Source organism: Alosa pseudoharengus, unplaced genomic scaffold (assembly GCF_046254945.1).
Source record: "Alosa pseudoharengus isolate Yale_2024_CS ecotype anadromous, Long Island Sound unplaced genomic scaffold, YU_APseudo_1.1 YU_APseudo_1.1_scf_2, whole genome shotgun sequence".
Classification (NCBI taxonomy): Eukaryota; Metazoa; Chordata; class Actinopteri; order Clupeiformes; family Clupeidae; genus Alosa; species Alosa pseudoharengus.
This window is the reverse complement of record NW_027468663.1, coordinates 15,859,812-15,931,900: the sequence shown is the minus strand read 5'-3', so window position 1 is coordinate 15,931,900 and position 72,089 is coordinate 15,859,812. Positions and strand designations below refer to the sequence as shown.

At 40.6% G+C, this 72,089-nt stretch overlaps 1 protein-coding gene and 2 long non-coding RNA genes across 3 annotated transcripts; 2 read left to right on the top strand and 1 right to left on the bottom strand.

Annotated features, from left to right (window-relative positions):
* Positions 1 to 11,862: 11,862 nt before the first annotated feature.
* On the bottom strand, positions 11,863 to 69,863 carry LOC143133959 (hydroperoxide isomerase ALOXE3-like). The gene is made up of 13 exons (XM_076293962.1): positions 69,822 to 69,863; positions 69,674 to 69,723; positions 18,247 to 18,369; positions 18,050 to 18,153; positions 17,710 to 17,879; positions 15,438 to 15,581; positions 14,849 to 15,052; positions 14,498 to 14,584; positions 14,236 to 14,399; positions 13,865 to 13,986; positions 13,418 to 13,518; positions 12,765 to 12,935; positions 11,863 to 12,640 (listed from the first exon to the last, which is right to left on the bottom strand). Exons 3-13 carry the CDS (start codon positions 18,354 to 18,356, stop codon positions 12,461 to 12,463), a joined length of 1,557 nt encoding a protein of 518 aa, XP_076150077.1. The 5' UTR covers positions 18,357 to 18,369; positions 69,674 to 69,723; positions 69,822 to 69,863; the 3' UTR covers positions 11,863 to 12,460.
* On the top strand, positions 35,576 to 37,169 carry LOC143133960 (uncharacterized). The gene is made up of 3 exons (XR_012988572.1): positions 35,576 to 35,741; positions 36,931 to 36,988; positions 37,139 to 37,169. It is a non-coding gene; the product is annotated as an uncharacterized LOC143133960 (long non-coding RNA).
* On the top strand, positions 52,582 to 53,934 carry LOC143135085 (uncharacterized). The gene is made up of 3 exons (XR_012988790.1): positions 52,582 to 52,658; positions 53,308 to 53,565; positions 53,699 to 53,934. It is a non-coding gene; the product is annotated as an uncharacterized LOC143135085 (long non-coding RNA).
* Positions 69,864 to 72,089: the final 2,226 nt, after the last annotated feature.

The window sequence follows — 72,089 nt, the reverse complement described above, 5'->3', positions numbered from 1 at the left end:
TAAGATAAGCTAGCTCCTGCTATGAGTTGGCTACATGTTTCAAAACGGTGTTCATTTTTAGCCTACAAGACGGTTATTAAGATGATAGAAGATTGGAGTCAGTGAGCTGCACCCACAACTCAGTAATGGAAAGACAAGTACCACCTAGACATTTAAGTTGATGTCTTCAAAAGGCGTTTTGCTGCAGATCTACGTGGAAACACGTCCATACTGACTGAAAATTTGTGGAACACCGTCTCATAGTAATGTGATTAACTGACCAATAGCATGCCTCGATAAACCCCCTTCAAATAGGGAAAAAGTCTGTGTTACATTTAACCCCGCATTACTTTGTGCCCCGCGCTCCCCTACGCCAAGAACCAGTCACTTCCCAGGGATATCGGTGAACATTTGAGAAAGACCTTAGTTAGTCATCTAACGTCCATGATCAGTCATACTGATAACGTTATTTTTCAAGCTGACGCAAGTTAATGACATTTCCACCGCATATTTAAATGTGTAGTTAACATTAGGTAGGCTGTGAAGTTTATTGCACACATATATTTAATTAATTGGTATTACTAGTGGTGTTGAGTGCCTGGTTAGATGCTTTGTAATGTTGTAAAATTGTCTGACTAACTTTATTGTAACTTTCCTTTTTGCAGGTAAGATGGCTGAATGTACTGGAGGTGGCGGCAAGGTGGTCTCCATGGTCTACATTAGTCTGCAAGCAAGGGAATGCCTACGTGAAGTGGTTTGGCTGGGGTGGTCTGAGGTGGCATGTCCTCCTCCTTTCTCCAAGTCCCCTGACATCACCCACCGTCATTGGATCAACCTGAAGCCCCTTATACATGGGACATGGCACAGCACCACTACGTTCTGAAAACACATGACTTTCAATAACTTGCACGGCACCAAGAAAGGTCTGCCGCTGCTCTGAACCTTCTGTTAATGTGACATCATTCATACTTGAGGCTGTACACATCCCTTTGTTTCTATTTTCTTTATTGATGTCACCCAAACTTCAACTTTCTGTATGCCCCTGAGCTCACACAAATTTTAAATTGCAATGCGCCATTTAACCAGTGGTGTAGTCTAGTTAGTTAGTTGCAGTGGTGGGTATACTGTGAGCAACCCCAAATGTTATTGAATACGTATCCTTGCCTATTTTAAATGGGTATACTGAGATGATGATGCTTTTTAAATGGGTTTAATGTGTAGTCCTGTGTATCACGTAGACTATACCATACCACAGTCATTTAACTGCCTTGGTATTTAAGTCAGAGGCCATTGCTTAGTATTTAACTGTAGCCTACACAAAGATGTAGACGTTACAAGAATATTAATATCAGAATAATTATTGGTTGATACTAAATCAATATTGAATGGGTTTTTTTTTTATTTCTTTTGTGTGATATATCATTCAGAATGTTGCAACATGACTGGTCTTCAATCAGCCAAAGAGGACACATCGTAACTCCTCTCCTAGTTACTCTCCATTGGCTCCCTACAGTAGCCAGAATTAAATTTAAATCTCTCACTTTGGCCTATAGGACACTGACTGGATCTGCTCCTTGTTATTTTAATTCAATGATCAAGATATACATCCCCAACCGCCCACTGCGGTCTTCTGATGAGCGTCTGTTGTGTCGACCAGTCTTAAACGCTAGGTCAAATTCAAGACTCTTTTCCTCAGTGGTTCCATGTTGGTGGAATGAGTTGCCCAGTGCTCTTCGTTCTTGTGATAGTTTTTGGTCTTTTAAGCACTTCTTATACATTATGGTTTGTATGCAGTAGTACTGTTTTATTTTCATTATAGGCTGTTGATTAATTTGACATTGTTTATTATTGATATTCTCCTTAATGTAGTCTTACCATGTTATTGTTATTATATTATTGATTGAATGGGCATTATTATTTATTATTGCTTTCCCCCCTCATTTTCATTGTTTATTTCATTAGGCTATTGATTGATCCCTGTTTTAAGTATTATATTGTTTTGTATTTGTTAAGGGTAACCATAACCATCATCATAATGTGGTATTCCTGATTATGTGTAAAATGTTTATGGAGTATCCTGATGTAGTAGGTCCATGTTCTCATATTTTTACAGCTGACATGAAGGCTGCAATATTACATTTTTGATTTATAATGGAGCACCCTCTCTGACTAGCAAGCCTGTGGTAGAGGCATACGATTACAGACATATTAAGAGAGCCTATCAATGAGTTGTCACAGTTTTCAATTTAGACGTATTATTTTGAAATGATGTACGTCTACGGGAGGATTACACATCACTGGCAAGACCTGATCAAATCATACCAATGTAAAATGCTTCTCCAGCAGTGCAATCGCAGGTAACAACGATACCTTAACGCATTTTCAGATACCGCTGTTCCGAGCATACTAAGCATTTGTAACTTTGAATCCCTCCTCACGTTAAGCTATGGTCCAATAATGTGTTCACTAAAACACAAGTAACGTTATTTGTCGGGCTGATTCATAAATGGGCATACCGAGGTTGTCGACCTAGCAGGCTAGGTGGCGTTTATTGCCATTCGCAAAACTAAGCAAGAGTTAACGTTAATGAAACTTAACATCGCCTTCTCCAGTGACTTAAGTGTATTCAAATGAAGTTGCAACGATGATGGTGGCAATCACTGGTTACGTTATACCATTTGAAACAAGTAGGACTGTAAATGATGGTGACTATGGCTAACGTCACTTCAATATAGCAGAGCCCTTTTACTTTACATAGCAGCTATCAACTGGCTAATGCTAGCATGATGTAGCATGCTATGAGCTAATATACTTAGCATCTACGAAAGAACAGCACATATCTTTTTTCACAAAGAATCTGTCACAACTAACAACGATGTCTCTCTCTTACAAACAACTACACAATGTATGACTATCAATTTTATATTCAGTCAGACTGTGATAAGATATAGCCTAATGATAATAACAGCAACACTTATTTAGGTTAGATTATGTGTCGAAATCAGGTGTCGTTAAAATAAGTGAGCGATGACGTGGTAGTGTCTGCAGCCTAGACGTTAAAACATAATGGACAAAGCGTCGTGTCTGCAGCCAGCCAGCTGTCAATCATAGGTGTAAACACGCCCTTTTTAGATTTGTTCATATAACATTAAAAAAAATAATTTCAGCGAGAAAAGAAAAATTGTGTGTATTGAAGCATCTTGAAAACTATTTTTTCGAATATAAAGTTGTAGATACAAAAATAGTTTTAGGGGAGAAAAGTGACACGGAAAGTTGGCTACTTGGCCATTGAAATACATGGGGATGGGCGGAGTTACACATTGTACTGCAACCAGCCACCAGGGGGCTCTGGACTAGCGCTCGCATCACTCTTAACAGACGGCACACTGTCCAGTTCTATATATACAGTCTATGGTTGCAGCCGTCAGGAGCCGTCAACCCGCTCTGCGGCGGTCAGTCTGCTGAATTTGTTTATAGATGTTGACATGGAAATGACATGCCAGTAGCCTAGAGCGCTCCACTGTAGAATCTTCGGCCGATTCTAACAAAGATTCTAGAGCGGAGCGCTCTAAGGAGGAAACTAGACGGAGCCAGCAGGCACAAATCATTCCATTTCGTGTCAAAACAAACAAATGTAATGCTTAAACATTATAATAAATATCAGTGATCAACGCCCCCCATTTGTGCCTGATCGCCCCCCTCTCAGCTATCTCATTCACAACGCCCCCCGACGGTGTTCAAACGCCCCCAGGGGGGCGGTACCGCCCCCGTTGAGAAACGCTAAATTAGATGAACAAAGTATTCTTCTAATGCCTTCGTTTAACATACAATTAAGTTAGGTAACGTGACTAACGTTAAGATGTTTTAACTTACCATGTGTATGTGACATGAACCTAATCAACGACAATTCCCATCAAGTTTTCACGGTAGGCCCTACACTTCTGAAGAAAGTATATTCCTCCATTGTTAACTGGAATCAGCCGTGGAGGATGTCTGTGTCTTTCATTCCTCCCAGCTGCATGGCTGAGACTCATAGCTTCACAGCTTACCCAGGAATACTTTCTAATTTGAATAAAACTTGCGCGATAGCTATGCTCATCTCTGTGGATGCCGTCATGTTGTTCGTTGCGTCACACCTCAACCCGCCTCAAAGCCAACGCTGATTGGACGTTCGTTTGGTGAACTGCTCCAAATTCTCTTTAACGGAAAGTATCCAGACTGATCAGCAAGTGAAACCCTGAAGCTCGCGAGATCAGGATGGTCTCACGAGGCTAAGAAAACACTGGTAAAGAGGGTATTCTGCCTAATTTTTGGGTGCTGATTCTGAATATCATATTTACTTAGCTGATTTTTTAGTTTTAAACCTGCTAATTAGCATTTGTGGCCTAAAACTGGCCTCCATAGGCAACATAGAATGGGTGAATAGGGTAAAAAATTTAACTGTTTGATATTCTTATGAAAATGTACTAGTTGATTATTTATGTAGAGACAATATTTTTTTTGCAATAACTTTTTTGCAATAACTTTTTGCATTACAAGTTTTCTGAAAATATGTTTATGCATGTAATTTAACAATATCTCTTTAATTATGCGCTAATTTGCATACATTTCAATTACAGACATCTGAATATTGGATAGTTAACATTGAATGTAGTGACGTTCAGGTTTGCCTTCAGAACTTTTTCTGGATTCAGAGCCTTAAAAGAATGGCTTGTTCAAGCACCAGTCCTAGGTTATGCCGATTTCAGTCATCCCTTTATCTTAGAGACGGATGCATGCCATGCAGAATTGGGGGCAGTTCTGTCACAGGAGAAGGATGGGTTACAGCGACCAATAGCCTTTGCTAGCCGGGACTTGCGGCCAAGTGAGAGGAACATGTCAAATTATAGTGCCATGAAACTCAAACTCCTTGCAGTCAAGTGGGCAATCACAGAAAAAAATGGCAAGTATCTCCTGGGCAACACGTTCACCGTGTACACTGATCTGTGTCACACGGCCTGGACGTTCCCCTGCCGCTTGCCATAGCCAACATGCAAGCCTCGAGTGCACCTATCCAAGACTCTTGGATGACAGAATCTTGTATGGTGGACACCATCCCTGGTCGAACCAAAAGAGACCTGAAAGTCCTGCAAGGGTTGATAAAGCAGTGGTCCCAGATACAGGAAGTGGATGGGACCTTGTACCGAGCGATCCAGGCTCCTCCTTCTAGGGATCCAGTGCTGCAGCTTTTACTGCCAAAGGTGTTGCGAGTCGAAGTGCTCACTAGCCTACACAACAACCACGGCCATCTGGGGGTGGACAGGACCACAGATTTGATATGACAGAGGTGCTACTGGCCCCAGATGTGGCATGAGGTGCAAAAGTGGTGTTCTGAGTGTGAGCACTGTGCTTGCTAAAGTAAGACAACCCAAGCCAGATCCTTCTTGGGAAATATGTTAGCCACTAAGCCTTTGTAGATAATCTCCATTGACTTTACTCTCTTGGATTGGGCAAGCATAGGACAAGAGAATGTTCTGGTAGTCACAAATGTTTTCTCAAAGTTTACCCAGGCCTTTCCCACCCCTGATCAGAGAGCTTCCACCGTAGCTAAGATTCTAACTGAGAGATGGTTCTATGTGTATGGTGTGCCAAGGAGAATCCACTCTGATCAGGGGCGCAGCTTTGAGGGGGAGCTGTTGAAGCACCTGTGTGACACCTACATCATAACAAAGACTAGAACCACCACTTATCATCCCGAGGGGAATGGTCAATGTGAACGTTTCAACAGGACACTTCATGACTTGGTCAGGACCTTACCCCCTGAAAAGAAGCGTAAATGGCCCCAGTTGCTCCCTCAGCTCCTGTTCGCCTATAATACCAACGTGTACCAGTCCACACAGCACTCCCCATATGAGCTGATGTTCGGTCAGAAGCCACAGTTACCAGTCGACCACCTACTTGGAAATACTGGAGGTGACCACAGGGACAGTCCACCGACTGATTGGGTGGTGCAACATCAAGAGTACCTGACCTCTGTCTATGCTAGTGCTAGGAGACACTTAGAAGAGGCTGCGGCATATCTTAGACATGGTGGTCCTAACACTGTAGTCCTCTTCAAAGTGGTTGTATGCACATCCCACCTCACTGAGGCCAGGTGCAGGACAAAAAAGCTTATCAAGGAAAGAAGAGTAGTTGTCCGCACACTGCAATCATAACACATAATGCAACGTTTCGACCCACCAGGGTCATCATCAGTTATGTTTTTAACTCAATAAATGTAGTTCTTCTGGGAGATTGCAGTGTGCGGTCCTGACACTGTACCCATATTACCACCTGGCACTCTAGTCTTTCAAGTGGGCAGTGGTAGTGTAGTGGTTAAGGAGCTGGGCTAGCGTGCAGTAGCCTGAAAGTTGTCGGTTCAATTCCCGGCTTTCACTGTTATACCCTTGAGCAAGGCACTTAACCCCAAGTTGCTCCGGGGACAATGTGATCCCTTGTAATATAGCTGACATACAGTATGTAAGTGACTTTGGTCAAGAAGTGTCTGCTAAATATAATGTACATGTAAACTCTTTTGCAAGAACCATTTTCATGGTCGCCACAAAATCCAGGATACATGGGTGTCTACCAAGTATGAAATTGTGGAGTGTCTTGATAGAATTGGCACACACTATAAGATCAGGCTGTATGGGGAAGAGGGCCCCCTTAAGACGTTCCACTCATAATACTGCCGGACAGCATTCAAACCCCTTCCACCTCCCCACAGTCTGTTTCACATGAGTTCTCTGCCAGTGTAGCAGAAGTAAATATTCTCCCCGTCCCCTTCAGGCCTTGGCAGAAAGGTATGCTACCAGGATGGTGAACTTTAAAGCCAGGTGTGTACTGTATGCAGAAAGGCTGACCTGCAGCGCTGGCGCACACACCCACCCGTAGGTGGTGATCATATACGTAGCTTTCTTTCTGGGAGAACACAGCCGGTCATTTGATATTTTTGCCGCATGGGTGTTTGTGGTTGTTGTTGTTGGAAGAACATGGCTTAATTCTTAATTCTAAGACTTCATTGCTTCTCTCGCACGCCCGGCCTTTTGGCTGTGGATAACCCGTTGCTTTTAAAGAGAGCAAATGCACATGGTTTAGTGTCTGAGCAATGTTTTCCCTTGAGTTATTTGTTTTTTGTATTAGTTCAGGCTGTGAGAGGGCCATCCATGGTTTGTCTGTTTGTTTGTACCTTATATTCTTTTGTTTCTTAATTTTGCCTACTGTTACTCAACTACCCATGCCTATGACACCTAGTGGTGTACTGTGTTGCCTGTACTATTATAGATTATTTCCAAGAAAAATGTATCTTAAGGTAGACAATAGAATGACATGGCAGGTCAAGGAAAGCATCAAGAAAAGCAAAGATTAAGAAATAGTTTTTGACATAGGCAACAAGGGTGGAGGTGTTTTTACACTTTTCAGACACTCAAAGTTTAAAAACTATGGATATTGTTTTAGAACCAACAACCTTTCTACATTATCTGGGGGTTTTCTGTGCAAAAAGTTAGAAGAAAATGTGAAAATCACTTTTCGGACTAGATATAATCGCTTATTTTAAAACATACAGAAAAAAACACTAAAGATGGATCGTGAAAATTTGAAGACAAAAAAATCTTGTTCCTTAGACTCTATATTAGCAAAATATGCAAAAAAATCAATTTTTACATGAAAATCCAGCGGGACCCTATTTTCCAAACACAGCGTACTGTACTATAAACTAGTGTTTGTCTCATCTTCGCTCTCCATTCACGTTCCTGGGCTCAGAGCACCAGTGGGCTGGTCTGTATGTAAATTTTGAGGCGTGACAAATGTACAGGCCAGAGCCAAATAAGGTACCACCTGCGAGTTTGCGTAAACTCGCAGCTTCTTTTGGATTCGCCCGTTTTATGGCGGGAGTTTCGAATTGTGAGATTTGCATAGGAAGGAGGTGTCGATGGGGTTTTGAAGTTCTCTGTATCTCCATTTCACCCACTGAACTATCGCTATTCATCTATGACAAGGTAAACTCGGTTTTGCATTCTATGACCCCTTTAAAATGTCCGTTTTCACAGCATTAATTCATGCTTTTACAGGTTGGTCCCATGGACTTTTATTGTATTTGTTGGTAGTTCCCGAGTGCGTGACAACTGTGAGGGGGGTGAATTTTTTTCTAACTCGTTAGTTTAGATCGCATTTAGATATTAAATGTATGAATAATTAAGGGCGTGGTCAACTTGTTTGACGGCTGGTGTCGAGGCAGCAGACGACGTCACTAGCTGAGTGGAGGAAACTCCGAAATTATGTCTTGGCTGTGATCCTACACACCACATCCTTTCTGAAAATGTTTATTCAAATATCTGACATAAAATGGGTTGCTATTAACTGAAGCCTACTAACCGACACTTTAAGAAGACTTCGCTCCAGTTTTTCAGGTAAGTGACATTCCACTACTATTTCACGTAGATGTTAGCATTATAGCATCCATGTTAGTGGGCACTGTAGCAGCTATAGGCTACGTTAGCGTCAAATCATTTCAAACTAGATGTACCGCATAGCGGTACAAAATATGACCGCCGCTCAGTCCTGTACATCCATTCCGCGAAAATAAATCATATTAATGAATTTGTCTCCATCTTCTACTCCATCCCCCACTCTTGAAACTTTTGTATGCTTGTTTGGAATGTGTGTTTGCACACATTCCGCACACAAAGTAGCCTACTGGCGCTGCAAAGGTGAATAGATTTGTTTCTGGGCCAAAAAATGTGTAGCATTGTTATAAAACCTTTAAAATCTCTAAACAATCACAAGTAGGGAAGTTCATCACAGTCCATCCATTGCAACTGGACTGAAAGGTACACCTGTAGGCTACATTGTATTTGGGAAAAGCAGAAGGTAGCACCATAATGTATTTATTTATTTATTATTATTAAACAAAACAATCCCTGTCAGTTCCATGCAGTTTTCAACAGCTATCAAGAAGAGAGGTCATGTCATGGATTTTTGTGAATGTTTCTTCTTCTACATATGCATAAGTTTAGTCATCTAGTTCAAATGATATTCAGCTTTATTGTCAATGCACAAATTAAATACCAGTAGTCTAGAACAAAATGCCGTTTTACCCAGTGGTGCAAATAACTGACATGTCCAAAAGGGCCTTGCGAGACTGTTCATACACATTTTAACGGGCAAAGTTGAAGAGCTACTGTCCGTTATTGTTTGTGCAAATAATATGCTGATTCATGTTCCCTTGCATTTTGCAACTATGAGGTCCATGGTTAAGCTCAATCTTTTGACGCAATCTTTTGATTTTCACCCAGCCTAGTCCATGGTAGGCGTCCGATAAAAATATTGTTTAATTTTGCGATTGAGATGCACGTTGCACTGTTGTGCGGTGGACTTTCAGAATTAGGCTAATGGAGTCGGAGTTTCTTTAATATCGAGGCGTCATATTTGTCCGATGGCCTGCTATAAAATGAATTTCAGATGTCTGTCTGAAAAAGACGCGCTCGTGCAGTCAAAATGAATGGGAGTCTTCAGAACAGGCTTGTCAGTCAACCTGACATAACAGTGTGTAAAGTAGCCTATAATGTGAATGACTTGTTATTTTATCAAGGATTTCTTTCTTTTTGCAAAAAATAAAGTACAATAGGCATTAATTAGTAGGCCAGGAGCATGCTGAAAATATGTGGCAAATTGCGTTTTTTATTACAATGATAAAATTGTAAAAGGACGTGACCGAAGCTGAGGCAAGCCAGGCAATAGGCCTATAGGCCCGACGGTAATTGTAAAGCAATTTACAAAAGATTCACTGAACAAAAATGCTGATGTGGTGCATGAAAAATTAGCTAAAAATGTGGAGAATGCAATGCAATCAAGCATTTTGGACGATATAATTGTCACAAGCTGGCAGAATAGGCAACATGCCGATGTGCGTTTTATTTGGAGACTGTTTTGCGCGACAGAGACTGAGTTTGCTGCTGATATTCTGGTGATAGGCCTAGCCAATGTACGACTTTAGCCTTTTAATATATTTGCTGCATTAGATCAGTCTTTCTAGAACAGGCAAGGGCTTTCTAGCCTCACGTCAGCCATATAGCCTACATTAAAACAACCAGCGGATGGTGGGCGGGTGCAGTTTTGAAAATTGGTCAACAAACTTTGGTGCTGATGGATGGCTGATGGATGATAAGTTTTGCTATGCAGTTATGGTTGAAATAATAGCCCATCAGCGTATCTCTAGTGTGTGTGCCTCTCTCTCGCTCAGAGGGGAGGGAGAGGCTGAGGGTCGATCCAGCATGGATTCTAAACTCTGTGATGGATAGGATCTACAATTAGGTGTTAATAATATTACCACGCTAGGTCGAAGTACTCCCAAGTGCTATTGCGCCACACATTGTAGTTCTCCTGTTTATTCGCCTGGAAAATCGTCACGTTTCATGTTGTGTGCCCTAACATTTTTAATCAACTACTCGTGCAACTGTATTTAAGTAGGTAAAACATGAATTAAATACCTCTCTCTATGGCCACGGCAGAGCCCGCTAGCATAGCAACATGCTAACACATTCGCGCCGCGCGACAGAGCGTTTGAGTGCACCTACCGACGCGGGAGAGGTACGACTCAACTCGTGAAAGTTACGGTAAGAACATATATCACTACTGATTTTGGGTGGCGTGTTCCTTTAACTTCCAACAAAATTACGTCTCACTGCAACGATGCGCCATCTGGTGGACAAACGACTACGTGACGCCAATACTGGAAATGGAGCCAAATTATTATGATGAATATTTGGTTTTCCTTTAATCCTACTGAATTTGTAATTATGTATCGGCCGTTGTAATTGCCGATACTGATGTATGTGCGTTCCTGTGTGTGTGTGTGCGTGTGTATATGTGTGCACCACCATCTACAGGCCAATGAGTGTACAGTCACTAAATGTACACATAACTTAATTTTTTTAGACCCCCCCATGGATGAAATTCTACGAAACTTGGCATACCCCCAGAGAATGTCAGGTTAATCATACACATAAAATTTGGTGCAGTTCTGAACATCTTAACTGAAGAGAGGGGCGATTAAAGCAGAATGATATTGCATTTTCATTTTTTACCGGGGGGGTGCAAATCACAAATGAGTGATTATGGGCTAGGTTGATGTGGGCCCTTGAGACCAACATACCATAAAAATTTCTTCATCCTCGGTGCCACGGTTCAGGTAGTTATTTAGGAAAAACTGAATTTTTTGGGTTTCGGGGGGCCCAGCGCGGAGGGGGAGTGGCCCCCGGGGACCAAACAAAATTTTTCCGTAAAAGTCTAGTGGGGCTACATACCCACCAAATTTCATGTGCCCCGGGGAAGTTTCAGGAAGTAGATGACGGGGAAAAAAAGAAAAAGAAAAAAAAACTTTGACAATCCCTATATGACCGCTTCGCTAGCTTCGCTAGCGGCGGTCATAATAACTGAAATATGGTAGGCTATATAGCTGCCATTGTGAACATCAATTGACTAAACCTGGTCTGGGCCCAATCAGTGCATTTTCCTCTCTCTTATGTCATCAGACAATACAAAACCACAATGGTGTGTACATAGCTGCCATTGTGAATATTAAACTTATAAACAAATGCCCAAAAGCTTGTCAGGGCCCAATGCCCATCGCGCAACATTTCATGGGGGTCGTGAGACTTGGCTCATGGTTTTTTTTTTTTTTTTTTGGGGGGGGGGGGGGGGTCGCCAGAGAAAAAGTTTAAGAACCACTGCATCATATAATGATTCAATACTTTTATTGTCACACAAATCATTATCACTGCTGAACAGATCAGAAGATAAGAGAAAAAATATGCAGAAAACGAATCATTTCAATATTATATTTTTAACAGTTGCAGAGTTGGTGACTACATTCTTCTAGATACACTTAAAATACTCTAAAAGGACTTAAAGGTGCTGGGTAATATCACTTCTGTTGACTTTTGAAACAAAACAGAGAGCTAGCTCGCTACTTCCTCCCCCTCCAGAGGGGACTTCAGTTTTGACTTTAGCTCCACAACTTGCCAAGTTTAGTGGTAGCAACTCAAAATGGGAAATTGATAGATTCCAACTAGGAAATATCTGACACAGCATAAATACTAATGAATTACGCACATGCATGTGCGAAAACTAAATAACCAGCAACTAGTGCTTTTGTGCTTGAGCTGCTGGTGGTTAGAGCAATATGTGTCAAACATGGGAATGAGTTTATAATTGATTGATATGCAACTGAAGCTGATTTTATGGGCAGTGCGTCTGATGTCGCAGAGGCACAGACCTAGGTGTTCCAACTAAAAATAACAAATTATTGGTATAGCAGTTAAAGATATTGACTCAATACATTATATCAAATATTGAATCCATACAACAAAGAGGAGGAAACAGAGCTGAATTCTAAACATTGACACTGCATATTCAGCCATTTTTTTAAATCCCAGGGGCTAAACTGAAAGCTGTGGACTTGCTAGATGCTAGTGGCATTTTCCATCTCTGTTGGACAGAGGTAAGTATAAGGCACTTCAAGATTTTCGTTTCTCTTTTTGATCTGCTGAGTCAGACTGTCCAATTCTGACTGCAGTTTCTGTATGATCCTCAGGGGGGCATCCTCACAGAAGTGCTCATCAGGGAAATGGCCAAGGGGAATCTGAGTCAGAGATAAAAAAAAATGTAAAAATTATTTGCTTAATTTTATCAAATGTTTTACTGTGTATTACATGAGTTCAGGTGTGAAAGTATAAGGCCTTAGTTAGGGAAGAAAATAAACGTACGAAGTCGGATGTTTTAGTGCTGAGCAACCATCGGAAGACTGCTCCATTGACAGAGGTGCTGATGTCAGGCAGTGTCTCCAGAAGGGTGCGTTCAGTAGAGTGCCCCTTAGTGGTGGGAGGGGGCTTCTGCATTGAGTTGGGGGAGTTGAGGAGATAGCCACCATAGTCAAACTGTCCAAGAAAAAGAAAGAATGTCAGCAAAGTAGTCCGGCCACTGTCTAAGGCCTTTCAAACAGGTTTTCATGCTGCCTAAATTGAGATAGTTGACAAAATCTTCTGCTGTGGGAGGTATATATCAGTGGTTCTTAAACTTTTTGTCTGGTGACCCCCCAAAAAACATGGGCCACGTCTCGCGACCCCCTTCTCTCTAGCCGGCGGAATTTGGTTTCGAAATGTTGTGAGATCGGCATTGGAAGCAGAGGCAAAGCATGTCTTCTCTCATAGGTAGGCTATGTTAACACCAAAGGCATTATGTCAATGGCAGCCTTTGACTAAAAACCTTTAGAAAAATGTCTTTAATCCAGATGCAACATCATTTTGCGACCCCTCCTATACTTTTGGCGACCCCCAGTTTAAGAACCACTGATATATATAACCAAAGTCATATTATCATTAGAAAGACATGTTATGTTGCTTTTTATAGGTGAGTTTACCTGTCCTGTGTTGACAGCAGAGTGCTGGCCTGACATGTTGAAGATCACCATGGTGACAAACTTGATAACTTCTTTCTTCAAATTGAATTTTTCTGGGATTCCTACAGAAAATATTATTTTTTTCCATTCGTGCTGACCATAAACATCAAATGGGGTTATCTGAATACAGCTCTGGAAAGAATTAAGAGACCACTGCAAATTTGAATATGACCCTCAACTCATGCAAATGTCACTCAGCAACCTTAGGATGACATCAGAAAAAATTGCAGTGGTCTCTTATTTTTTTCCAGAGCTGTTTATGGGGTGTGCTAACCCTAACCCTTTTACATAGACTCTATGAAAGATGCACTGACTGGAGAGCACTTTAAATTTTGTTGTACCTGTGACAATGATAATAAAGATCTATTCTATTCTATACATGAAAAAATGCCATGATTTGATATCTACCAGTTTTTGTTTGGCCAAGGAACCCATGGACGAAGATGTCTTTGATCCAGGTTTGGAGCTCAGAGTCTTTCTGAACCTCTTGGTCAGTGGGGTAGTAGTATTCCACCATGCTGCGCACATACCTGCACAGAGACAGTACACCATTACCATCATAGGCAGGGCACACATTTACAGACAATAGGTTATAAGACGAAAGATGAAGTCTATGCTTCAAACTATAAACACAAGCTACATTCACAAACTATTAACACACATGTAACAGAGGCAATATCTCGGGAATATTAGTTAAGGAAATTAAACTCAATTACAAAATGTACATCATATCTGGTTGTGAGGTTGACCTAAATGTCAGTGAAGGAGTATAAAAGCACCTGTCGAGTATCTCCCAGAGCTTGAGGCCATCATCTCTGTAGTAGTAGTTGGGGATGGACTCCAGACCACGGATGTCCTCCGGCAGGCAGAGGGAGCTATAGGTCACTTCAGAGAACCACCTCACCATGAGGGTAAACTGGCTCCGGCCTCCAAGATTAGTGGCCTACAAAGAGGGAAAAGAATTATGCATATCAAAAGGTCAAAAGAGGCAACATCAAACAAGCCACATTATGCAGGCCTATTAAATCTATGGCACAGTACCTCAGTGTATACGCCTTCAGGTCCAAAGAGTTTGACCCGTCCAGTGGTATTGATATGTAGAGTGTATCGACTGTGTGGGATCAGCAACTATGGGGGAGGGGAGATACATCCTTGCTTAAAGTGTCTGCATTCTTTAGAACTTGACAGTGCAACTTTTACAGTATATCATGGTAAAGGTAAAGGTATTGAACTTACACCTCTTATCTATATCTTAGTTCTGCCGGTGCATGAAGGTTTGAAATAATTAAGTATGTATTTCCTTTGTATTTTTCCTCGAAAAACAAAGTTGATTATAGATATTTTCTACATGGCCTCTGATGTGTTGAATATTCCAAGATTTTGATCACATACCTTGTACAAAGGGTGTGACATGGGCAGATTTCTCAGCGTGGAAACTATGAACACCTCGGTTAGTCCATGCGTGCGTAAATAGTGAGAATTGACCTCATGCTCATGGAAGTCTGCGTTCCTCACATACAATTTGGCCAGCAGCCAGTCATACTCTGGGTCACTGGGCAGGAAGACGGGATTGTCCTGTGAGGGCTCCTGGTTTAACTGGTACAGGAATGAGAAAAGTTTAGCTTCTCAACGTGTGTGTAAACAGAAAATGTTCTAGATAATGTTCTTTTCTAGACTTTAAGAACACCCCATTCCCCAGGGAGTGACTGCTATCAGGTTGTCAGGTACAATCTCAGAATTTAAGACATCCTAGCACTGGATAACTTTATTTTTTGGCTTGTCACTCCATCCAGTTGAGTGCAATGATAATCCATTAGCATGTCCCTGCTTTGATGACCCTCAACATGACTTAGTTTTAAAAATGTATGAAACTATCCTTTTTTTGCTGTGTCCAGGATAGGTACTGTTTGATTATTTTTGGTATTTCACAGTGAAGTGAACACATTGTTTTAAATGATTATAGGGCACAGTCTGTGTGTACCTGAATAGCAATGGGCAGCAGTTTGTCCTCTGGGTTCTTGTAGAGCAAACAGAGTGGAGCAGTAATATACTGCTGCTTGCCATTTATAACTGGCACAGGCAATCCTGCAAGTCGCCTGTAGTCACACAGGTAAATGTTGCCCCTCTGTGAAAAAGAGAATTGCAAGTAAAAAGCAGTAAACCACTGTTTCCATGGTCCCAGGGAGGACAGATGCAAATGGGTTACAGAGCTAAAATCTCGGTCACGGCACATTGTCTTTATGAAATAAAATTATGACTAAATAAATTATGCAAAAGTTTTTTCCTCATCTTATTTTGTGTGAGAACAATGGTAATAAATTGATTTTGTTTTCTGGAGATGATATAGCTAACTGTGGTTATAGACTGCGGGCTCTATCTTGGCAATCTAAAATGTATGGTCAGTGGCGAAAAGCTTAGTTTTTCTCAATTGCTAAAACACAATTTCTGAAACCTTGCTCCATTTTCTTAAAACATTAAACACAAAACCTCAGCTTCAAGCACTATTTACAAAACCTCTAACTCCTTTTACAAAAGCAAACTTTCGCCTCAAAACAGTTTTACCTGTGCTCAAAAGGAAACTTTCGCTTCAAAACAGCTTTACTTGTGCTCAAAATCAAACACTGCTCTCAAATCATAAACAAAGTGTTCAAAATGATATTATCAAGCAGTCAGCAAACAATACACCAGAAAATAGAAAACACATTGTTCAAAACAGAAGTACATTTTTAATCTAAAAAAAAAATTCATATTTTTCTGTCATTGTTTTTTGATGAATGAAAACATCAAGTAGAAATTACTACAGTACTTTGCTTTGCTCTTTGCCTTTTTTTGTTCTTTCTCATCCTTGTACCCCTATTTTTACAGTACCCTGCATCTCACAAACATGTCCTTTGATTCTTGTTCTTTGTTGATATGAACTTGCAACCAGTCAAAATCTATTGAGCAGTCAGTACTGTAAACAAATGGAAAGCACAATGTTCAGGGCCATATAATTTGTTTACAGTACTGTACAGTATACAGCCTACAATGCACTGTACTACAGTGTCCAATAAAAATCTTCCTTGCCATCCTCCCCTTCCTCTTCGTTCCCCACCTCGCATATGCACTTGTCCTCGTCCTCTCATATAGTTTCTTCTATCCATTCTCATTTCCACCTTCAACAACCTGTTTGCTCTGAATTGGCTTATATTGGTTTTGTCACATCATTTGAAACAAGTGACATCAATTTTGAGTGGTTGTGTTTAATCAATGACATGTGTATGTCTATTTCTATTTCATTTTTGCCACTTGTGTTTACCAATGGATGCATGTGCATTAGAGTACAGAATGTGTTTTGAGAATGAGAATTTGTTCAAAGTTTTGTTAAACATTGTAAGTGAGATCTGGAAATTGTGTTTTACCATGTGAAATGGTTTAAGTATTGACAACAGACTGAACAATTAGCTTAATGAGTTCAAGCAACTGAGAACTTTCTTCAGCCAATGGGTTTTAGTGTTTTAGCAACTGAAAAAAAATGTAAATACATTTAGGGGTGTGTCCAGGCCACATGGGGTGGTTTTGTTATCAATTGTCAGGCGCTTGGCGCAAAAAGGTTGTTCTTATGTCATTATCTTATAATATATTTATATTATGTCATTATAGATATTATGTCATTATCTATAAATACTTTAAAAACAATTATTTAATAAATATTTCATTAAATTATTTATATTTCTTTAAATAATAAATATTTAAATAATATTTCATAAGCTCATAAAATGAATTTTATATTTCAGTAGGCTATTCAATTTAATTATCTCCCCCATACCCAACCTGTCACATAATGATTTTTAGAGGGTGTAAGATAGGAATAGGAAGTGTAATATGAATAAGCTTTGCGCCGCGAAGAATAAGCTTCTGATCGTCAAAATAGAGCCCTTAAGTTTACTGTAAGTTACAGTCATAGGGCCTATGTCTGTGGGCTATTCAGGACTACATTAGACCTACTGTCATATTTGATACAGACAATGACTAAGCTGTGTGATAAGCAAAGCAGATGTCTGAAGCAGTTGCAAAAGAGTCTGCAACATTAAATTCAAAAACATTTTTCACTATAAGTGCCTTCATCTCCCCGCTCATATATTCGTTACTTCTTTAATACACACAGACAGGCAGACACACACACACACACACACACACACACGCACACAAACATACACAAACACACACTATCTATGGCCTTGACTCCACAGCCTTCACTCTACTTATCCAACCTTCATTTCCACTGAGAGCTTTCCTGACTTCAGGAAAGGCTGCACCATCTCACTGGTAACCGCGAATTTGGAAGGTAGCTCGTTGCAACGTTGGATTGCCATGGGGTTGTAGCCATTTAGGAGTTGGTAGCCAAAAAAGTCATCCTCCTTCCAGTGATCTTCAATGTACCCTTCACAGCATAGAGGAAAACCAAGTATGCCAGTCATCTCATGATCATAAAATGGCATTTGTTATACTTTACCTTGCTTTCTGGGCAGAAACAATGCCCATATAACCCAATACAATAACCATTGAGAGTTTAAGAAACAATAATTTAATAATAATATTTTTTTTTGTCACCTGAAATGGGAGTCCTGTGCCATCCAAGCGCTTTTTTGATGTCCTCAATTCTGGACCACTGACTGGTCTGATTGATCAACCCCTTCAATCTGAGTACGGCCAGACTGTAGAAATGTGGACAGGAAGGGCATTGTCACTGTAGATCCCAAGCACAAATACCCACATTTTTGGTATGAAAATAAAAAAAATAAACACACATTTCCATTTTGGTGAAGAGCATTTCTGCATTCTTAGTAAAAGAGAATCTTATCTCCTCTGGAAGATCAGAAACTTCCTGAGCTTTGATAATGTCAGGCAAACCCTCCATGAACGGCTTCCATCTAGGAAAGGGGGAAGGAGAGAGAGAGAGAGAAGATACATGTATGAACATCATCCAAAGCATTTTATGTGTTAGCAACTCACTGCTCTGCCTTTGGGCCCTATCATGACAGTCAAAAGCACGGTGCAAAGCGTATAATCATCACAACGCAACACGTATTCCTATTGTGCACTCGAGTTTTTCGCCATGCCCGTCTCTTTTATTGAGCAATGCACTCAGGGGTGTGGCAATTAACGACCTAAGGTGGGTTCTGGCGCATTATCTAAAAATTGCTATAGACCTCTAAAGTTCGCCTACAAATAAGCCCACCCATGCACACCCATGCCTGAAACATAAGACCCACCTTCTTGCACTAGGCGCCGGACGTTTGATAACATTTCATAACTAAACCACACCCAATGTGGACTGCCAGAAATCTGTTTAAACTAATCGCCAGTGACCATGGATTTTAGCCTTTTAGACCCTTTCTCTTTTTCATTGGTTCTGTATGATTAAATTAAATGTACAAGCACCTCAAATGGAAACATGTAAAAGCCATCAATTAATGCTGGTTATATATCCACTTAAGTATAAGTATAGTATACATACTCTTTTGATCCCGTGAGGGAAATTTGGTCTCTGCATTTATCCCAATCCGTGAATTAGTGAAACACACTCAGCACACAGTGAACACACAGTGAGGTGAAGCACACACTAATCCCGGCGCAGTAAGCTGCCTGGGGGAGCAGTGAAGGGTTAGGTGCCTTGCTCAAGGGCACTTCAGCCGTGCCTACTGGTCAGGGTTCGAACCAGCAACCCTCCGCTTGTACTTTTACTCAAGTAAAAGTACAACTACTCCCTTCAAAAATGACTTGAGTAACAGTAAATATTGCCATCTGAGAAATCTACTCAAGTAAAAGTAAAAAAAGTACTTTGTTAATAAATTACTCAAATAACAAGTAACTTTTTTACATTAGAAGGGGGTCACTTGCGCTTCAGCCTGGTTGGTGCTCGCTAGAAGTCAAGAAGGAAGATCCAAGGTCTAACAGGAATAATAAAAAAACGTTAAAGCATTGAGTGCTCCGGTCCTGCTCCTTGGCTCCTGTTAGACCTTGGATCTTCCTTCTTAACTTTTTTACATTTTTATATTTTTGATGGTCCTTTAAAAGCCAATTTGCTTTTCTCCTTCTTTGTAGGCTAATCATATATAGACAAACATATTTTAACAGCCAATTTCAAATATATTTTATTTAATATACTTTAATATTATCTGACACACTTGTGTAGGCTATCTTGTCATAGCCAGAATAAGCATAAAGGGCTGTATTTTGCACACCAGCGCATGGCGTAAAACGCGTTTTCCACCCACGCAAAGTTTAATTCGGTATTTTGCACGTTTATTTTTTAAACAATGCGCCCAGGGGTGTGGCAATTAACAACCTAGGGAGGGGCCTGGCGCATTGTCTAAAAATCGCTATTGTACACCTGGTCAGAAGTCTATGGCGAGTTGTTTATATGTTATTTTAAGAGCACATTGTCAACAGTCATATTGGCAGGTGCACGCACCATCCTTCTATCATTCATGAACGCACACCAGCGCACGTCCATGCAAAACATTACAAATTGCACGATTACAATGGGAAACATAATTAGAATAAAGATATTACGAAATACTGTACATTTCATGATGAGTAGTTATTCACCTTCATTTGCAAATTGGTAATGACGGTTAAAAGTGATTAGGGGAGAGGCGAGAGACACGTATGGAGCACAGCTGAAGACGCACTGTCACAAGATATAAGCAACTCCTCTGCAGGATAAATGTTGTTTTATTCAGTCATTTGAGCAATATTAGGGTAAGTGTTGCTTTTTCCAGCCTATGTTTTCGATGGTAACCCATTGTCAGTCAATAGTGAAAGTAACTGCATATAACTGTCTTGTCGTTGACTGACACCTTGGTGAAGTTAGTTTCACTTTGCCAATGAGTTCAAATATAAGACGAGTGCAAATGCGTGAAGGCTATGCTAGGTTTTAGTAAAGCATGGTTTAAGAATGACTATTTCATACGGTCTCGCAAGCAGCCTCCTTCAAATGCGCCGTTGAATGCCAAAATACCGATGCATTTATTTGACATATCACACTTTGCGCCGTTAAAGAACATTACAGATGTCATTCTCATTGGTTTAAATGATGTTACGCCCCAAACACACCCATATGACTGATTAAAAAACCTAGGAACACCTTGTTGCGCCATGCACTCCACGTTTGATAACGAAACCCCTCCCAATGTGAACTGGACATCCTACTAAATTTGAATAGACTTTTGATGAGTGACGATGCACTTTTAGAATGTCATGATAGATCCCTAAGTGGCTACGGGTTGAAAAGCAGTCACTTCAAATCGATTGCCAGCTGATTCTTCTGCTTTGCATTGATAGAAGTCTGGTTATAACTTCACTATGGCAAGCTGATTGAGCATTTATTCTGATATCTTGATATCAGGCATAATTGTCATGTACATGTAAGCCATTTTTGTCAACTAGTTAACTAGTGAGCCATGTTTGTGTGAACTAGTTAACTAGTGAGGGCCAAAATATGCACACTAGTTAACTAGTGGGAGCCAAAAGGCTCACTAGTTAACTAGTGAACACATTTTAGCTTCACTAGTTAACTAGTGACAGCCAGAAATGTCTACTAGTTAACTAGTAAAGGCCAAAGTGCATACCAGTCAGCTAGTTGACGGCTTTTGGGTCTCACTAGTTAATAGTGACAGCCAAAAATGTGCACATGTTTACTAGTGAAGGCAAAACTAGTTAACTAGTGAGGTGCAAAAAGTGTCACTATTTACTAGTGTGCCCCAAAATGCCCACTAGTTAACTAGTGAAGGCCATTTCAGCCCCACTAGTTAACTAGTGAGATGCCAAAATTGTCACTTGTTAACATGTAAAGGCCAAAATACCCACTAGTTTACTAGTGAGGGTGTTGTGGGCCTTACTTGTTAACTAGTGGCATGCATATTTTGTTCACTAGTTAACTAGTTACACCTAAAAACACAAACAAGCTGACCGTTTTTGTCCACTAGTTAACTAGTGGAACAATTTAAGTCTCACTAGTTTGCATGTGGGGCAGTGAAGCAGCTCACTTGTTAACTAGTGCGCACAAGACACACACTAGTGGCTGTTTTTGGAGCTATCTAGTTCACTAGTAATGCAAAATGTACTCTTACTAGTTAACTAGTGACAAATTGGCCTTCACTAGTTAACTAGTTGGCATGTTTGGCCTTACTAGTTCACTAGTAATGGAACAGGACATGCTCACTAGTTAACTAGTGAGCATATCTGCATTACAATGCCTTTCACTAGCTTATAGAGGGCATTTTGAGCCTTACATGTTAGCTAGTGAGGACAAAACACTGTCCATAATGAACTAGCAGGAGAAAAATGCCCCTCACACTAGTAAACTAGTGGAATTTGAATAAATACACAAACGGCTGGCATTTTGTGCAACTAGTTAACTAGTGTGACTTAACATTGGCCACTAGTTAGTGCGCAATGTCGCACTTGCATGCCAATGAAGAAGGCGGAACAAGGATTTTGAATGGTCCATTTAGGACTCAGAAACCTAGAAAACATGGCTGACTTCGTCCAGGCTGTTCTAAGAGCAAACTTTTATAAACTAAGATCGTTTGAGCATAAAAATATGTTTTGATAACATGTCTAGTGGCAAAGTTGTGGTGTATTGCTGTAATCTTCGTTCAGTTAATGTCTACAATCTTTAGTTTTTCAGTTATTAGTCTGAAAATCGCGATAAAACTGGAGGCATTTGTATATGGTTGCCTAGCAACAAAACGTTTCAGTAACACCAGAGCCCGTCTACGGAGAGCCTTGGCACTTCCTATTAAGCCTCATTGTATCGACATTGGTTGCAGTTCCATTAGAATTCCACTGGGGGTGATCGCGGGCGAGTGCAGGTTGAATGGGGGTCTATGGAGCTAGACGGCTAAATGTATCTCTTTCACCTGCTTGTCGTGGAAGAATCGTAGATTTTATTGTAGTTTACGGAAGTTCAATATAGATTTTAGATCTAAAGTTGAATGAACGAGTACTTATGTCCTTTTCATTTCTTACAGGTTGGGTCGTTGTTGCCCATTTCACGCTAGCATTGTGCTAATGAATGATGTCATTGACATATTTGAAAGGCTTTTTAATAGACTTAGGTGACTTCAAAAAATATAACAATCAACAGTGTGTATTTTCTTTGCCTCTCCTAGCGAATGCAACATTCAAATTACTACTCAAAAAATTATATCCAGAGAAAAGTGGATATTGAGGGGTAAAGCTCCATAGACCTCCATGCATTCTGCACTCGCCTGTGAGCGCCCTCAAGTGGAATCTGAGGAGGAACTGCAACCAGTCCAGAAACCGGAAGTAAACAGACAGTGCCAATTCTCTTCCTATTAGACATTCTCTGGTAACACGAACATTGATGATAGCATTGCTGATGTGGCAAAACTAGCTCAAGTGGTTAAGCAGCAGGAGATCATGTGACCAGGGTTCAATTTCTTAGAAGTGCATGAAGTTTTTTTCTTGATCTTTGAGCTTTTAATTACTTTTGAAACAATGTGCAGTTAATTTGTACAATCTTTTGTTTTTCAGTTATTAATCAGAAAAGTGCGACTGAATGGATACATTTATGTCTGTGGTTGCCTAGCAACAATAAACAAAGAATAATATTAAAATGATCCCTTGAATCTTTGGTGTGGATCACTAAGAGCTCACTTGTTAAAGCTTGGGGTTTCCCTGTTATTATTAAAAACCATTTTGACAGAATATGAGATACTGCATACTGCAGGCTCTGCTTTACTATCTGAAGTACCGTTGCAGAGCAGTGTGTCACTTTAGCCACTAGGGGCACCCATCAGGACCTGATCGAGGTTATGAACAGTAGGCCTAAATTTACATTTAGACTGGGTGGGATTCTTACATAATACCCAATTCACCATATTCACACGGCGGCCATCTTTCTATGACGTCATGCTCAGGGTGGGAATCCTCTGGGGAAGTCCAAACAAATAGCTCAAAAACTGTCCGCTGTCAGGTGTTTGTGATTAGCTAATTATGGCAAGATGGTCCAAAAACGTAACCTATCTACCAGTCTTGACATGCCAAGAAATCGAAACATGGACAGATGAACAGGTCAGCACCTCTAAATGAATTAAGAAAAAAGGATACAGCAACTGGATTGAACGTTATATCCACGATGTTAAAGGTAAGACGATATGGCTAACTGCTAACTTAATACCACTTTATTAACTGGGTTGCACCGATAAACCTGTATTAAGGCACGGCCTTGTCTATCATTTCTGTTCAGAACAACTCAGGCTTGCATTTAAACCAGCCTGATTTTAGTAGCCATGAGACCGTTTCACATACTATTGGATTTTGAGCTCTAGGTCAGTGTTTTTCAACCACTGTGCCGGGGCACACTAGTGTGCCGTGAGAGATCATCAGGTGTGCCGCAGAAAATTACCCAAATGTCACTCACTGGTCCAGAAAAGCAACTGTTGCATCAAAGAATTTATAACCACATGCTCTCATTGATTGTATGATTGCACTATTTGTGGTATGCAGGCATTGTACAACGGGGGCCCCATTTCCAGTATTCACAGAATCATCACATATCCAGTTAATAACAACAATTAAATTAGATATAGTCACCTACAAATGAAACAGAGGGCGCTTGTTTTATTGAGCAAGTCTTGCATAGAAGCCATAATAAGGTCATATCTTGAAATTTTAGGCTATGGTATGTTTATTTTTTCTTCACACAGGATGTTAGTGTGTCGTGGGACATTTTAAGTGTCAAAAGTGTGCCGTGGCACAAAAAAGGTTGAAAAACACTGCTCTAGGTAACGTAGCTTCTAAGTGTTATCGTTAGCCTTAAACTGCCGACAGATTCGAGATGTTCTTCTTGTATCACAGTAGAATACTCTGTTAGCCGGTCAGGCTGTCTTCCTAACTAAACTAGGCTATAGTTTATGTTTTTTTTTTTTGTGCAACCCACGTCGTAGCTTATCTCCCTGTTTATCCTTTCATTTTATTGGCTTATTTTCGCGGAGATTTAACAAAGGCGAAGTTGTCTACTAATGCAAGTTATGTTCTGCTTTCAGTCAGGGTTGAGGAGGGTGGGACTAATGCCAATATTGTCAGGGTCAGGGCGAAGGCATACCCCAAAATGAGCCAGCTTACAGGGTACAGGCTAATGATGTCAAATTAGCATACTATATATTTTTTCCCTAGATGAACTTAACACTTTGTGTGTGGTCTGAGCAACAGACTTTGCATAAATACTTAGCCATGAACTAGTTTTAAATATATTTTCTTTTTTTTTCCAGGTTGAATTGATCAGCGGATTCAACAAACCAGCTGTGCCTGTGAAGCACGTCTCGGGCACTGCTCACACCTTGTTGGCCTCCTGTATACTCTTGCTCATTACTCTAAATTAGGATACAAATCAGTCCCCCTAACCAAATGTAAGACCTCCTTACCGCAAACTTGGCACATCCCTTCTTGAGAATTAGGCCTAGGGCCCAAACCTGTCACTCTTAAAAATTAACAAGGTCAAATCCAACAAGACCTACAGTTGTCACAGTTGAGTAAAAAAGATTATGGCCATGGCCTACTTGAAATCAAATGCCCAAACCAAGAGAGTCAAACTGCTCATACCTGAGAAGAACAGTGGATAGAACCTTCTCCTTCAAGCATGGCCATGAATATCATTCACAAGTCATTGGACAGATGGCTCTTACAGGAGCAAAATGGTTTAATTTTTTTTTTGTAATGTGCCAGGAGGATTAGCCTACTATCTGGAGAGAGTGCACTTTGATGCTGTCTTATTAAGTCTGTAGCTACTGTGTTCACCTTATTGATGTCCATGTTGTAAGCTAATGTAGCATCAACATTTTTAAAGCCAAAGTTTAAATGCATTACAAGTAAAATAACTACATTGTGTTGCTTTAGAATCTATTCAGTTTATTTCATTTCCAGTTAAGAATGTGAAATGTCATGACTGACATAACTCCATGCCTAAAAAACATGCCCTCTGCCGTTGGCTGAAGGGACAAGAACAATGATCTGTGTCTCATAGTCCTATAAAAAAAATATAAGTATAGAATAGAAGAAAACAGAAAATAAAAAATCGACGCCTTTTATTTTTACTGTACAATACAGAGATCAGCACAATGTTAATGCACAAGGAAAATAAATTACTGTATGAGTGTGTCCAAAGTATTGCTAATACTGTAGAAAGTACTATAGTAACAACACTGTAGAAAAAGACTTCATGTTTGATAATTATTCACCCGAAATCCAGTGTAGAATGTCCAGAACTTTGAATCATTTTTGCTTCAAGCTGAAACAGGATGCCTTGAGGATGGTATTCTCCTGCGTAAGGCGGGCTATCTCCTTCCGTGCTGCTTCTAGCTGCTCTTCCAGGGACTGAGAGTTCAGCATAGTCATGGTCAGAGTGGGGTGCTGGCTTAACAACTTGGTCTGCACTATAGGAGATAATGACAAATCAAAAACGTTCAGTTCCAACTGCATGTGTATCACGTACGTTATATAGTATACCATGTAACCTACTACAGTGAATTTGTTTCATTAATGGAGATTACATGTTATATCCTGCTGCTACACATAGCCTATGTCTTATGCAGTAGCTGTGTGATATTTTGCAAGATGGACATAGGAAATATACTTTATAAGTGTCTTACCCAGTGTCAACTCCAGCCAGGTCTAAGCTTACACTGGCATCTTCTGTCTCTCCAGCAGGTTCATTGCTGTGTATGTAATAATAAAACATTAGTTCTTGCACAACTGAATAAATCAACTCTTTCTGACAGACCTAGGCTAAACATGACATTAGGAGACGTGTGAAACAATTTTCACTAACTGACCTCTCTCCCTCTAATTCGCATTGGTCTTTTATGAGTCGTTTTTGTCCAAGCGAACAGGACACTTCCTGGCAGGAGGCACGTTTTTCCAGCCTCATCATGGTGCACAAAACACTGCTCAGTGAAATGTTTGGCACAAACGTTTGTGTTGGACGTAACGTTAATCTCCACGAACAACAAACAGCCTGCCCGTTAGCTGCAGTTAGCCTACATACAGTGACCAGGGCTTTCCCTGAAGTCAGCAAAAGACAAGCTTACTGCTTGAGACGTGTCATTTCTATCAAGGCATCATCGTAACGTTACCATACATAAACAAAACGACATCATGTTTGCGTTTGATCTAACAAGTAGCATGATAACGTTACACAGTGGCTATCTTTATAACTAACATTAGCCTGAGGTTAAGCTAACCGGTTGGCTAGCTAGATAATTATGCACTTACCTGGGAAAATGTACCGATGTCTCTTCTAATTTTTGAAATCCACTCTCTCTTCAATCTGGTGTCTGTCAGGAACCGGTGGAACGAACGTGTTTTGTCTTTTTCCCGTCTTTTGTAGTAGGAATTACACCCAGGCACACAGCAGACATATTCGTAACTGATACAAACACAACCGTACAGAACTCGAACTTCCCACCCTGAGCATGACGTCAAAACAAGATGGCCGCCGTGTGAATTGGAGTCTTCTACCCACCCTCTCATTCGAATTTGCATAATAGCCGTTTCAGGCACTAGTTAACTAGTGAGCTGCATAGTTGCCAAGTCCGCTTATAATACGCGACTTTGGGCTTGTTTTTACAGAAAGTCGCTTGGAAAAATGTGGAGTCGCGGGTTGCGGTTTTTTGGGCTTGTTTTTGAAAACGTGGTTGCTTAAAAATAAAAATAATACACGACTCGGTTTTTCTACATTTCAATTGACTAACATTTCCAGGCATAGTTTGTTTGTGAGGTTTTCGAAGCTGTTTGCTTGGTCCTCTCCCTGACTTCTAGATTGCCCATACAACGCGCGAACTGATGGGTCGGGCGACACATGTTTCGTCTGAGCCTGTATGAGCAAATCCAGTGAGACAATGCAGCCTGCTGCGCCGACAATATCCCTCATTCAGCTAAGATTTCGCCTATATGGCCTATGCTATCAGGGTAGACTGTGATGTGTGTGATAATCAGAGGCGATTTTCGAGACGTTTCATCATCGTGTTGTGCTTCACTGCCTATGATGTCCTAAACTCTGCAATAACTTTGCTTAATCGACTCCAAATAAGTTTGTATGAAATTTCTATCATACACATCATGAACGCAGAGTTAGGCTAATAGAAAATCTGTTTCTGGATGTTTTATTATTTATTTGTAAAACACTTCATAGTGTAGGTTAAATTAACAGCTATTCCGATTTTCGCATAGGCCTATCCTAATCAATCGCCCATATACCATAGCCTAAAATTTTCATTTGAACAACCAGTTGTACTGTCTAACCCGTTTATTTCCATGCATGGTCGTTTGCCTACATCGTGACATTAAGTGACAGTAAGGCGAATTCAAAGAATTATGGACTGACGTGCTGTCAAAGGGGCTGCCCATGCAATTCGCTGTAAATTCTCTGAGGATGGCAGCGCGGGCTAATAAGAGTTCATATAACTACCTCCTTGTTCTGCTCTGCGTGGACTGGAGTTGTTCTCCATCCCGGCAAAAGACGTCATAGTATTCCGACTTTTCCAGGTAAACGAGCTGTCTTGAAATGACATTCTGAAATGCCGTGCATGGTCAGGCCAAACCTTTGCGCACATCAACCATGCTAAACGAGCGCCAGCGCTGATGGAACTTTTCTAGCATGATATTTAAGGGTGTTATTTGCAGACTCTTACTTTGCTCAAATGAAGTCACAATAATCAATTTAAGGGGAGGTCTAAGTCAGAACAAGGGTCAGGTCAATGCGAGAAAAAAGACTTTGAAAATGCGACTCCATGTTTCACCAGCATTTCTTGCGCAAATCTGAATGAAAATTTCCGTAGGCCTGCGTATATGATTCCCGTGTAACAGTTTGCACATCTAAAACTATCATTCTTTTTCCAGACAATCGCTACAGCTGTTCGAGGTCTACACACCGAAATCTTTTCAAACTTTTGCGACGTTTTGCATTGCTTCACGCTGTTCCCTTGTTGGTTTGGAATCTCTGATTTGGTCACCTGTTTGATCAATGAGTTCGGAACCTATGGCTGTTTTCGTCATCAGGTGTGAACGGAATTATTTTCACAAATGCAGGAGTACAAAAATACCTGTCTTCAATGTAGGTTATACCCTGAACACTCAGCAGATCCTATGGCCATACAAATCCTCAAATTATGGCCGAGATTATATTCTCTATTTATAGCCGGGCCTCTGATAATAGCCAGGGGCATCTTGATTCGAACAAATAAAGACCGGTCCCCAAATACAAGCCGGGGTAATAATTTCCATGTGGGTTAGGCCTATTGGTCCAATTTTTATTGTTGATTTTTTTTATTGTTACTGTTTGATTCATATTCGTAATAAACCACAGGAATAGCCTACACACCTCTCTCTCACTCACACACACAAACACACACACACACGTGTGTGAATGTGTAGCCTATGTTGTTACATTTGCAATGAGTTTAATATAGCCTAATTTTTGCGGGGCAAATGTTTTAATACAATGTAAAATAAATGATAGTTTTGGCTTTGGAAAGTATTGTTTCACTCATTATACAAATAGGCGCTGTTAAGGCTGTGACAGGCTGTGTTAAAGCGCATTGGGCTTCTTTTGGGCTTCTTTTTGAGGTGAGAGTTGCTTAGTTGTCTCGCGAGAGTTGGCAACACTGGTGAGCTGCTTCACTGCCACACATGCAAACTAGTGAGACTTCAATTGTTCCACTAGTTAGTGGACAAAAACGGTCAGCTTGTTTCTCTTTTTAGGTGTAACTAGTTAACTAGTGGACAAAATATGCATGCCATAATTAACTAGCAGTGTTGGGAGGGTTACTTTCAAAACGTATTCCGTTACAGAATACAGAATACATGCCCAAAAATGTAATCTGTAACGTATTCCTTCTGAATACTTAGATTACTTCCGCATTGAATTGCATTTTATAAGTGTAGGAATGCGGCCATCAAATCCTGCTTAGGCCTACTACTAAACAGGCCTATTCTGGTGTGTTCTTCTGTTCCAAATGTCTGAAGTGTTAGGCCCACATAGGAGAATGTAAAGTCAACTAAGCTACCTGATAAAACTTTAAAATAGCAAGGTGACCATTAAAACGACAGCGGGCGACTAGGCTAATTAAAATAAACAAATAAATAGGCTACTTTAAGGGCGTAGCCAGAAATTATCGATCCAATGTATGTCTCAATTGTCCCCCGCTGACCACCTCACACATTTCTCTAGATTTTGCAACGACCTTATGCAATAAAATATGCCAGTTTTTAGGACACAGAATAATGTTTGTAACGATACCAGTTACGTTTAACAGTAACATAAGTGTAATGAGCTATTCATTGTCGAAGGTGCATGGTGAAGTGAAGTTCTTACTTTTGAAAAAAAAACATTTGCCGATATCCTTGGATGGGAGATACTTGTGTCGTTCACATTTTCCATGATCAAAGAGGGCACAACTTGGGCTTGCTGTGCAAGCAAGATATTTAAGGTGTCTCAACTGTACACATGAATGTAGATCTAGAAAAAATAATAATCTATAAAGCTATTTTAAGTTAGAATAAAAAACTTAGAATGCAGTGCCTATTTTAGAGATTGGTTTTATTGTAGCCTAGGTCTAAATCAACACGTGAACTAGGCTTTGCTTATTGCTTAGCAAACTGTGTAACCGATTGGCCGAGGTAGCCTGAGCTATTAATACTTGGGAAAATATCCTTTGAACAGACATCAGGAACCACGATCAGTGAGGAACAGGAGTTACCTCCACTTACTTTACTCAATTTGCTGTGCAAACAGTCATTTCAGGGTCTCCGATGACGCTTCCATAATGCGCGCTGGCTGCGTTTTGAGGCTAGTGCAAGACGGCAGGGCTTGGATTTAAACATGTAAACAATTTAATCATAGCTTTCAGGAGCTTCTGGGAAATGGAGTTGCCTTCATTTATTTAGAGAGTGAACAAACTTATGAAACAGATAAGTATCGTCACGTAATCCATTGATTTCAACAATGTAACTGTATTCTAAATACCAACTATTTAACTTGTAACTGTATCGGAATACAGTTACTCATAATTTGTATTCTGAATACGTAACGCCGGTACATGTATTCCGTTACTCCCCAACACTGGTCCCGACCTACATGAGATTTTGAACGTTGTTGTGAGAGTGGTGAATTTCATCATTGTGAAGAGATGGTAGCTGACCAAAAGGCTGTAGCCTACTGTTTCACAGCGAGGCAAGGTGGCTTTCCCGAGGTAAAGTGCTGTCGCGCGTGTTTGAGCTCCGAGTCGCCTCTTCTTGGAGGAAGAGCGCATGTTTGAATCTGCAAGCACGTTCACTAATAATTTCTTGACGAAGCTGGCCTATCTTAGCGATATATTTGATATATCTTAGCGATACATTTGAGTTAAATGTCCAGTTACAAGGCAAAGACAAGCACCTACCTCACCTAGCAAATAAGATTACTGCATTCACCAAAAGAACTTGAGTATGGGACAGGCGCCTCGATCGCGACAGTATTATGCCATTTGAGATTTCTGAGCGAAATCGCTGAAACGTCTGATTGGGATCCACTCTTGTGATCCCATGTATTAAACATAGGCCTACATCACATCCCTGCAAAGTTTATTTAAAAAATATTTCCCAACCAGCAGTGCTCTCAGTATGACTGGATTATGGATCCATTTAATGCAGCATGTTGGTATTTCATTGAATATATTGTACAATGCTGTAAAATGGCCTATGCTTCCTAATATGTTGCTGGAAAACAGAAATATGTGTGTTATGTATTTATTTATTATTATGTCTGCAGCACCAGCTGATTTTAACTCTGTTGAAGAGGATATATTTAGAACTTGTCATTATTTCAATAAATTTGACAATTTTAAGCTTGACCTACCACTTTCTTAGGGCGATGAGGGACAGGTGGCTCGAGAATGCCCCCTTGATCAAAGTGGGGAATGAAAGAAAAAGTTTGAGAACCACTGATCTAGTTTGTTAACTACCACAGTCACGAGTTGGGTCGCGATAGTCTGTCATTTTTAAAAAGTGGGTCCCCAGAAAAAAACACTGAGTTGGCATTTTGGAGTAAACTAGTGACACTTTTTGCACCTCACTAGTTAACTAGTCGAATGGAAATTGCCATCACTAGTTCACTAGTGGGTGTTCTGGTGCACACTAAACTAGTGACACTTTTTAGACCTCACTAGTTAACTAGTGGGCATTTGTGTCTTCACTAGTTAACTAGTGAGCAGTTCTGCCTTACATGTAAGTGTCACATTGAAGCCACTAGTTTACTAGTTAAAGTTCCTTTGGCCAGCATGTTAACTCATTGAATGCCAAGCTGTTTTCAGGAGCTTTGTCCTAGAGTGCCAGCAATCTAGACCATTGTTGATGATTTTTGTACAGCCACAGCATATTCTGTGTTATAGCTATGAACACATACAATGGCTCGTTTAAAAGGTGAAGCTCTTTAAGCTCTCGGTGGGTGCAAACCGTGTATTTCTACACGCCTCTGTTCCTGAGAAATCCCAAGCTAAACAGTGGCTAGTTTTCATCAAAATCGCTGTTTTTTTCTAGAAGATATAACGTCTTTCATGAAATATGAAGTGTTGCCTGTTACTTACTTGTGTAAACTTTCCGGGAAGTGATCAGCGAGACCTGGCGAGACTGCCACCTAGTGATAGACCCACGAAAATGGCCTGGTTTTGACCTGATGTGCATGCGTCACTGATTCGACCCAAAGCGGCAACCAAGTTATGATAAAATGTCTGATTGTGCATTTTCATGAGTTTTCGATCGTCATATATCTAATTTCCATTAATCACAGTTCCCAAAATCACGTATAAGGTGTGTTAAGAGTGTCTAGTTTCGTAATTTAAAAAAAAAAAGCTAAAAACGTAATATTACGTTTTTGGCACTCAACGCATGGGAAGGAAAAACGTAATATTAAGTTTTTGGCACTCAATGAGTTAACTTGTGTGCCACATGCAAATGTTGTGGGTGGGATTTTGTGAAATTCTGCGCTGTGATTGGTTGTCATTTGTATTTGGACATAGGGAGCCAATAGAAAGCCTCAATTTCCAGAGTTCTCCGCCTCCTAATTTTAATTCTGCACCACTAGCTGACTAGTGTGAATTTAGGCTTGAACTAGTTTACTAGTATACATTTATGACCTCACTAGTTAACTAGTTTGGACAAAGGATGCATCAACTAGTTAACTAGTGAGCTTTCTGCCATCACCTAGCTAGCTAGTAAGCCATTTATGGTTCACTAGTTAACTAGTGACATTGACCTACTGGTTCACTAGTTAACTAGTGAGGAGTTTTGCCTTCACTAGTAAACATGTGCACATTTTTGTCTGTCACTAGTTAACTAGTGAGACTCAAAAGCCTTCAACTAGCTGACTGGTATGCATTTTGGCCTTTACTAGTTAACTAGTGGACATTTCAGGCTCTCATTAGTTAACTAGTGTGCACAAACATAGCTCACTAGTTAACTAGTTGACAAAAATGGCTTGCATGTTGGCCTGATATCAAGATATCAGAATAATGCTCAAGCGGCTGGCCAAATTACATGGAAGTTAACAAGTGGGAATTTGACATTCAGTAGTCAGCTAGTAAACATTTTTGTACCTTACTAGTTGACTAGTAAAATATAGAGGTCTTTAAACTAGTTAACTAGTGCACATTTCAATGTCCACTAGTTAAATAGTGAACATGCTGAGCATTACTAGTTAACTAGTAAGATATAAAACATATGAACTAGTTAACTAGAGAGAATTTGTGCCTTACTAGTTAACTAGTGGGCATTTTGGCTGTCACTAGTTAACTAGTTCACACAGAAATGGCTCACTAGTTAACTAGTGGACAGAAATGGCTTGCATGTACATGACAATTATGCCTGATATCAAGATATCTGAATAAATACTCAATCGGCTTGCCATACTTCACCATACAGAACATACATACAGTATGTAACCTAAAAACAATATTATGGGTAGACCTACATTTAGGCTACATATAGCCTATAGGCATATCCACTAGGACAGAGCAACAGGGTAGGCTATCTGTTTTCTCAGCAGACCGTCTTTGTCATGTCCTGCAACATACATAAACAAATGTTTTTTTCTAACTTGTGTGCTCGATTTCTGAGGCATTTACTTTGCTTGTATACAAATTTGTAGGCCTACTTTCCTTGTCCAACGTGATTGTTGAACGATGCTGGCTAGAAATTAATATAGGTTTCCGTGTCATGTCTCATCTCGTTGCTACGCTGTCTCACCAGAAAATGCAGCAGCCGGCAGGACGCCATTGTGTTAAAGGACCAGTATGTAGAAAATAATGGAAAATAAATTGTAACCATTCCAAAAATTATCACCATATGTTGTCAGAGAATAAGGAAACACGATGAATTGAAGTAATGGCTTATTTGACAACATTACCCGTAAAACCCGTGAAAAAAATGCGTTACGTGGCGGAATCTCTTGGAATTTTCGTTTATGTTTTGAATGATTAATTCTAGAATAGCTTAATACTTAATAATGGGCTGGCGCGTCCTCCTATTTGGGTTGCCAAATTAGCAAAGGCCAACTGTCAACAGCTGTCAGTTGTAGTCATGAACGAGTAGCCTAAGAGAGGCAGGCACATTTCCTAAATTAAAACAAGAAACAAATTAAGTGGACATCGGAGGAGCTTCCTGAGATGGCGACGTCAAACGAAGACTATCAAGTCTGACGCAGAGCTGGCCATATTTCTCCACGACAGGTAGCTTAGGCTAAACTTCACCTGCATCGCTAACTTCAGTTAAATATGTTACGTTAGAGAGGTATTTTTTGTTTTCACTGTTTCCGTAATGTGGTTGTAGAAACGTTAAAGCAGCTGCAGGTCAACTAACGTTAGCTACGTCTGCATTACATCTGGCAACCCAGAAGAGGCTCGCGTCTGGTAGTCTTGAGAATGTTCACCAGTGTTTTGATTTTGGCCTACAGAACGTTCAGTAACCATCCTACAAATCACTCCTTTTACTGAGCTGTTAGATATATAGAACATCTACTTCCGTGTAGTAGCCTAGGCTACAACGTGACCTGATTGATTCTACATACCGGTAGGCCAGTCATTATAGTGGAGGGAATCCACTATCTTGAAATCTCCTGGCTTCTTATTATAACCTTTGCTATTTACCTTTTCATAAATGAATGCAGCTCTAACCGCTTAAAGTACAGACATGTTGAAATAACCGTTGTGTAGGTCTGGAGTTGGACAAGAGAGTTATCATTTCAAATTTGTTTAAAGTTTATACTTTTTGAGAAATAGGTGATTAAAAATGTTTTAAAAAATATTTTTTTCTATATGACATCACAAAGGGGGCTCATTTAGAAGGGTCCTTAAGTAATCAGGTGTGGGTCCACCTGCATACAATCAGGCGCTCCCTAAACTACACAACCTGTAATTAATCGCTTTTGAACCACACTGCTCAATTCTCTTCAAGACAGTTTACGTTCTTGGTGTCTGCTTCGTCCAACAAACTATGACGAAATGGACGTTTTCCTACCACACCCAATGTAAGTTACAATTAATTGTATGTTCTATTCGAATGGAGTATCTATGTGAAGTCTGTTTTTAACGACTCGCCTAGACAAGTAAGCAAGCAAGCTGGCGTTAGCAGCCATCAATTAGCAACACAACTCAAATTGTCAGCCGCCTTTCCTTGCGATAGCTGGCCTGACGAGGGAAATGGCCTTCTATGGCAAACTGTCACTGGCTGAAACTTAGCCTTCGTTTTGAACTATGTTTATATGAGTGGATGGTTGTGGCATAAAATGACTTGATTGTAGGCTTAGCTGTTAGTTTGTTGTTCAGTTGAACATATTTATCTAACTGTCTCTTTTCCCCCCCTTCTATTTCTGTTAGGTGCCGCTTCACTCTGCTACTGGAGGATCAGGCTGACTGCAACTGCTATGGATGCTATACTGAATGGATGGCAGGAAAGGACAGCACACGTGAATTTCTAGATGAAGAGTGAATAAATGCACTTGCTTAACTGATTAGACGTTGTCAATGGTTATATATGCAAGCTTGTGTAGCCTAAACCAGACATACTTAGGCCCAGAGCCATATAAAAAGAGAGTTGCGACACTCCCATAGACTTCCATAGGAAACAATGGCGGCGCTTTTTCCACGCTACTTCCGCTTTATGCTGAGCTCAACAGTTCCAAACTTTGACATTCACGGCTGTAGCCCCATTCACTTCCATTGCTTTCTGCCTGATATTGTCAGTGGTAAGTAGACGAATGTACGACGTTTTTTTAATTGTCATATGCATTTCCTATACCAACTGCACTAGTAGATACTGGTATTGTTCTTTGGGGATTTTGTGCTGCTTGTTTAACTGATATTTATAGCTTAAATGTTGACCGAAATTTTAAAGCCAAAAGTTAGCCTGCAAACCTTGATGTGGAGAGAGGCTAGATTAAAGATAATGTTCCTACGTCAATAATGAATTTCAGACAAAATAGATTTGGTTAGCCAATTGTAGTAGGGCAACTTTAGATGATAGGTTGGTTGTCAACAGATTTTTATTATGTTTATAATGCTATATTTTTCAAACCTGATTGCGTTAGCTTACTAGCTTACGTTCACATACATAGTGTTAACGTTAGACATGCTATGAGAGGGAACTCGAAAGCTGTTCTCATATTAAATGCTACATTGATAAAATACATTCCATACAGCATGGTAACTCTATATTCAGATGTGCTAGTTATCAATGGGTTTGTGATTAACGCTCTTCAGGTGAAAAATGGAGGAAATTAATGTGATTATTGTCTTTAAACCTGATATAGACTAGCTTGCTAGATGGCGAGTTTTATGGCGTTATGAACTGAACCGTGGGCTGAACATGACATGATATAGGCTAGTGTCCACGACTCGTGAACGAGGGAATTTCAATTATGAATTTCAGGGGAAGCAGTAGGAGCAAAATCTAGACAATTATAAGTTATTGTTGTTGTTACTGGTGCGTGGCTCTTGTGTCCCTTGCCAGCCCAGTCCTGTGCCACTACTGTTCACTGTTCCAAACGGGACAGTGGCACAAGCAGTAGGCGAGTGTGGCACGAGCGTGGTCGTGGGACAGTAGGTATAGCGTCTATAGTAGCCTAGGAGTTTTTGCTCCAACTGATGATCGGTTTCAGTTCATTTAGTTTTCAGTAATTGTACATTTCGTGTTGGTGTTCTTGGTGTAATTTTGATTGCTTTATCTGCCAAGTAATTTGTCAAATACATAGCGAAGTTTGCATGGAAGAGACTGACGTGACAAGAGGGCATTGCCTTTCATTAGGTCAGTGATCTTTGTAAGTAGGACAAATTTCTTTTTTTGGATAACTGAAAAGCGTAGTCAGGTTAATAGGGCATAGATTACTCTGAAAGTAATCCCCAACAAAATCATTCTTCATGTTGTTATTGTTATAGTTTTTGTGTGGACTTGTGGCACCCCCAACCAGCCTTGCAAATGGTTAGCTGTGTATGGGTATGTAAAACTCTTGCTGGCCTCTTGATGGAGATGGCCTCTTGCTTAGGTTTCTGCTACTTACTTAATGTGTTGTCCCAAGTATACACTGAGTGTTACCTGCTTTGTTCTCTCCCTCCATTCTCCACTGTGCCTGTTCTGCTTATCCAGGACCAAGGATGCAGAGGACAAAAAGGGTGTGCAATATATGACTGGAATGGTCAGATAAGATAATTTTTTATGTTTGAGGTCCACACGATGGGGCCCTTACACAAATGGAGTTGTGTTGATCCAGCATCTTCCACACCTCCCATAACACTCCCGACTCCAGCCAAATGTTGCATCCTCCTTACCATGTCCCTCTTATAGGTGTACAGAGTACAGGGCTACCCTTATTTTTTGGAAACCTAAATGAGTGTCAGACCTTCTTTTTATGTTGCCGTGTCACCATACCTCCCTCCCAGTCTTTTTTGCATTTGTTCCTGTTCTTGTTTTAAACACACATTGAAAACTTAATATCAAAATAAAATATCTATTGAAAATATCTATCAGTCATCCTTTTCATGCTGTAGTCTCACCAGCCGGCTGAAATATAAGTTATAAGTATTTTATTGAAATAGTTGATTGCTTATTGAGTTACAAGTGTGTTATTGAAACAGTGGGTGTCTTATCTTGCAGTATGAATCAAATTTTTCACATTTAAAGTTGTTATTGATTCTTATTTAACCTATGTGTTTTTGACATGTTTATGGCTTACCAAGTTTTATGTTTATGTTACCAAGGCTGTGTGGTACCCACCTTTATGCTATTTCTCTAAAAGAACTGAACAGATTTAATGCATTGATCAAACTTTTAAAATTTAAGCTGTTAGGCTACTGAATGCCATTTATATATTTGATAGATGTTTATTGCTAGTCTTACAATGATCAAAGTTGTGCAGATTTGGGGGTATATGTAGCGTGATACAGGCAAATGTAGGAATCCAATAACAGCTAATGTCCAGCAAGGAAATAAACGTTCAATGTTAGAACTACCAAAGAACATATTTTAGATTGATGTTGCAAACTAATTATACTCGCAATATATAATGTACTATAATGCAAGCATGCTAACACGTAATAACACTCGTTTTTGGTTTATAATGTTTCACGTTCAATAACGCACTTGCTGCTGTCTATCCCATTGAAATAACACGACACGCAAAGAGCTGTTTGGAACTGTTGAAGCTTACTTGAACCACGTGACCGCGTGGTGGCGACTTCAAAGAGTGTCGCAACTCTCTTTTTATATGGCTCTGCCTAGGCCTAGCCAAATTTATCCTGGCTGTAGATAAAGCAGGATATGAATTTCCCAATATTTTGCCAGATTAGGCTAATAGTGGTTTACTGAGGTTTAATATCAATTGAAATACCATTAAAATCACGTTGATCTTTAGTTTGGTTGTACTTTCAACATTGTTTCAATATTCATTTTAGTGGAAATACCATTGAAATCCTGTTGATCTGTAGTTAGAATTTCAACGTTGCTTCAATATTAATGAAGGGTGCAAAAGTGATGTAGAATCAATGTTGCAATGCAACGTTGATTCAATGATTTTAACGTTGACAAAGTAGCCTAATGTTGATTTAACATAGATTCAATGACTAATTGTTAACTGGGTGCAGAATGAGCAGTCATCAACACCAACTGAAAGCCTCATTTTGCAGGTATCCTATTGCATTGCATACAATTAGGCTTTCTCTGAACTACATTTTCCAAAGGCCATCTTTCGTGCTTGTGCCACAACTTCAGAACGGCTTGACGTAGGCTACATGTATGCTTCAAATTTGGTGTGAACATTTGTATGGACTCAATGATGAAATCAAATGTCAAGGTCAAACCCACCTTGAGTGTGATATCTCTAGAACGCCAGACACACAAGGTTTTTTGGTAAGAGGGTTTGTATGAACTCAAAGATTAAGCGATTCAATGTTTTTTTTCTCAGGAATCTCCCCACCAACATTAAGCCAGCAGCTTTCCATCCACTATTGTAATTCCTCTGGCATTACATTTCTAGTTACTTTTATAATCTCGGGGAAATGTAATGCATTCTGCAGCCCTGTTTCTTTTCTCCCACGCCGATGTACACCGAGGGAGAGGTGCGCTTTTATCCCTCGAGATACTTTCTCCTCCAATAATAAACTTGTACTTGTAACAAAAGGCAATTAAAAAATGCAGCGAAGTAAAGAGTAGATTACTGGCTCAAAAATGTTCTGAGTAAAAGTAGAAGTACCGTTTTGAAAAAGGTATATGGAAAGTTGCCGTTCCACGAAAAAAATACTTTTTTACTCATGTGCGTTACTTGTAGCTTGTAGCCTACTTGTAACCAAATAAAGTATAAATTACAAAATATTATTTTGTATTTAAATTACATATTTTAAATACATACATCATAAATACTGTACATCCCTGTATGAATACATGAGCACACTGATGCTGTGAGAGAGCTTTAGACTCACTGATAGAGCTTCTCACGCTTCTCCAACTCTTTCTTTCTGTGGCTGATCAGAACAGGGTCCTTATCTTCAAAGTGTTTTTTGGCTGGAGATATGACAACAGTTGTATGTTAAGCATGATTTGGAAATATAATTCCTACAGGGCTTCCATTTTCCTTCTGTTATGTTCATTTCAATATTGAATATTTGAATTGAATATTAAGTCAATTATACCAATAACATTGTAACATTTTGGTGTAAGGTAAACCTAGAGTATGTTTTTGTAGTACTGCTGCATTCAAATGTCTACCTCTGTGCCTCACATCACATACCTTTACCAGCTCTCAGCTCAATTACTTCATCATTAGACAGCCAGGTGTAACATGGAAAGTGGACTACTTCATATTCAGGAGTTGTCACTTGAACTTTCGAGCAGAACCATTGATTATCCGTGAAAACATATGGTTTCTTCACCAGTTTGACAAGGAGTAGGCTCCCCAGTGTGGAGGGGGTAGACACTGTGACGGTATCAGTCTGTTAGGGGAGGAGAGTTCGGATATAAGGGGTAAATTAACTTCAAGAACCTGCACAGATACAGCTCAGGTTTTTCTCAAGCACCTGTGCATAAACTCTCAGGCCAAAGACCAAAAACAATTTTGCAGAAAAACTATGATACAATGCCACCAAGTGAAAGAAACAAATGCAGAAATCAGGCGCTTCAATCACCAATATCTTGTGTCGAGCAGAACATTTGAGTTGCAGGAGTAGGGCATGGAGGGAAGTTGAGAAGCTTAATTTGTTTCCTTTGGATAGTAGCACATATTATGTACTGCTGTGCAGTACATCTATCAAATTATATCAACCGTCAATCTTTTAACATCTAGGAGTTTGTTTCAATGATGAATTATGAATTATATGAATGATGAAGTAATAATTCATGTGAGCTGTGGAAATATAAACCTTTTTATACATAAATGCACCCAAAGCAACCCTGAAACCTCAGAGCCATACTTACTTCTCCAGCAGAAAATCCTGCTGCTCAGTCTGATTTTCTTGCTCTCTCCCTTTGTGCCAACCAGGGTGATGTAGACATAGCCAGTTGTGCCAGCATGTCTCATGGACCCTGTGGTTACTGCCACATTGTAGGTTGTCATTGTCAGCCTGACAAATAACACAATTGGTGAGTTGGTAATCCCATCAATTCATTATTCATCATTCATGTAAATGCAATTATGGTTATGGTTATGGATACAAAACATCATTGTGATTTTAATTTCTTACATTCTTGTACCAACAGCATTCAATTTAAAAAAAAAATTATAATTGTTATAATGTATAAATGAGAACTGACAGGTTATTGAAGTTAGCATGCACACTAATCAGCAACTTGCATCTCTTAAAATTACAAACCTCTCTAAGTGTCACTGTCCAAGTAGATGATACTGTCACTCCGCTGTCAAGGCAAAGTGAAAGTGTTCTCACACACAGGCCTCCTCTGAATGGCATTTTTTTTATAGTCTGTCTGTGATGCAATCTTCAGGCTTTTGACAAGGGAAATGGGTGGGGCTAAGATTAATATATACACTGCTTGATAGAACACTACTGACTCTAATTTAATAGAGGCACACTATGGGTTTGTCTGCACAGCAAAGAACAGTATAGCATAAAAGCATTTTGATTACTAGAGCATATCTATTATAGGTACAGTGTTGGGAATGTTACTTTAAAAAAGTAATTAGTTATAGTTACTCACTACTTGTTCTAGCTTTTGCTGCTTGGAGGACTTTGTTCCGAGTCCTTCTTTGCTATTGGATGGCGAGCTATCATCTGTGGTGGAGATATCGGTGTTTTTGGCCACTAGCTTTAGATGCGTGTGTGAGATGCTTCATTAAATTAGAGTTGCTTACAACGGATGTCGACAAAGTCTTCGCTCCTGGACATAATGTACACATTACATGCACGTTTTTGCCTTTGACCACAATGAATTTGAAGTAGTGCTTATATTTCCACCTTGAAAATGCCAACTTTTCATCGGATTGCTCCCGACCTCTGCTGTTTCGTCGAATCTCTATTTTTTTTTTCTGTTTTTTGTTTTTGTTTTTCCAACTCCGTTTTATTGAAACAAAGTGAAGTACAAAGGTAAATTAACACAGTTACATACAGTAGTGAGTAAACATAAGAATGCTCAACAGAAAATACAAAAATATACAAGAATGAGACATTAAAACAAAATAATGATAAAGAAATAAGCCAAAAAAAACTAAATACATAAAAAAGCAATCACTATTCCTCTTTAAAAAGGTTTCAGTAAATCTTTATTGTTTTCTCACTTTTTTACAAATAATTAATGCTAAAATTTGCATGTATATATTGAGTTCACAAATAAAAGCTTCCAGATTTGGGGGCTTTTTAATGCATCTGCATTTATGAATATGGAATTTCCCTAATAAAATAAACAAGTTTAAAATAAAATCAATATCAGGGTCAGAGTGCTTAAAGTACAAGATAGTGGGGGGCCTTAAGCACATAAATAGGTCGTTTCGCGCAATTTCTTCTAAAAGCGCCAAATTTGGCACAGATGTAGCTCAAGTTATACTGAAATGATTTAGCTAGGGCGCCGGAGCCACAGACCCTCGGGGCCAAGATGGCAGCCAATCCAATATGGCCGCTGCCCGAAAAGGGTTTCGACTAGCTTTTAACCACATGAGCTACAAATACAAACTTGATGTCTTTTTCAACTTAATTGATCATGGGAAACACATAGGAATGTTTATATTTATGACCCAGTATATCTGGACAGCTTAATCCTCCAATTCCAATATGGCCCCTGTCCAAAAAAGCAGTTTTGTAGTTATTCCCCATTGTTTGCGCCAATTAATCTACAAGCACAAAATTTGGCATGGATGCAGCTGAGGGCATACTGAAATTATTTAGCGAGGATGCCGGAGTCAGTGGCCCCTGGGACCAAGATGGCTGCCAAATCCAATATGGCCGCCACCTGAAAAGGGATTACTGTAGGCTGCATATTTTGACCCAGATGAGATACAAATGTAAAATTAATAAATATTTCACCTTTTCTGGCTATGGGAAACACAATATATATATATATATATATTTATGATTGGGTATATGTGGACCCTCAAAGTCCCCAAATGCAATCTGGTGACTGTCCGAAAAAGGGTTTTGACTACAACTTTTGAACCGAATAAGCTACAGATGAAAACTATTTTTTTACCATGACCACACATTAAATGACCTAAGCTTTCTCAAAAAATAAGAGTCTGCTCTGACCCTTCTTTGGGGCAGCCGTGGCCTACTGGATAGCACTTCGGACTTATAACCGGAGGGTTGCCAGTTCAAACACCGACCAGTAGGAACAACTGAAGTGCCCTTGAGCAAGGCACCTAACCCCTCACTGCTCCCCGAGTGCCACTGTAGCAGGCAGCTCACTGCGTCGGGATAAATGTGTGCTTCACCTCACTGTGTGTTCACTTTGTGCTGAGTGTGTTTCACTAATTCACGGATTGGGTTAAATGCAGAGTCAAATTTCCCTCACGGGATCAAAAGAGTATATATACGTATGTATACAGCCTCAGTGTTGTACCTCCAATCCAGTTTATTGTCTATAAGAACACGCACATATTTGTAGTTCTCAACAACTTCCTCACCCAGTATTGAAATGGTATTTAGCTCAGGCCTGGCCCTACGAAAGTCCACCACCATTTCCCTTGTCTTAGCCACATTCAAGACAAGGTGGCTGTTTCTGCACCATGTCACAAAGTGGTCCACCAGTTGCCTGTACTCCGTCTCCTCACCATCACTGACACACCCCACAACTGCAGTCTGTGAACTGTCTGAGAACTTCTGCAGGTGACATGACTCAGAGTTGTACTGGAAGTCTGAGGTAGTGATGTAGTACTCGAGTCCGGTCTCGAGACCAATTTCTGCTTTCTCGGTCTCGTCTCGGACTCGTTCCTTCAAAGACTCGGTCTTGACTCGGTCTCGGACCACAGTGGGAGGAGAAAGACTCGTAATTTTAGACCGAGTCCTCGAGACCAACGCATTTTTTATGTTCATATAAAAAAACACACAACACATAACAACAATAATAATAAAATGCAATGTTGACCGGCATTATTTAAAAATGACATCCCATGGAGCAATGCAAAGATACTGCCGTCAGAACCGTTTATTTATCTCTATGGCTCTGCTGCCGGTGAGTGTCTGTAGGTCAGCATAGTCCATATTAAGACGTTAAGACTGCTCGTCTAAACAATTCCCAATCTAGCTTAGTCTGTAGGCCTAATGGTTGATTTTTAACTGGGGTGATATTAAATTATGAATTTGAAAACTGACATGTTTTTATGGTCTTGGTCTCGACTCGGTCTCGACTCCTAAAGGACTCGGTCTCGACTCGGACTTGCTTCCTCAAAGACTCGGTCTTGACTCGGACTCGACTGTATATGGAAACCAACAGACTCGGTCTTGACTCGGTCTCGACCCTTCAAAGACTCGGTCTTGACTCAGACTCGGCATAGGCGGTCTCGTCCCCATCACTAGTCTGAGGTGTACAGTGTGAAAAGAAAAGGAGACAACACAGTCCCTTGTGGTGCTCCTATGCGACTGACTACCTGTTCAGACACACACCCTTTCATTCTCACAACCTGTGCTCTGTCAGTCAGGTAATCAGTAATCCATGAAGTTGTGGAGGTGTCTACTTGCATCCTTCAAAGCTTGTCACGTGGCAGCATAGGCTGTATGGTGTTAAAAGCACTTGAGAAATCAAAGAACATGATCCTCACAATACTACCAGCCCCTGTCCAGGTGAGAGTGTGTTCTATGAAGCAAGTAGATTAAGGCATCCTCCACACCCACCTCTGGACGGTATGCAAATTGTAATGGGTCCATGTAGTGGTCACCTGTGGTCTCAGAAGATGACCAACAACAGTGTTTAGCCAACTACTTCCTTTCCTACCAACTTCCTTCCTAACCAGGTGTACTTTTTTCCATAAGTGTTTTGTTCTTATGACTACAATTGTGAGAGAGACCATGAGAATGAGAATTCATGAGAGAGCAAACAGTTATTGTGTGCACATCCCACCTTCTGGCAGGTGCAGGACAAATTAAAACTTACTCAATTGAAAAAATATAATGTCCGCAACACTGCTTTTGACTCCCATATATTTAATGCACAACAGGCAACGTTTCGACCCTGCTGGGTCTTCTTCAGGCAAAAATTAATGAGAGAGACCATGATAATTCACTGTTGTTGTTTTTATGTTATTGCTGTTTTTTTGATATGCTAAGCAAACCTTTGAAGAGTTTTGGACAAATTGACTACATTATTCTTTTTAACAATTTGACATATTATACATATTGCCTTGCAATAATAATTGTGTCTTATTCCTTCTTATATGATTACATTTCAAAATGTATTCACCTGTGGTACATTGAAAGCATTTCACTTTTATAAGGAAATTAATCCACATTAAGAATAACCTTCAAAGTTGTGGTAAAAAAAGATTTTCAACCAAAGTCTTGAAAAGAATACAGGTTCCAGACTTACACAAGCATACATATAAAATATGCCAATGGACTTCCTGTGGTCAATAAACTAAAAATAGACACAACATCCTCATTTGTAGCGCATTTGGTTCAAAATTTGAAGCCAAAACCCTTTTTCGGACAGCAGCCATATTGAATTTAGGGAATTTGGGGGGTCCTGATAAACCCAATCATAATCATGTAAGTATTCCTATGGGTTTCCCATCATCAAAAAAGGTAAAATAGACATCAAGTTTGTATTTGTATCGCATCTGGCTCCAAAGCTATAGCCGAATCTCTTTCAGGCGACAACCATTTTGGATTTGGCTGCCATGTTGGTCTCAGGGACCACTGGCTTGGGCGGCCTGGCTAAATCATTTCATTATTCCCTCAGCTGCATCCGTGGCAAATTTGTTGCTTGTAGATTAATTTGCACAAACAATGGGGTGTAAGGCCCCATACTACAGCCGAAACTGCTTTTTTGGACAGCGGCCATATTAGAATTGGAGGAATAAGTGGTCCAGATGCACCGGGTCATAAATATTAACATTCCAATGTATTCACCATGATCAATTAAGCTGAAAAAGATATCAAGTTTGTATTTGTAACTCATGTAGTTCAAAAGTTATAGCCAGAACCCTTTTCGCGCAGCGGCCATATTGGATTTGGCCGCCATCTTGGCCCCAAGGGTCGCTGTCTCCGGCGCCCTAGCTAAATCATTTCAGTATTACCTAAGCTACATCTGTGCAAAATTTGGCGCTTTTAGATGAATTTGCGCGAAAATGTGCTTAAGGCCCCCCACTAAGATAACATTCTATGTTATTTCAATATTTTCATTCAATTTATTATGACCGCCGCTAGCGAAGTTAGCGAAGCGGTCATATAGGGATTTGCCCCACTAGACTTTTACGGAAAAATTTCGTTTGGTCCCCGGGGGCCACTCCCCCTCCGCGCTGGGCCCCCTGAAACCCAAAAAATGCAGTTTTTCCTAAATAACTACCTGAACCGTGGCACCGAGGATGAAGACATTTTTATGGTATGTTGGTCTCAAGGGCCCACATCAACCTAGGCCATAATCACTCATTTGTGATTTGCACCCCCCCGGTAAAAAATGAAAATGCAATATCATTCTGCTTTAATCGCCCCTCTCTTCAGTTAAGATGTTCAGAACTGCACCAAATTTTATGTGTATAATTAACCTGACATTCTCTGGGGGTATGCCAAGTTTCGTAGAATTTCATCCATGGGGGGGTCTAAAAAAATTAAGTTATGTGTACATTTAGTGACTGTACACTCATTGGCCTGTAGATGGTGGTGCACACATATACACACGCACACACACACACAGGAACGCACATACATCAGTATCGGCAATTACAACGGCCGATACATAATTACAAATTCAGTAGGATTAAAGGAAAGCCAAATATTCATCATAATAATTTGGCTGCATTTCCAGTATTGGCGTCACGTAGTCGTTTGTCCACCAGATGGCGCATCGTTGCAGTGAGACGTAATTTTGTTGGAAGTTAATCTAAAGTGGGTTGGCATGCTTCCCACAAGGACAAGACTGTGTAGTTTACCGCAGAGAACGTCTAATAAGGGTAGGATGATTTCTGCATGACATGTAATTCCCATTTCTTCTTGAAGCCGAAATAAATCTGAGAATGTTTATCGGACATGCTTGTTTTTTACTGCTGGTAGGCTACGTTAATCCTATCAATAGCAGAACGTAGGTAAAATAATGTTACCGTTAGCATGGTTGAGTGATGGAGGCCAATTTGATTATTGATGTATTTGTAGAAAACCATAAATGCGGTTATAGGCTACCAAGATAGGCTACCATTGATAACAACACTAATTGTATCTTTCGACTGTCATCTCATTTGCTTATGACCATAACCTAGGCTACTAACAGGAGCTAAGTGAGTTAGCCACAACACGTTCGCTAAGTGATGGTTTTCTAATGGAAAATATATGCTACCTGAAAGATAACCTATGATGCATCCTAAACTCCGGGCTGGGACATTTCTGCTAAAAGTCTCAAAAAGCATCTTAGTCAACGTTCATTCCCAAACACCCATAGTTCAATTCTCTATTTTCAAAGGGGATTAAAGTAAGGAAGAGCATGGCTCAAAGTAAAGTAACTGAAACTACATAAATTCGTCAAAGTGAATAATTTGTGTCAACTCGCCGCAATGTAGATTTATTAACGCACCCGTGATGATCTACATCTCCATTTAAACCAGATGTTTTAGAGCGCACGTTGAGATGTATTCAGGGCAGGGCTGTACCTACACATATTTGTTGCACGTGCTACAAAAATCATTCTTTGCGATGGATGATTTAGTACCAATGTTACACCGGTCAGATACAGTTTTGCCTATGGCTATTCCGAGAGACTGAGGTGCTTTTTGTTTGTTCGAAGTGCGTGTTTAGGGTGTGAGAGGGGAGTCGATGTGCTTTGATTCCAGCTTGGTAGTTGTAGTCTATGCGATTAAAAAACACGTGTGTGTGAAGTATCCAAACAATGATAACGCTTTCATTATGGCTGCTTTAGCCACAGACCTTGAGCTACTGTACAGTGGTTCCATTTAGAAGTGTCCACTTCATTCGCCCTTTCCGTGATAAACACAGCTACGTGAAATGTATTACTGATATGCAAAACTATTAACTTTTCGCCAAGAGGTGGCAGCTTGATACTGTAAGGTGTAAGCCATTGGTTCCAAAGGAGATTTTATTTGGGTCGCCAGCATAGCCTAGTGACAAGTGTTGTGTAATAGGCCTAGCATAGGGCCTACCTTATATAGCTTATAGTTTAACAGTCACGGTTTTGTCATAACTCCCTCTATGCATTTTTGCATTTAGAATAGCTCTGAAACCGGGGGGCGAACACGCCCCAGTGCGTGGATATCTCAATCGCAAAATTAAACAATATTTTTATCGGACGCCTACCATGGACTAGGCTGGGTGAAAATCAAAAGATTGCGTCAAAATATTGAGCTTAACCATGGACCTCATAGTTGCAAAATGCAAGGGAACATGAATCAGCATATTATTTGCACAAACAATAACGGACAGTAGCTCTTCAACTTTGCCCGTTAAAATGTGTATGAACAGTCTCGCAACGCATTGAAGGCCCTTTTGGACATGTCAGTTATTTGCACCACTGGGTAAAACGGCATTTTGTTCTAGACTACTGGTATTTAATTTGTGCATTGACAATAAAGCTGAATATCATTTGAACTAGATGACTAAACTTATGCATATGTAGAAGAAGAAACATTCACAAAAATCCATGACATGACCTCTCTTCTTGATAGCTGTTGAAAACTGCATGGAACTGACAGGGATTGTTTTGTTTAATAATAATAAATAAATAAATACATTATGCTGCTACCTTCTGCTTTTCCCAAATACAATGTAGCCTACAGGTGTACCTTTCATCAGTCCAGTTGCAATGGATGGACTGTGATGAACTTCCCTACTTGTGATTGTTTAGAGATTTTAAAGGTTTTATAACAATGCTACAAATTTTTTGGCCCAGAAACAAATCTATTCACCTTTGCAGCGCTAGTAGGCTACTTTGTGTGCGGAATGTGTGCAAACACACATTCCAAACAAGCATACACAAAAGTTTCAAGATTGGGGGATGGAGTAGAAGATGGAGACAAATTGATTAATATGATTTATTTTCGCGGAATGGATGTACAGGACTGAGCGGCGGTCATATTTTGTACCGCTATGCGGTACATCTAGTTTAATATATACCTCTCCAAACCAGTCCAAAACTGAGTGCGTGCAACTGAAAAACACATGAGACAAAGATTCTGGCTCTGTATTGCAAAAGGTGCATATTTGTGAGGTAACAACCAGGCTGTTTGCCAACAGAAGTCTGAAAATATACTGTTCCAGTAGGCTTTCCCTCTAGGGGAGATTTTTCTCTTTTCACATAATGTATTGCGTATATGTTTCGAATCTCTATTTTAGCTGTTGCGTGTGTGTGTCGCGTGTGCTGGCAAGTGTGTAAAAACACTGGCTCTGATTGGCTATCATGAAACATGACTCTGCCTTATACCAATCATAATCGCTTACGTCGTTATTAACCCACCTCCTTACTAGCTGTGAGCCAGGGGTGCGTTCGGATTACACAGTTTATTCAATCAATGCATAGTAACACACAGCATTTAACGCCCAGTAACATAAACGGCATTGTAACGACGGGAAAAGTAATGAATTAGATTACCCCGTTACTGAAAAAATAACGTCGTTACCTAACGCCGTTCTTTTAAACGGCGTTATTCCAAACACTGATTAGGTACGATGGACCAGGCATCTGACCGGGCTTTCTAGCCTTATACATCATGTAATCACTGAATAATATTCATTATGGGCAACCTACTGTAAATGATGATGGTTAATCTTGTATTAAAGTTGCTTTCTTTGTGGGATAGAGCTAGTTGTGTCTACCTGCATAGTCTTTGAGAATTTTGAAACAGAGGCCCATGTTATGCAGACTATGTAGTGATTAGATTACATTTGCATACCAGCCGTTGAAAACCAAGGTGCAGGTTTACATTTCAAAGAAGGAAGGTATTAGGCCTTTATCACGGCAGCTGAAGCAGGGCTGTTCAGTTTCCTGTTGGCAGGCAAACCACAGGTGTTCCTAAAAACATTAACGAGGCCTCTGGTTGAAGTAACTGTGGCTGAATCTGACACTTAATTAGAAACACCTGTACTCACACAGGAGCAGGGCTGTTCACTTCCTACTTCGGCTGCCGTGATAAAGGCCTATTACGATGAGTATTAGGGCCACACATGAAGAAAAAAAAATATTTTTGCCATGACGAGATTAAACATGACTGCATGGGAAGAGAGCGCGTCTTTTTCAGACAGACAGCGCAATTCATTTTATACCACCAGGCCGATCGGATAAACTATGGCACCTCGATATTAAAGAAACGCCGACTCTATTCATTCCGAAAGTCCACCGTACAACAGTGCAACGTGCATGTTCACATTTTTAGTAACAACCGCCAAACTTGCTTGCTTGACTTACACATCTAAGTTTTCCGACTATTTTTCTTACCTTATTTTTCCGTTGTGGATGCTATTGAGCTTAACTTAAGAAGTTAACTCTTACGTTCTGAACATCTCGCACTGCCATTGCCCGATGTCATTTCTGAGTCATATCACTCCATAATCTGTCTCTCTTTTAAATGCCTATTCCCTGAATGGTAGGCTACAATGACTATGTTTTATATATAATATCTAAACAAAATAACCCAGGCAGTCTCATCTACGAGATGTTTAGGCCTCCTCCAATACTGGCAGCTGGGCTCATAGGTTGCAGATTTGCTTAGTGGCCTACCAAGGCTCTGCAACGAGACGCAACATGGGAGATGAATCATCGGTCAACTTGCACTGTAGCCTATTCTACTTTCTTATTGCACACTGGAGATGAAAAATGCTGGTAGGCTACGATAGGCTACTTCATTTACACTTTCTGTTACCTTTAGTGTGTGTGTGCGTGCATGCGTGAGAGGGGTTGGTCAGTGAAACATCGGAATACACCAATTCCGCAACACCATCTCTGTAGCCTAGGCCTATTAAAGCAGCATGCATAGAAGCAACTAGGTCAAATTACTGCTTGAGGAAAATGTGACTATTTCAAAGTGTGCTCGTTTTTTTCGGATGTAGGTAACACAATTTAACAATGCACAGGCTATATTTTTTTCATTTGATTGGTTCAACCAGCACCCACCCGAATTTAATTAAATTATTATATTTCTGTGTGTCAACCGGCCGATCCGCGGTTAAACCGCGGAGTCAGCGGCTTTAACCGCGAACCGCGCATCTCTAGTGTGTGTGTGTGTGTGTGTGTTCCAGTGTACTGTAGATGTGTGAAGTCAGGACACTAGTAAGTTCAGTGTTTCCCATACATTGACTAATCTGTGGCGGGGCGCCACAAAATAAACATCGGCCGCCACACATAAATATTCTATGTTTAATTTAATTTATATAACAAAATTTACAAAATATTCACGATTGTTGAAGGATTGTTGTTGCCACATAGAAGCATTGCATAGAAGATGTCTGGCTAAATTGCTATTAAATCTGCTTAGCATCGTGACCATGCTGTGCAAATTTGTTCAAAACTGCTGCATTGAAGTTAACTCTGCTAAGATCTTATCACAACATAGTAGGCTTCATTGAAGAGACTAAACTAAGTTAAGTTATGCAATCAAGACAAGCAGTAGGATCTCAAAGCTAACGTTAGAATACTGTTTGGATGCTGAATTTAGCATGCTTAGCCTACTTACAGCTGCTTGTCAATTTCGTTGAATGTCTCATTTTATTGACTCTGACACTGAATGTTTGCAAAATCCCGATGTAAATGGAAAAGTGTTTTCCAAAACTCAAAAGTGCTTGTCCCAAGGAGAAGTACGAACCTTTATTTTAACTATGTAGAAAACGTTATGAATTGCATCCACACATCAGCAGCCTTTAAACTGTGTTACAATTGCAATTTGAAGTTGACATGCACTTAAACTGAATTAATTTAATGAATCTTGTTATGGCTTGCCTATAATTCTATGCAATACACTTCAATAGTATGCTGAGCTCTTGGAGTGACGACCGACCACGTTAGGTATTATCAGAGCCCGTCTACGGAGAGCCTTGGCACTTCCTATTAAGCCCCATTGCATCGAAGTTGGTTGCAGTTCCATTAGAATTCCACTGGGGGTGATCGCAGGCGAGTGCAGGTTGAATGGGGATCTATGGAGCTAGACGGCTAAATGTATCTCTTTCACCTGCTTGTCGTGGAAGAATCGTAGAATTTATTGTGGTTTATGCAAGTTCAATATATATTTTAGATCTAAAGTTGAATGAACGAGTAGTTATGTCCTTTTCATTTCTTACAGGTTGGGTCGTTGTTGCCCATATCACGCTAGCATTGTGCTAATGAATGACGTCATCGGCATAGTTGAAAGGCTTTTTAGAAGACTTACGTGACTTCAAAAAATATAACAATCAACAGTGTGTATTTTCTTTGCCTCTCCTAGCGAATGCAACATTCAAATTACTACTCAAAAAATTATATCCAGAGAAAAGGATATTGAGGGGTAAAGCTCCATAGACCTCCATGCATTCTGCACTCGCCTGCGAGCGCCCTCAAGTGGAATCTGAGGAGGAACTGCAACCAGTCCAGAAACCGGAAGTAAACAGACAGTGCCAATTCTCTTCCTATTAGACATTCTCTGGTATTATTCCACACTGGTTTTTATTAACTGATGCATACATCAATACAATCGTAGGTAGCATAGCGTCCCCTACTGGTGTGGTGTGATAAACCATAGTAGGCTATTACCAATACATCACAACTCCTCCCCCCTTATTCCATAACTAGTCATTTCAATGTAGTGAGTAACTCATAATAGCACCAACACAGAACCTACCCTCTACTGCATACCGTGGCTTTGAGGCAACAAAATACATTTTTAATCCCCACACTGGCCCTTTAAAAGAATATGTCAGATTTTTTTCATGTAGTAACACTAGACACCTCTCTGTCCAATAAAATGATGATTTGAAGTGGGTGTGAGCTTTTATTTGGGGGAGGAGCAGTCCTTTCAGGAAGTCAAGCCGCATGGGACACAAGGCACAAATTGGTAAGAATATTTTCACCTTTTATCATATTTAAATTGAATAACATAACACCAAAAATATGTGGATGTGCATGAGTATCCAGAGAAGCTTATTTGGATGCCTATTTTGTGTTTATTTATATGTGAAAACTGTATTTTTTCCTGCGTTGCCTCAAGGCAACACTGTGCAGTTAGTCCAAATTTATTCCGGCCATATAATGCATTGGTATGTATAAGTCTGGAGATGTTTATGTATGGTTAAATGAACATAATCAATGTTTTTTTAATTAAAATTTCAATGTATTATATTATGCAATATAAATATTAATATTATTAATATAAATATTAATATTTAATAATTTATTCATATTTATTAAATAATAATGACAGTGATGACAGTGAGCTTGAGAGTGACAGTGAGGACGACCAGGAGGAATTCGTCAATGAGTCAGGTTTAAGGGACACTTTTTAGCTCAGGGGTCAGTAAGGGGTCATTTGGAAAAGTGTGTTTGTGTGTGTGTGTGTGTGTGTGTGTGCGCGTGTATGTGAGTGTGCGCATGGGCGTGCGCGTGTGTGTGTGCGTGCGCATGCTTGTGTGTGGGTGTCTGTGCATGCATATGGGTGAGTGCAGAATTGTGTGTTTCTAATATGTACTTCCTTTTCTTTTGTTCAGAAGAAAATCAGCCTCAATACGAGTCTGAGACTGAGGAAGAAGAGGAAAATGCATTATGACCGGAGAAAAGGGGCGATGCAGGGTACCAGGGTGCAATGGTACACCAAAAGCTATGTGTCGGAAATGCAATGTCCATCTATGCTTTACTGTTTCTTGAATTTCCCCTTGAGGATCAATAAAGTATCTATCTATTTATCTATCTATCTATCTGCTTCCTGAAGTTCCACACAGAATAAACAAGTCAGATCTCTGAATCAGGTGCGTAAGATACTTGAAAGTTCAGGGTTCAATTGTATGTTCATATACTGTACGTATGTGTGTATAAAAGCAAATGTAACTGTTTGTATCAATGTAAGTGGTTAAAATTATGTTTCCTTATTCCTCTGTTTAGGAAAGGGTGTATGACTGAAGTGCGAGCAGGCGAAGAGGGACCAGATGTCACCTCATAAATAGGATGTATTATGGCTATTTTTAATGTTGGCCAGTTGTTCTCTAATAGTCAATGTGTTTGTAATGTGTTATTTGTTCACTGGATTGATTAAATTTGTTAAAAAAATGAATAACATTGTGTAGTTTCCTTGTTTGACTAATATTACTTATTCTAGAAAACCTTGACATTTCTTTACCTTTAACGCACAGTGTTGCCTCAAAGCAACATACTAATATCTGATTAGGGGGGGTGGGAGGGTCAAATGTTATTGTTGATCTATAATCAGGGACCCCAAAGCTCCCCTAAAATAGGGTTTAATTTTATTTTCTCCCAAAAACAAAAAGTCATGCAGTAGAGGGTAACATACCATATTTAACCAACAGTACAGTGTGCACTTTTTTTTTTTTTTTTTACAGATACAGAACAGAACAGATACACACACACAAAAAAAACATATCTAAGGTTAGGGGTAGACTGTCCCGTCCCCTCGAGCGTGCCAAGGGATTATTCTGCCCTTTTCTTGAGACAACACTCACTCACTAAGGAGTTGTACCGATCATGCATCCCTTGTTTAAAGAGTCAGTCTGTCGGGCGGTTTACAGTTTCGACTGGGGTATCTGTTTTGTGTCTGCTGTGGCGTAGGTGTTGAGGTGTCAGTGTATGTGCTGTCTGACTGATCTAATGGTGATGTGGTTAACTTACTAACAGGGCTAGAAATCTCCAGATTTCCACCTGAGACTTAACCTGACCCTAGCCAGATGAATTTCGCTCCGCCTAGCTCCACTCATCCATCTGGAACCGATCCATTGAAGTGTTGCTTCAGAAGGCTGGGCCTAATCAAAAAATGCTTGCATATGATTGAATAAGCCACTTGTCCGTCATCTATTGAAGTGCTACTTCAACCACTCACATCGAAGCCAACCCGTGACGCTCACAGTCTCACAGTCGCTTCTACGCTATGTCACATCTATGAAACTCCCGCCCTGCGTCCTGATTGGCTGTACCATAAAATCGGTTGCAGAAATCACTCTCAATGGAAGAGGTCCCAGATGGATGTGAGTGAAGCTAGGCGGAGCTAAGCGGAACGAAATTCATCTGGCTAGGGTCAGGTTACCTGAGACTGGCAGAGCTGGCAGACTGTTAGTGATGGTTGCAGATTGTATGTCAGTTGTAGACTGGACGATGTTGGGGTGACAGGCCACCATCTGGTCTGCATGCCGATTCCACCGTTGTGTCGGTCCTACATTGACTTGGTACGACACCGGACCTCCTTGTGCTGTAACAGTCCCAGCCATCCACTTTTCTTTTCCCTTCCGGTAGTCCCTAACAAGGACTGGATCGCCGATGCTGAATGTCCTGGCTTTTGAGTGCGCCGCTCTGTATCGTCGCTGGGCATCGTGTGCCTGATCCACCACCGCGGCGCTGCCACACTTGGTTTCAGCAGATCCAGACGGGTGCGAAGCTTTCGGTGTAGAAACAGCATAGCAGGTGTTTCCTTTGTAGTCGTATGGGGAGTGTTCCGATATTGCAGTAGGAAAGCATCCAGTTGCTGCTGAACAGATGATGTTCCCTTCGATGACTTTAGCGAATGCTTAAAGGTCTGTACGAAGCGTTCAGCCAGGCCGTTTGTCGCAGGGTGAAAAGGAGCTGAGCGCACATGCTTAATGCCATTCGATGTTAAAAAGCTGGCAAACTCCTCCGACGTGAACTGCGGCCCATTATCACTAACGAGAACCTCTGGGACTCCGTAGTGACTGAAAAGACCCCTCAGTACTTGAATAGTCTTCGCCGAAGTGGTTGATTCCATAAGAATGACTTCTGGCCACTTGGAGTGGGCGTCGACCACTACAAAAAACATGCGCCCCTCAAAAGGGCCAGCAAAATGGGTGCAGGGGAGCAGTGTTGTAGTACTCGAGTCCGAGACTCGAACTCGAGTCCGAGTCATTAGCTAAATTTAGAGACTCGTGACTTGACTTGGACTTGAGCACTGATGACTCGAACTTGGACTCGGACTCGTGCATTCGCACTCACGATGACTCGTCGAGGACTCGACTTTTTTTTGTAATATATCATAAGGCTATAATTGTAGTATGTCATTAGGCTATAATTTGCTATATGATTTTAATATCTAAATTATTCGTAATACTAATTTTAGTTCAAGGGAAGGCTACTGCTTCGTGTCGTAGCCTACATCGCAAGTCACATCATGTTCACATGCAAAGCAAACTAACGTTAACTTTAACATACATGACATAACATTACCTGAGATTACACTCAGCCAAGGCTAAACAACACACACTGCTACTGGATAGCTGATCATCGTGACTTGGTGAACAGTGTTTTCCCTGACTGACGCGAGAAGCAAGGTTCCATTCATTCATTTTCATTCGGGGCGTGCCCTGCCGTGCTTCTGTCTGTTAATTTGCAGCGGGCTATTATCGGATGAAAGAAAAATAAGCTAAACGTTTTCCCGATCAAGATATAGCATACTTCTTAATTTTGGTGTCATAAAATATAGAAGCATAACATTAAATTGCCTAGTAGAGTGTCCATGTAGTGTCAATGTAGGCCTACATGTCTGTGCAAGTGAAACTGACAAACTGAACCTCTCCTGGGTAGGCCAGAAACAACTATATTTAAAACCACGAATGAACTGGATTACTGTTAGGCTACTGTTCAAACGAGCAGTGGATTTGATAGCCTAATCCACTGCACGGAAAAAAAAGGAAATAGCAACGTGTTCTATTTACAGGTGAATATCGTAGCAAATAGTATGGCGATGGCAGCTTAAAAAAACATTTATTTCACTCGTCTCGCTGAAATGAACGTGGCCTGTTGCACAAATAAATTAATTAGGCAGATGATCTACATCTTCATTAACCTAAAGCTAGTTTTCATCTCTATTGTTGACGTGAAATATGTCTCCATAGTGTCAGTGAAGTGATGACATGATTATGCAGTTGCCGGTAGCCAGTGTTCACGTCACGGGAGTCAGAAAGAAGCTACCAAGACGGGCCCTGCTCTGTTTCTGTCCCTCCCAAACTGCGCTAAAATTGTGTAGGCTATTTAACAGCCAGAATTGAAAAAAAAAATGCCCTTTTATGATCCACACTACCTCTTACAAAATAGGCCTACTCCAACGTTCATCTAGCTCTTGTGAAGTATGAACTTCTACAACACTGCCTATACAATTGTCAGCAGTGAGTAACAGCATAATGTGACTTAATGGCCTGTGTGATTGGGATGTGGATTGCTAATTTATTATGAGTAGGCCTATAGGCTATGGTATAGCTATGGTATGGTATTCTCTCCGAAATAATAAATTCAACACATTGGGTTTGGCAAGAAATTTGGCAATACTACTTTCACACAAGTGATGGCACCCCTGCTTGGAGACAGAAGATTGTCCGTTTTGCTTTTAAGGATTTCATCTGCAATGGAAAAAAATGGAACGACATGTAGGCTATGCTTACTTTAGTGCTGGACTTGGACTCGACTTGATCAATAGGGACTCGACTCGGACTCGACGTGGATCAATAGTGACTCGACTCGGACTTGACTCAGATGAGTAGTGGACTCGACTCGGACTTGACTTGGAATTTTTTTTTAATGACTTGGACTTGACTCGGACTTGAACACTAAGGACTCGAACCTGGACTCGGACTCGAGGCATAGTGACTTGACTACAACACTGCAGGGGAGTAAGGCAAGGGCTTTTCTGAGTACGTTGACATGACACACAGGTTTTGCATTTCTCCTCAATCTGTGCATCAAGACCCGGCCACCATACGTAACTCCGCGCCATGGCTTTCATCTTGACTACCCTGGGGTGCCCAACGTGTAGTTCCTCTAAGACTTTCTGACGTAGTTTCGTTGGAACTAAGACTCTGTTACCCCACATCAAACAGCCCTGAAGAACTGTCAGCTCGTCCTACCGTACAAGATACGGTGAAAGAATACTATCGGAGCCCTTGTTGGCCGGAAAATGACCAGTTGACACCATCTCCATGACTAGTGCAAGTGTGACGTCCGACCTGGTCTCCCTTCTCACATCGGCACAACGAATTGGTAGGTTTTCTAGGTAGTTAATGAGGAAGGTGTCAACTGTCCCCAGCTTGTCTTTATGCTGCACAGGAAGTGGCAAACGTGATAGGCCGTCTGCATTGCAATGGTCAGCGGCACGCCTGTACTTGATGGTATAATTATGTGCTGCCAATAAGAGTGCCCATCGCTGTAGTCTCGCTGCAGCCATCGAAGGGATTGCCTTGCTGGGGCTTAATATAGTTAGTTGTTAATGGGCGGTGATCTGTGAGTAAAGTGAAATGGCGTCCATACAGGTAAGAGTGAAATCGTCTAACTCCAAATATGATTCCCAATGCCTCTCGCTCAATCTGAGCATAGTTTTGCTCTGCTTTACTCAACGTCCGCGAAGCGAAGGCTATCGGTTTTTCTTCACCACTTGGCAGTCGATGGGAAATAACAGCTCCACCGCCATAGGGTGAGGCATCGCAGTATATAACTGGAAGTTGTGGATCATAATGCGTCAAAACACTTTTGCTGGCCAATTGCTCTTTAGCTTTCTGGAATGCCTCATCACACTCTCTTGACCATTCCCACTTAACATCCTTGTGCAACAGTGAATTTAATGGGTGGAGAAGGCTTGACATATTCGGGACAAAACGTGCATAGTAGTTAATGAGTCCAAGGAAAGAGCGTAATTGACTCGTATTGGTTGGTACAGGAGCCTCCACTATAGCACGAATCTTGTCCGGTGACTTGTGAAGCCCAGTTGCGTCAATTATGTGGCCAAGATATTCTAGAGAACTCCTAAAAAAACTCACACTTCTCCTTCTGGACTCGAAGTCCGAATTCTTCCAGCCGGCTGAGTACAGCCTTCAGGTTTTTTAGATGCTGTGCATCATCTCGGCCTGTAACCAGAATGTCGTCCAGAAAACAGTGGACATTGGGGAGTCCTTGTAACACTTGATCCATTATTCTCTGAAAAATGCTGGGAGCGGACGTAATTCCAAATAAGCGATTGTAGCAAAATAAGCGATTGTAGCAAAATATGCCTTTGCGTGTGGTGATGGTGAGGTATTTGCGTGAACTTTCACTGACAGGCACTTGGAGATAGGCCTGTGAAAGATCTAGTTTTCTGAAACGATGGCCTCCTGCCAGAGATGCAAACAGATCCTCAATATGAGGTATTGGATACTGTTCAATGCATAGAGCTGTATTTATCATGACTTTGAAGTCTCCGCAAATTCTCACGCCCCCATTCTTCTTAATGACTGGGATGATGGGGGTAGCCCACTCACTGAACTTAACTGGGGAGATTACTTCTTGTTGACACAAACGTTCAAGCTCGGCATCCACTTTCGGTCTTAATGCGTATAGGACTACGCACGCCTTGCAGAACTTGGGCTGATGGCCAGGTTTCAATGTCAATGAGGCTTCAAACCCTTTCAGCGTTCCTAAGTTCATCATGTTTCAAAGCTGCCACCATCATACCTGTGCCGAAGAAAACTGCTCCATCCTGCTTCAATGACTACCGCCCCGTGGCACTGACCAGGCGCGTAGCAAGCGTGGGGGATGTGGGTGTTATAACGTACACACTTTTGCTGGAACACGATTCTATCCCCCACACTTTTTGTCAGATTAAAATGAAAGTAAAATATGGAAATGAACGCTCCCGTAAAGAGTTGGAACCGTATCTACCATAACGCACACACAAAGAGACACAAATAGGTCTGTTGATTTGATTGAATGGTCATCCAGCCAATCACATCAAGTTAGCCAGTGAAGAACGAGCCGCTCTGATCAAATTCAAAGTGTGCATCTTTCAAGGTGCTGCTGCTTGGGTCTGCATTATAACATCTGCAGTGAGCAGATTTTAGGTAGAATTGAAATGATAATTGTTACCGCATTATGCTAATTTAGTAAACCAAAATTCACTGTCTGACTGACAGTTTTTGTCACACAGTATAAATGCAGAGAGTCAAAGTGAAAGCGGGGGTGCGCGCACCAAGGCACTTGTTTGTGCAGAAAGACCTTTGGCTACTGTTCTCAGAGCATTATGCTTTCTCTGTCTATGATCTGCAGCTTTTCTCAAACTATGGGCCTCCTCAACAATTAACCTACTGGTCCACGTAGTCGCGAAATTAAGTTATGCCCGGTGCTTCACACGTCTGATCTGATTTCACTGTCAATGTGTGTCGTAGTGCTACATCTACTGGAGATCTTAATGTCTTACGATCGCGTTCCATTTAGAACATCTTATTTTGATCTTACAAACGGAGGCGTCAAGACACATTTGAGTTCTACATCTGAGAACTAAGATTTCCAGCATGTAGAACTTATATAAAACGCTTATGAGCGCTCATGCAATGTGTGTCCCTGCAGCAAGTGAAACTAGGTAACGTGGGCTAGAAGCAACAATAGTTTAAACAACAATGTGGCTTCCTGTAACTATTAATGGAAAAAGCATAGAAACTGCTAATCATAATGTTTAAATTGACATTAATTAAGCTGGCTATATGCAACACAATTTATTTATATTCCCTTTGCATATGTTTGGGTAGACTTCAAACGTTTTTGAATTTGAGCTTACAGTTCTGTATTCTTTAATATTATATTTATTTAGGTATTAGTGATACCTCAAAATTAGGCTGCTGTCTGTTAGGGCAATTTATTGTAGCCTGCTAACCCATATGCACAAAACATAATTTCTGAAATGACTTCTTGATTTATAACATGAGATATGTCTCCATGTAGGGTAGTGTCAAATAGTGAAGTGATAGGTAGATCATGTAGGCCTACATGTCACATGAGCCACACATACAGTATGAGGGGTGCTGCTTCTTCTGTCCCTCCCAAACTGCATTAAAATGGTGTGTTTAGCAATCAGAATTTCATTTTTTTTCGGGGTAGAAACTGCCGGACACCAATATAGTCCACACCACTCTCAGAAAATACTTACAACGTCCCTGTAGGAAGTTATTTATCATTTGGCAAGATTGTTTCATTTTCCTATCCCACAACCCCCACACTTTTAAAAAGCTTGATACGCCCCTGGCACTGACACCCATCATCATTAAGTGCTTTGAGCGGCTTGTCATGTCACACATCAAATCCATTCTCCCCCCCACCCTGGACCCCTTCCAGTTTGCATACCGAGCCAAACGGTCCACAGAGGATGCAATATGCTCTGCCCTCTACTCAGCCCTCACCCACCTGGAAAAAAGAGACTCATATGTGAGATTGCTGTTCATACTTCGGTCTGCATTCAACACCATAATACCACAACTCATCTGCAAACTTGACAAACTGGGACTCAGTACCTACCTCTGCAACTGGCTACTGGACTTCCTCTGTCAGAGGCCTCAAGTAGTACGTGTTGGCAACAACATCTCAAGCAGCATCACACTGAGCACGGGGGCCCCCCAAGGCTGCGTGCTCAGTCCGCTGCTCTTCACCCTGCTGACGCATGACTGCACTGCAACCTACAGCAACAACCACATAGTGAAATTTGCTGACGACACAACTCTGGTGGGTCTCATCACCAAGGGCGATGAGACTCAATACAGGTCGGAGGTCGACCTTCTGACCACGTGGTGCAGGGACAACAACCTCCTGCTGAACGTCAGCAAGACCAAGGAGATTGTTGTTGACTTCCGGAGAGGTCACACCCAACACCTGCCACTGACCATCGACGGTGCTGTGGTGGAGAGAGTGAGCAGCACCACATTCCTGGGGGTGCACATCAGTGAAGACCTCTCCTGGACCACCAACACTGCACACTGGCGAAGAAAGCTCAGCGCCGCCTGTACTTCCTGCGGAAACTCAGGCAAGCAAGTGCTCCACCAGCCATCATGACCACATTCTACCGAGGCACCATTGAGAGCATCCTCTCCAGCTGTATCGCTGTGTGGGGCGGAAGCTGCACTGAATACAACAGAAAAGCCCTGCAGCGCATAGTGAACACAGCTGGAAGGATTATTGGTGCTTCACTCCCCTCCCTGAAGGACATTTACACCTCCCACCTCACCCGCAAGGCGACCACAATTGTGAGTGATGGAAGTCACCCCGCTCACAATTTGTTTGATCTACTGCCCTCTGGGAAGAGGTGCAGAAGCCTGCGCTCCCGCACCACCAGACTCACCAACAGCTTCATACACCAGGCTGTTAGGATCCTGAACTCTCTCCCCCCTCCACCCTCAGCTACATAACATCCTGGACTTTTAGACCCACAATGGCTGCCTTGCACTACTCCACTTGCACTACTCCACTTGTACACTTGCAACTTGTTGTTGTTTTCCTGAACACTTCTGAACACACTTCTGCTGCTCTTACATAACTTGCACCACTATGCCACTTGCATACTTAGGTCAAACAAAACTACCTCAGCCATTTATTGGCCTGACTTTTGCACTATTATATTGACTGTCTACTGTATGCACAATTGCACAATTTCTACCAAATTTTGCTGCTCTTATTTCTTCATTGTATGTGCCTTCTTATTTTTACTTTTTATATTGTTTACTTGAATGTTATGTTTGTCTGTGGACCTAATTGGTAAAATATGTCTTGTCTCCACCGTGGGATAGTAGGAAACGCAATTTCGGTCTCTTTGTATGTCTTGACATGTGAAGAAATTGACAATAAAGCAGACTTTGACTTTGACTTTGACTTTGAAGTTCTCCTTAAAAACCCTGGCATGGCAATTTAGTACCGTTTCTAAGGTCTCACTGGCCTTGTGTCCTGTCCTCACTGTCTTAATTTCTCTCCAGTTCAGTCTGATGTTCCTTAGCCATTCACGGCCAAACAGTGGTGGTGACTTCCCCTTTACCACATATAGGGGCAATTTAGCTTTCTGTTTGTTCAGCTTGACCCATACTTTCAACATTCCCTCCGGTATAAGCAGTTCTATGTTTTCAAAACTACATCCGTCTTTCGTAAACGCATATGGGCCAATTTGGTTTGGTATAGCTCGTTTGAAATCAAAGACACCGCTGCTCCAGTGTCAAGTTCCATATCGATCCGATGACCCTCAATCTTAGGCCTAATTATCATCGAAGACGATGCTGCATCGACCTTACACACCGCTCTCACTTGCTCCAAGTCAGTCATTACTGCTGACACCATATGTAGTGTCAATTCAGAGTCTGAATCTGAAGCAGACTCACTATCAGAAGTGTCAGCCTCGACTTTATGAATTTTCCCTGTCCTAGCTGTTCGATGAGGCTTATTTTGTTTCCTTTTTGACTCATCCTTTTTCTTTATGTGCTTCTGATCACTCTTTTTATTTTTACACTGCCGAGCAATGTGGCCTTTCTTTTTGCAATTGTGGCATTGTTGCTCCCTAACAGGGACGTGCACAGGGGGGTTGCTCAGGTTGCCCGGGCAACTGCCCATATACCCTTCTTGACTCATGTTGCCCTTCCAATGGGGAAAATAAATAAATAAATCGTACAATGGATGCAGAATTTCACGTAGGCCTAGATAAAAAAAATCGCAAAGCCTCATTCACTTCCATTCGGGCACCGAAAGTGAAAGTCAGTAGGGGAAGGGCAAACTGTTTACGTGGCTGCAGCGCTGCATGCGACCGGCACCTGAGCAGAGCCTGCATAAGCAGCCCTAGAAGGAGATTGTCGCGGTTGTCATATGAGACGACGCAACGTTGTCGGAAAAGGTGAGTTTGTGATGTATAACAAACGAACGATCATCGTCATCATGTTTTATGAAATTAATTAAAATCTTCATAAATCCAGGCCACGTTTAGCCTAAATAATCAGACAGATAGCTTGCAGAGAAGCAGCCCGTTCTCACATAGCCTATCTATAGGCTACTATTTATTTTGGTATAGGCCTAGGCATTAGGCAAACTAAGCTACATGTCTGCTGATAGTTAGTTTCTCACATTTCGTTTTAGCAAGAAGAATGATTGATGGAAGTAATGCATCACATTCATTATTTTATTCAAAATAAATCCGTAAATCCTAGTATTTTGGGTATTGTTTGAAGCCAAGATGCCCACTGAAGAGTCAGATTCAGGAGAGGGAGAGACAATTTAGGGAGGCAGCAATCACTGCAAGGTTGGCTGCGAAAAAGCCAACCAGCAGGTGAGACAGAGACTTTGCACTGTGATAAAGATAACATGACACTGTGTAGACAAATTGATTAATTAATCAGACTGATATTTTAGCCTACTAATGGCAATGTTTCATAATTACATTACATTTAAGGTGAGGAGCAGTCACAAGCCACTATGTGAGGAAAATGTGGACCAGGAGGAGGCACAGGACAGGAAGACCTAAGTGATGATCACCAAATATGAGATGAGAGGACCATGCTAGAAAGTACAGGATTAAAGAGCTGCATGCTAAATAATTGTAATCTAAAAAAACATAGGCTATTTTAGAGGTCATTTCAAAGATCTTGCCTGAGCAGAACATAAATACCACTAAGGGCATTTTTGTCAACTAGTTAACTAGTGAGCCATGTTTGTGTTAACTAGTTAACTAGTGAGGGCCAAAATATGCACACTAGTTACCTAGTGGGAGCCAAAAGGCTCACTAGTTAACTAGTGAACACATTTTAGCTTCACTAGTTAACTAGTGAGAGCCAGAAATGTCTACTAGTTAACTAATAAAGGCCAAAATGCATACCAGTCAGCTAGTTGAAGGCTTTTGGGTCTCACTAGTTAACTAGTGACAGCCAAAAATGTGCACATGTTTACTAGTGAAGGCAAAACACCTCACTAGTTAACTAGTTGCAGTAGGTCAATGTCACTAGTTAACTAGTGAACCATAAATGGCTTACTAGCTAGCTAGGTGATGGCAGCAGGCTCACTAGTTAACTAGTTGATGCATCATTTGTCCAAACTAGTTAACTAGTGAGGTCATAAATGTATACTAGCAGGGTAGGAATTTCACGGCGGCCACGACGGCCATGGCATTGGCAGCAACAAAATGCTCAAACCTTTCCACATAATTCGACCATTGCTCCGTGGCTTCGTCGAAGGCGTCAATATGTCCGATGAGCACGGACATTCTTTAATTCGTTTCCTCTCGGTCCAGGGCCTCAATCACTTCGTTCCCTTCATCATCCGACAGCATTAGTGGGTTACTTTTCTCGTCGCCAATTTGTTATGGCTTGCCTATAATTCTATGCAATACACTTCAATAGTATGCTGAGCTCTTGGAGTGACGACCGACCACGTTAGATATTATTCCACACTGGTTTTTATTAACTGATGCATACATCAATATAATCGTAGGTAGCATAGCGTCCCCTACTGGTGTGGTGTGATAAACCATAGTAGGCTATTACCAATACATCACAAATCTGATATCAATATCCAAAATAAATGAAAAAAATCTTTCTATTGCCAGTTTGTGGCGCTATACCACACACATTAATTAGGCATATGAATATCATAATAATAACATCCAATATTTTTTAAACTTTCCAACCAGTTAACCAAGGTGTTTATTGTGAGACAAGGCAGCCGCTTTCATTCATTCATTGAACGTGTGCTGTGCTGTAATGAAAACCTTATTGCGTAGCCAAGTAGCCCAAATTGAGTTATTTTTTTATTATGCATGATTTACTTTTTATTAAATTCATAGGCTGGAATGCCTCGAGTCGTGGCAACAATTGTGTTTAAATGTAGTAGCCTACTGTTTCAGCCCCTGGCAAGCTCAGAAGGGGGCGGCAAGCGACTGAACTTCAGTGGTGGTCCTTGGGTTGCATAATTTGTCAGAATGGTGGTCCCTAGTTCACAATCAGTTGAAAACCCCTGGTGTAGGACAATGACTTTTCATTGGCAACAGTATTAAACCAACTAACAATATAAAATATTAAGAAGAGCTCTTATTTCATTGAGTTAAATCGAAGAAATGTCTTCTAGTGCTTGTGGACTGATAGCCCTACTGGTAGGCAATTATTACCCCAGCTTGTAGCCTATTTGGGGACCGGCCTTTATTACCACGGCCCTGGCTATTATCCAAGGCCCGGCTATAAATAGAATCCCGGCCATAATTTGAGGATTTATGGTATGTCTGGATACAGTCTCTTTTAAAGCGCGGGTTCTTGTAGCAGCTAATATGATTGCCAAAACTGTTAGTGAAATGTTCACATACAGTAGCTTTTTGATTTGTGGTAAGCTATGCCATCTAGTGGCTATTTTCTGAAGTGTTGTTGCATAATCTATTTTAGATAACCTGTATATTAAACAAATTATTTTATTTCTTGTAGGAGTGTGTGAGTGACCTTGATTTGAGGAAGATGGTGTCTGTGTCCATGGATCGTCGCAATGTTATTTGGCGTTTTTTTTTTTTTTTTTGAGTTGCTGCACAATGCTGTTAAATGTGGTTTCAATGCCTGGCATATGGAGAAAGTTCTAAGAGCTCTACATACAATATTCCTGAATATGCCTGCAAGGAGAGAGGATTTCTGCAGAGTGTTTCACCTTTCCTCACTAAGTATCAGACTGATGAGCCTGTGCTGCCTTTTTTGGAGATGACCTGGCTGAGCAGCTTTACTCATTGAATGCCAAGCTGTTTTCGGGAGCTTTGTCCTAGAGTGCCAGCAATCTAGACCATTGTTGATGATTTTTGTACAACCACAGCATATTCTGTGTTATAGCTATGAACACAAACAATAGCTCGATTAAAAGGTGAGACTTTAAGCTCTCGGTGGGTGCAAACCGTGTATTTCTACACGCTTCTGTTCCTGAGAAATCCCAAGCTAAACAGTGGCTAGTTTTCACCAAAATCGCTGTTTTCTTTTCTAGAAATGGAGATATAACGTCTTTCATGAAATATGAAGTGTTGCCTGTTACTTGTGTGAACTTTCCGGGAAGTGATCAGCGAGACCTGGTGAGACTGCCACCTAGTGATAGACCCACGAAAATGGCCTGGTTTTGACCTGACGTGCATGCGTCACTGATTCGACCCAAAGCGGCAACCGAGTTATGATAAAATGTCCAGATAAAATGTCCAGATTGTGCGTTTTCATGAGTTTCACAATAGTCATATATTTCATTTCCATTCATCACAGAGTTCCCAAAATCACATATAACGTGTGTTAGAGTGTCTAGTTTCGTAATTTAAAAAAAAAAAGCTAAAAACGTAATATTACGTTTTTGGCACTCAATGAGTTAAACCTCATCTACCTAGCAAATAATTTAACCATTTAAACTATCCACCTATTTAACTGTTCAGTCATTCTAACTATATTAAACCTCATCCACCTAGTTCAGTCATTCCAACTATATTAAACCTCATCTACCTAGTTCAGTCATTCCAACTATATTAAACCTCATCATGTTGGTTGCCAATTAGCACATCATCAATATATTTCACACCATATGTTTTGCATTTTCATGCACTGGTAATTCCCTGGAATTGCGTTTACTAGTTGATTAGTTCGCTTTTTCAACATTATTGGGTCCCTGGAGATATAACTATATAGGTATAACTTGAACTGTTTGAATATATTTTCATGATTTGATGTAGCTTACCTAATATTTGAGGCACATTGAAACAATAATAGGTCTACTTGAATAATAGCTCTACTTGAAATACATTTATTTTTATTTGTATACATTTCATCTTATTCTAAAAACCGTTCAGATGTATGTGGCTTGAATGAATGCAATGTCTATTTGAACTCAGTTCAGTTCATAACTTGCCTACTGTAGCTTATTTTAAAATGAAAATGTGGGCAAATGATCATGAATTTGTATGATTTGGCTATGACTTGACTTGACTTGCTTGACCCAAGCTATGACTTGACTTGACTTGCTTGATCATCACAAAAAATGACTTGGACTTCCTTGAGGCTTGAAGGTTAGGACTTGAGACTTGCTTGTGACTTGCACATGTGTGACTTACTCCCACCTCTGCCTGTTGTACTGAGATTGATAACTGTCACATACAGAAGTTTGCAAATGACACAGTCATAGTGAGTTTGTTAAAGAAGGAAACATCACACAGTCTTGTCATAAACACAGCATGTCCTCTTTTCACAAGACCCACTCGTTCCAAAACCCGTCACCCATCACCTCACTTCGAAAGGAGCTGCTGAGAGAAAATGGCCCACCACGATACCTGCTCCACTGTATTGATTTAAAAAAAAAAAAATTATACTCTTGATCCCGTGAGGGAAATTTGGTCTCTGCATTTATCCCAATCCGTGAATTAGTGAAACACTCTCAGCACACACTAATCCTGGTGCAGTGAGCTGCCTGCAACAACAAGGGCGCTCGGGGAGCAGTGAGGGGTTCGGTGCCTTGCTCAAGGGTTCTTCAGCCGTTCCTACTGGTCGGGGTTGGAACCGGCCACCCTCCGGTTACAAGTCCGAAGTGCTAACCAGTAGGCCACTGATCGTAATGATCTTCAATCTTTTAGATAAATATTAGTGACAGACTGACTGGGTGTTGAAAGTTTTTAGTGTGCACTCAATCTCCATTAATAAATCTCACTCCAAGCTGATCTGAATAGTTGGCAGCCCTGACATGTTTTTACTTGCCACGCGTCATTTTAGCCACATTGTATTTTGTGTCGCCCAGAGACCCAGGGATTTTCCTATCTGGCCCACTTGGTCTAGTGTAACTGAAATAAAAAGTAGTCTAATGTAACAGTACAGCAATAGAGTTGGCACTCATACAATGTAAGTAAACCTCCACTTCATCAAAGAGTAGATGTCTGGGACAGGTGGAAGAAGACGGTCATGGGAAATTGAAAATGTTGATTTCAAAGTGAGCACTGGGGGAGCTATGGACAACTTAGTGCTGCTACACGCCTGAAATTTCACTTGTTAATTTATTGTGAAGTTGACCCCTCTCTATAACATACCCACCCAGTACACACTATCATATGCACACACATAGCCAATACTATTGTATGTATGAGTCATGCTCTCAAGAGGCAATTTTTCACATAGATCTCTGTTTCTCGAGGTCAACCAAGTATTGTCGGTACAAAAAATGAAAACAATCGGTTTTACCTAGCTCGAGTTGCTGCAGCCTACAGCTAAAGCAGCCAGGCAACTACAGCACTACACTCTGGGGGCATGAACATGGGGGCTAATGAACATGCCCCCAGAGTGTAGCACCATAGCTGCCTGGAAGTTAAATGCTGGCTGCAGCAAGTCGAGCTAGGTAAAAACGATTGTTTTCGTTTTTTTCGTACCAACAGTACTTAGTGACCTCGAGAAACGGAGATCTATGTGAAAACTCACCGGATTTCTCCTTTAACAAGCTGTATTATCAGAGTTCTCTTCTCCAACAATAATGGTTTTCTTTTTAGACAGTGATTTGAGCTGTCAGTTTTTTAAAAATGGGTTTTTTAATAAAAATGTAAGAACAACAACACCACCACTACAGGTGTCTAAAAAGGAGAATGATATCAGCAGTCTATTTGGTGAGGGTGAGGGGTTTTTTTTGTTTTGATTATGCCCTTCAGGAATAAGAGAAAATATGACTAAAAGACACCTGAAATAAACAACAGCAAAAGAGAGCTCAGAATAATATAGTAATACTGTATGCACTGTTTAACACACAGTGCATACAGTATTTTACAGATAGATAGATAGATAGATAAATAGATAGATAGATACTTAATTGATCCCCAGGGGAAATTCAAGAATACATTATGCACTGTATGTTAAGTGCCAATACATTGTGAACATTATTTGTATTATTGCCTCTCTCTACTATCTCTATTGTGGTTATTATGTCAAATATGAAAATGTGAATAATGATCTTCAAAACAGAAACAATAGACAAATGTGCTGTAGCTCAAAATCACTCATAACACCTCCATCTTGCATCAGTTGGACTAAGGTGCCCTCTCGCATATCCACTGTAATTCAAAGTCACAGTTGTTATCATTCCAGGTCTGAATAGATGGGTCACGAGCCCACGTCTCACCACAGTTCTCCTTCATCCCCAGATTGTTGGGCTCTCCTTCGAACCAGTATCTGTGGACAGCAGCAGGATTACACTCAGGTCATCTTATCCATTTATTGCATGTTTATTTGTACATATTGAAATATGTCGTTGTAATCTCTATTCTCACCCAGTGCCATTGGTCAGTGTTGCACCATCTACCCATTTCCAGACCATGTCCTTTTTGCTGTAGCTGAGACCAATCCACGCTTGCACGGAGAGCGCTCTCACAAATTTCTTTGAAAGAAGATCATAATGAGTATAAAAATAATTCATAATCAATATCAAGTGTTTTTGCGTTTATGATGCCAGCCACCTGCTCCTCTTGACTGCTTATAATAATCAGATCTGCACCCCTCTTTAGGCACTGGTCCCGGCTATCAGTCCAGTTTCTGCGTGAGACTGAAATATAGTAGCAGCTACCATAAGAAAGCCACCCCTCTGGACAAGGTCTTCCTACAATAAAACAAAGTATTTATAAATGTATAGATAACTAAATGTATATTAATAAACATATTAATATATAATTGTACATATATTTAGATTTAGATGTAATCATTTGCATCACAAAGTAATTTAATATAGGCCTACAGACTTTTCAAAACTTACCAGGGAGACGCAGGTAGATATTAAGAGCCACTTGCAGAACACAGAGAATCCCAAAACTCACTGCAATCAGTCTGTACAATCTGTACTCTGAAAATTGTATCAAATGTGCATGTAAGTCATATAGTAGGAGATGTGACCCTATTCTATCTTTACATTTCCTATGTCCTTATGGATTTCCTACGTGCTGACCTTTGTATGATCAGTGATTACCATGTTTTTTCGTTGTGCAGTGACTAAGCCACTAAGGTACCCCTATGACCCCAAAGGTGAAGATTCAATCACGATGAGTTGCCTGAGGGTAAGACAGCCTACTGAGATTGATCCAAATCCATCAGTACTACTCCTTGCCACAACCACACACAACTACTATTTCTTATGCTTAATTGGGGGCCAAGCAGCGAAGCTGCGAAGGCACCCATTGAGTTACTAGCTTTTCCTATTATTATTATTATACATCCGACATTGGAGTCTATGGCAGCCCATAGAACGCCTGGCTAAAAAGTGCAGATTTTTTGGCAGAAAGTTTCGGGACACTCCACTGACCATTCACACTCATTTACGGACCTCAAAACCCAGCCATCTAGCGCCACCAACAGGTCAAAATCTGGCCGAAAATTGAACCGCTGGGTCTAATTATGAAATTTGGCACACTGATTCAGCACTGTCCCATGATCACTCTCACCAATTTCCAGAACTCTATGCCCAACACTCTAGCGCCACCAATGGGTCGAACCTGGATTGCATTCACGCATATGACCATTGAACTGATTTTTGTCTGATTTTCACAATTTAGGTAGCGTCTGAATCCTTGGACCGACCTAAGTTCAATGACCCCTATCCCGTCACTTTCCGCAATATTGGACCTCCGCCATATTGGATTTAGTCCAAACTCGACAAAAAGTTTCAGCGCTTACAAATTTCATCCGATTTTCACAGAACTTGGCGGAGATGATCTTCTGCCCGAGCCGCACAAACGATACTTGCCAGATTTACGGCAGCTGTTTCTTTGAAATATCAAATAATTGAAAACTTATGAGACTTGTGCCCTTAGTTGCATGCACCAACAACTATGATTAGCAGTTTTTATGTATAATAATGATGTAAAGTTAATTTCATGTATTATGTGACATTTTATCTAACCACTCAATTCAATTGATAGGTGTATTTACACTTTTGTTAACTTTTTAACACTTAAACACACCGAGGACAGGTTAAATTGCATGTTTTTCAGGGTACAGCGTCCGTATTTTAAGAAATTCCAATGAAAATATATAAAATACAGTATATGAAATTGATGTCATGAGTATACACGGGTCCTTTACACTAAACCTTTAAAGTATTTTTCAATGATTCATTTCTAAATTTTTAGCGCAACTATTTACCTTTTTATATGACTGAATCAGCATATGTTCCAGACATGTAGAATTGAAACTAAGACAATCAGATACTCGCTGAAAACACCAGTTAGTTCTGCTTTCCTTTGATATAAATATGACTGAATGAAAGAAAGGTTGTCTCATGGTGCATACTTTTCTGATGCATACTTGACCTCTAACTAACTATACAGACAAGCCTTATCTCAGACTCCAGTTATTCATAGGGGTACATTACTTCCACAACAGCAACTCAGCTGTTTTGAGTGTTACCCAGATTCCCAAAATCCTTTGCAACAGCATTGAAATCATCAAACCTATCTATAGGTGGTTCCTACCAAGGTTGCAAGAAACCTGGATGTCATGATTGATTACCAGCTAACCTTCTATGTTGCCTTTGTCATTATACAATATTA

Excerpts from the sequence above, each read along its gene's own strand:
- LOC143133959 (XM_076293962.1), bottom strand. The coding sequence starts at position 18,356 with ATGGAGGGTTTGCCTGACATTATCAAAGCTCAGGAAGTTTCTGATCTT. Across the intron at positions 13,519-13,864 it reads CCTTGGCCAAACAAAAACTG|GAATCCCAGAAAAATTCAAT; the intron begins GTAGATATCAAA and ends TATTTTCTGTAG. Across the intron at positions 12,641-12,764 it reads GCACTAAAACATCCGACTTC|ATTCCCCTTGGCCATTTCCC; the intron begins GTACGTTTATTT and ends TCTCTGACTCAG.